Source organism: Amaranthus tricolor, chromosome 16, assembly GCF_026212465.1.
Source record: "Amaranthus tricolor cultivar Red isolate AtriRed21 chromosome 16, ASM2621246v1, whole genome shotgun sequence".
Lineage (NCBI taxonomy): Eukaryota > Viridiplantae > Streptophyta > Magnoliopsida > Caryophyllales > Amaranthaceae > Amaranthus > Amaranthus tricolor.
This window is the reverse complement of record NC_080062.1, coordinates 7,989,058-8,061,146: the sequence shown is the minus strand read 5'-3', so window position 1 is coordinate 8,061,146 and position 72,089 is coordinate 7,989,058. Positions and strand designations below refer to the sequence as shown.

At 30.1% G+C, this 72,089-nt stretch overlaps 2 protein-coding genes, 1 long non-coding RNA gene and 1 other non-coding gene across 4 annotated transcripts; 1 reads left to right on the top strand and 3 right to left on the bottom strand.

The window, feature by feature from the left end:
• Positions 1–1,375: 1,375 nt before the first annotated feature.
• LOC130802498 (protein FAR1-RELATED SEQUENCE 2-like) lies at positions 1,376–2,498 on the top strand. Its single transcript, XM_057666515.1, has 3 exons — positions 1,376–1,887; positions 1,970–2,146; positions 2,488–2,498. Exons 1-3 carry the CDS (start codon positions 1,386–1,388, stop codon positions 2,496–2,498), a joined length of 690 nt encoding a protein of 229 aa, XP_057522498.1. The 5' UTR covers positions 1,376–1,385.
• A 231-nt stretch (positions 2,499–2,729) lies between these two features.
• On the bottom strand, positions 2,730–6,080 carry LOC130802497 (protein MAIN-LIKE 2-like). The gene is made up of 6 exons (XM_057666514.1): positions 5,957–6,080; positions 5,814–5,875; positions 4,424–4,521; positions 3,445–3,838; positions 3,022–3,366; positions 2,730–2,843 (listed from the first exon to the last, which is right to left on the bottom strand). The coding sequence occupies exons 1-6, from the start codon at positions 6,078–6,080 to the stop codon at positions 2,730–2,732; spliced, it is 1,137 nt and encodes a 378-aa protein (XP_057522497.1).
• A 27,385-nt stretch (positions 6,081–33,465) lies between these two features.
• Positions 33,466–33,537, bottom strand: TRNAD-GUC (transfer RNA aspartic acid (anticodon GUC)). The gene has a single exon. It is a non-coding gene; the product is annotated as a tRNA-Asp (tRNA).
• A 10,553-nt stretch (positions 33,538–44,090) lies between these two features.
• On the bottom strand, positions 44,091–56,096 carry LOC130802819 (uncharacterized). The gene is made up of 4 exons (XR_009039809.1): positions 55,297–56,096; positions 53,390–53,498; positions 50,477–50,612; positions 44,091–48,121 (listed from the first exon to the last, which is right to left on the bottom strand). It is a non-coding gene; the product is annotated as an uncharacterized LOC130802819 (long non-coding RNA).
• Between the last annotated feature and the right edge of the window lie 15,993 nt (positions 56,097–72,089).

Below are 72,089 nucleotides of genomic sequence, written 5' to 3'. Positions count from 1 at the left end.
AAATACGAATTGAAACACGGTACTATCTCACTAAAAACTGGTACTATCTCTCTAAAAAGTGTTAATGAAGTTGTAAGGCGTAGTTGGTTGAATATGGCTAACGAAAGCGACTATGAGTCGGATGCGGTACGTAAAATTGCCGTTCGAAGGAAAAAAAAAAAAAAAAAAAAACAAGTCGCACAAATCTGGGCGACTGAACCATGGTCTAGTCGCACAAATCTGGGCGACTGAACCATGGTCCAGTCGCACAAAACTGGGCGACTGAACCATGGTTCAGTCGCCCAGTTTTGTGCGACTGGACCATGGTGCAGTCGCCCAGATCTGTGCGACTGCTATTTTTTATTTTTTATTTTTATTTTTTTTTAAATTTACGTATTTTTAAATTATTTTTATAATTATTGTTAGTATTATTATTGTTGTTGTCATTATTTTAATTTTTATTGTAAATATTTTTATTTTTTAAATTTTTTAATATTTTAATTTACGTAATTTATTTATTTATTATTGTTATAATTATTATTATTATTGTTGTATTTGTTGTTATTATTATTATTATTATTGTTATTATTATTATTGTTATAACTATTATTTATTTATTTATTTATTATTGTTATAATTATTTATTTATTTATTATTGTTATAACTATTATTATTATTGTTATTATTTTTCTTGTCATTATTTATTTATTTTAAATGTTTTTAAATTTTTTTTGTTAACGTAATGTTTTTATTATTATTAAAATTATTATTGTTATTGTCATTATTAATTTGATTTATCGTTATCTATTTATTTATTAATATTATTATTATTATAAATATTATTATTATTATTATTATTATTATTATTATTATTATTATTATTATTGTTGTTGTTGTTGTTATTATTAATCCAAATATTATTATTGTAGTCATTAATGTACTTAATTTATATCATTTCAAATGTGCAGGAGTTTGAAAATTTTGGAGACAACGTAGACTACTCCGGTCGCTTTGTTACGGATAGGGAATTTATCTCCATAGATGAGTTACATAGTTGGGCCGATGCGATAGCAATTACAATCGGTTTTCTATTTACACGTGCTTCTTATAAAAAGAAAGAAGGACGTTCCAGAGTTAGTTGTTATTTAAGATGTCACCGCTATGGTAAACTTAGGGGTGATGTAGATAATGCTGCCCGACCTGGTTCTAAAAGTAGGAGTTGTGGGTGTAAATTTATGATTGTAGGAAGTAGTCGTAAACCAGGAGAAAGACCTTGGACGGTAAGGGTGTGTCCTGGTGTAAAGGGAAAACATAACCACCCGTTCTTGGTGTACAGAGATGGTCATGTAAGGGCGAGGATTAATGTAGATATTCGGTAGCACATACGACAGCTTAGTGCAACCGGAATGCAACCGGCCTTTATTATGAATTCTATTAGAGATAATTTTCCTGGTTTTTATGCTAGTATGAATCAGATATATAATATTAGGCAATCAATAAGGAGAGATGAAATGGAGGGCAGGACTCCCCTTCAACACTGTCTTCATATGGCCACAGAACATAATTATGTGGTCTGGACAGAGTTGGATAATGACGGGCACTTGAGCAGACTTTTAATTGCAAATCCTACTTCAATCCAAATGATACGTACGTGGCCGTATGTTGTGCTGATAGATACAACGTACAAAACGAACAAATCAAAGTGGCCACTATGTGAAGTCATCGGAATGACGCCAACAAATCACAACTTCTTGGTTGCGTTTTGTTTGATGCGAGATGAGGCGGCTGTGTCGTACTCGTGGGTGCTGCAGGGATTGAGAGATATTTTCGGCAGTGCTCAGACTCCTAGCGTCATTGTAACCGATCGTGACGAAGGTTTATCTGCAGCTATTCGTGACGTCTTCCCAGGTAAAAACGCTTTGTGAGTTCATTATTGTGGTTATATCTATTGATAATGTCTTAATTACGTTCACTGTTTTGTTTAATGTAGATGTACGTCATTTGTTATGCACCTGGCATATTGGCAACGATGTTGAGAACATGGTGGACAAGTTGTGCGGCGGCAAGAAAAATCAACAAGGGCAGTTATTTAGGAAAAGTAGATGGAACCCCTTGGTTGAAAGTGCTACAATCCGGGAATATGAAAAGAGATGGGAAGGGATCGTCAGTACGTGGTCGGTTTGGAACCGAAGGGTCGTTCGGTATTTGACTGGAACATGGATTCCACTTAGAGAGAAATTTGTGCGTGCGTGGACGAATGATGGTTTACACTTTGGTAACCATACTACCAGCAGAGTGGAAAGCCAACACTCGTCTTTTAAGTATTACCTTGGAAGCGGTAATAGCTCATTCGATACCCTTTTCAAAAGGGCGCACGCACAGATCACAAATCAACAAGCTAAAATCCGACAATCGCTACAGGAATCCATGACTTCTGTACCAAGAATGCTACGACAGTATTTCTTTAGACCTCTATATCACCACGTGTCTCTCTATGCCTTGGAGCAGATCCAGAATGAGTTTAACCGCATGTTAGAACTGGGTGATTTTGCATTGAACAAATGCGGTTGTGTACTTCTAAAAACCCATGGATTGCCGTGTGCATGTTATTTACAAATAAAAATTGGATCACATGGTGCTTTGTACTTGGATGACATTCATGAATTCTGGAGTACTTTGAGGTACACAGAGGTAGGAGACGAACCCAATGAAGAAGTACGAAACGCGAACGCCAATGACAAAGAGTACTTTCAATCTCTGGTCGATGAAGTCCTTAAATCTGATCCCGCTTTTGTTCGCCGAATGGCTGAGGTACTTGAATATGAATTACACCCAGATTGGTGCGGATATACCTGAGCCTTACGCTAGTCCACCGAGAAAGGGAAGACCAAGCACTAGTAAAACCATGAGAAGGAGAAAATGTTCATTTGAATATAGCCGATCATCTTCTCGTGGTCGAGGGTCTAGATCTTCTTCCCGCGGGAGATCAAGTGGCAGATCAAATGGGAGATCGTCTCGGGATATGTACGGGCGCGAGCAAACTCTGAACCATTCAACGTAATTAGGTTCAGTCTCTGAAGGAACAGTAGCCCGTCGAAGTCCCTGCTCAACAAGGCGGCCACTGTAGGGGAACCTACTCCACGCCTCCACAAATGCAGCAGCAGAAGAAGGAAAGGTCACGGAGTAGGTTCCGTGTGCCGGTCGAAGAGCCTTGGCTGGTCTCATAGGAGCTGGAGGAATAGACTGCACGAACCCAATCTGTCGCAATGCCCGCTCCGGCAAATACACCTCCACAACATCAAAGCAGGTGATACCCCCGATGACTGTGGTGCGTGGGTGCTCATGCAGCAACGCAGCAGCTCCACAATTGTAGGGAGTCCATTCAACCTGCTTACAGGCCAAGTTAAAAAACAAATTTCCTACAGATAAAAAACAACATGCATGACAAAATGTAATGTAAAATACCTGAGTCTCTGTCATTGAGTCCAGAACCTTGCGGAATGATATCAACCTGTCCAGCTCACGACCTACTTTCTTCGGCGTCCACATCTCCGCCCTAGTCGTGTTTGGCACATCATCTCGGCGAGGATGAGGGCGGAAAGCGGGGAAGTACTCATAGATCCATGTCTGGAGCAATGTGAGGCATCCAGCAATGGTCTTGCAACCAGCCCTAGATGCCATTCCGAGCTGCCTGTACAAGAACGCCAAAGTCACCGCACCCCAAGCCACGTCCTGTTCATCGTCGTTGACGACAACTATCGGGTGAGGTCGCATGCCAGTCCTGGTCTTATCCGCCAACAAGGTAGAGCCAATGACAGCCATGTAGTACGCTGTGGTCTGGGTATCCAAGGCATGCGACCTAAGACACAGCCGCATCAGTTCAGCAACGCTTATGCATCCGCTGGTGAATGAACCTTTACGTCGAAGCTCAGACAGAGGCTCGCCGACCAGATTGGTGATACCAACCTCCCACTCCGCCTCCGAAGGCTCAGCCGGCAGAGAACCATCAATAGAAATGCCCAATATGCGTTGCACGTCGTGCAACATAATCGTCATCTCTCCCCAGGGCATGTGAAAGGTGTTCGTATCCGGCTGCCACCTCTCGACGAACGCCGATATCAAAGCAGAGTCGATGTGCTGGTGCATAATGACCGGTAGTCGACCGAGGGAAGTGGAAGGTAGAAAATCGACTAGCTCAACGGACAAATCCCTCAATCCGATGATGGACTCCACCGGTCTCTTCCTAATACGGCACTCCAGAATCGGAGGCGTACGCTCGGAGCCGTCATAAATAAGTTTAGCTATGTGCCTGCCATAGCTAGGGATCAGTCGCGTATCTGTCGGCCCCCCGGGCTGGGGTGATGTCACTAACCAGTCTGTGTTAGTGGACTGTGAGGGCCTGCCCCGTGGCGGCTCATTATCGACAAAACTTCCTCCTGCACGCTCAGATGCGGCGGAAGAACTAGGGCCGCCACGGGCAAATCTGCCTTCGGGGCCACAAACTATAGTGCAGTCCAATGGGGCAGGCTCAGGACCTTGGAACTGAACATCATCAGCATCATTATCATCATCACTATAAACCCCCCAACTACTCTGGAGGCTATCAGCCTGGTCATCAAAATGAGTACGCACTTGGTTCAGCGTACTCGACCTTTGGGCCTCACTGTGTCTGGCCGCCTCTTCCTGCCTAGCCCTCCTAGCAGAACCCGTGACCCCTCTCTCATGCGGGTCCCCTCTGAGTAAGGTAGGCCTAGAACTATTACCTCTCAACAATTGCCTAAAAAAACCTTTTCCTTTTCCTTGATTACCAGCCATTTTCTACAATTTTTTACGGTTTCATTCAATATTATAAATAATAATATTTCTAAATACATAATAATCATAAATAAAATATGGAAAAAAATAACAAAAAAATAACAAAAAATTATTAACATTTAATTAAAAAAAATATATGCAAAACATAAACATATATTTAATAATAAATAAAAATAACAATAACAATAATAATAATAAAATTAATAATAACAACATTAACATATATTTAATAATACAAAATTAACAATCACAATAATAATAATAATATTAATAATAATAACATTAACATATATTTAATATTAACAAAAATAACAATACAATAATAATAATAATTAAATTAATAATAATTAAATTAATAATATACATACGGAAAAAATAAAAATAAAAAAAAAAATTAAAGGAGTCGCCCAGATCTGGGCGACTCCTTTAATTTTTTTTTTTTTTTCGTGATTAAATTTAATTTTTTTTTTTAAATTTCAAACTTTAAATATATTTTTCTTAAATATAAGGAAAAAATTAAAAAACAAAAATTTTTATATATACAAAACATAAACATTTATTTAATAATAAATAAAAATAAAAATAAAAATTATAGGAGTCGCCCAGATCTGGGCGGCTCGACCCCGGTTCAGTCGCCCAGATCTGGGCGACTCCTATAATTTTTTTTTTTTTTCATGATTAAATTTAATTACAAATAACTTACCTCGATTGATAAATTCCGGATTGAACTTAATTTTTGCTCCCAAATTTTGCTTTTGTATGTTGGTTTTTAGTTGTAGTGAGAGTATTTTTAGTGTTATTGTGGTTTATATAGAAAATTTTAGCTTCAATGGCATAATTGTAATTTTTTCAAAAACCAAGGGCAATATGGTAATTTACTAGGGGGGTGGCGAAAAAATGAAAAGGGTGGCGAATTATAAGGATTGGGTTTTTAAGTCATAGGAGTATTCTTCTAGGTTGCAATTCAATTTTATTCCTTAGTAGTGTGCTCCCTATGTCTTATATGTAGTCTCCTCAACCATTTCTGGTCCTAGTTCCATCGACTCATTTACATCATTCCAAGTCCCAACACATAGAACTCCTACACTTTCTCCCATATAAAGCTTCACAAGTAGATATTCCTATGCTAGAATGAAAAACTATTATTATAGGAGAACTCTACCGTCTACATACATCAAGTTATCGTCCCATGACCCACCAAAATCCATAACAGATGCTCTTAACAAATCCTCAAGAGTCTGAATCGTTCTTTTTGTTTGACCGTTTGTTGCTCTTAACAAATCCATATGAAAAAGTAAAACATATGTGCGAATGAGATGAAAATATAAATGTGTGATGAGATTTAAAGAAAGAGTGTGTGTGTGTTATGGATAAAAATAAAAGTATTATAATTTTATCCAAAAATCTAAAATGAAAAATCACTACAATAATATATACTCCTTTTGTTCTTTTTATAAAGCTCCCACAAAGAATGTTTATGGGAGTTATGAAAAATAAAATCATTTTTGAATATATTATTTTATTAAATTTAATGGAGGAAAAGTGGGGACCATAACCATTAAAAAATATTAAAAGAAAGTTAGTGGAAAAAATATAGAGACCACAACCAATAAAAAAATATTTTTATAAAGTTAGTGGAAAACATGTGAGGACCATAAAGAATATAAAAATATTAAAATTAAGTATGTGGAAGATATATGAAGACCATAAACATATTATAAAAATATTAAAATGAGAATGAACAAGATTATTTTTGTCCAAAATTTATGATATAAATAGAAAGATTTTTTATGGGACAACAATTAAAACACCCTAAAATGACAATGGAAACTTATTTAAGCAATAGAGGGAGTACTTTTCGCGACATTAATTCTAGTGGCATTTTTCATAAATGTCACTATATATAGGCTAAAGTGACAAGTACATGTCACTAAAAACTAAATTAAATGTGAATAAATCACTTCATAGTGTTATTCAAATAAAAGCTATAACAATAACGAGACCAGATATATAAATAAGTGATATTTCTTTTCAATGTCTCAAAATATATGCCACTAAATGTTGATTTTATGTAGTGATTATGTTATTTTTTTGTAGGTGATTATGTTATAAGAGATATTGAAACCCAGAAGAATTATATTATAACTAACACGTTTTAGAGCAACTGAGAAAACCTATGTTTCTTGGACTGGGGTGTGCTGGTATCGAAAACTGATGCATTTTCAAATGTTGAATACGTCTAAATAATTCATTTTATGCCTAGAATGAAGTGTTTAAGTGTCATACTGATGTCCGAATATTAAGGATCGAATACGGATACGTGAAACAAAATGAAAAGTCCGAGTAACATTTGAGAAAACCAAAAAGACAAAAGTGAGATTATGTTCCTTGAAGAATGTTGAAGGATAGTGCTTAGAGGAATCCTAGAATTAGGCCCTTGAATTAGCAAAGGGTAAAGTTATTATTAGTGGCTCCACTGTTAAAACCAACCAAAACTGTTGACCATGTTTCAGAGTCATTTTCACTCATCACCGATTTGCCACATCTTTGTAGAGAAACGTCAAAGCCCTAAACAAACTATAGGACGATTTGATAGTTATTCAACTTTTTGATTGAATTTAATTTCGATCCAATTTGAAAATAAATTTTATGTAAAAAAATCAATATGTATACAAGATTGGACTTTACTTGAACCGAAACAGCTGATCCGAAAAAGACTTAATATACCACCAATAACACCTCTACTCATGGATAATATGTACGCAGACCTATCAAAATAGTTGCTCCAGCGGATCGATTTCAAATTATTTATAGTTAATAGTTGCTCTAGCGGATCGATTTCGAATTATTCATAGTTAATAGTTGCTCCAGCGGATCGATTTCGAATTATTCATAGTTAATAGTTGCTCCAGCGGATCGATTTCGAATTATTCATAGTTAATAGTTGCTCCGACGGATCGATTTCGAATTATTCATTGTTGATTTATTTTTACATGGGGTCAATTTAGATTTGGATCCTTATCAAATTGAGTTGTGCTTGGAAAATCTTACTAAACAAGAACTTGTAAATTATCATATTGTAAAGGAAAATTTACAAAGAAACACCCTATAAAATCAGTTTTTTGTAAAAGAACACCTTTTAAATTTTTTATGTAAAAAAACACCTTTTAAGAGACTTTTTATTAAAAAAAACACCTTAAATCAGTTTCCGGTTACTTTTGTCAACTTTCAGGCGTTGACTATGCCATTTGAGCCCAAAAGTCAACGCCTGAAAGTTGACAAATGGCATAGTCAACGCCTGAAAGTTGACAAAAGTCGCCAGAAACTGATTTAAGGTGTTTTTTAATAAAAAGTCTCTTAAAAGTTTTTTTTTAAAAAAAATTTTAAAAGGTGTTTTTTTTAAAAAAAAAACTAATTTTATAAGGTGTTTCTTTGCAAATTACTCTATTGTAAACTGTTTAGTATCTCCATGAAATATATTTCTAAAGAAAAGATTATCGTTAGTTGTTGCAGATTATTTTGATTGGTATCACAAAATTTGCACCCTTAAATAATGTTAATAAGTGGCGTCGGTTTGAAAAAGGATTGTTACAAACCTCATTTTGGTTTGAATAATTAAACTCGAAACATGACAAAACTGTTGCTATTTTTATCTTTAAAATATCAACTATTATAAAATTATGATTTGTAAATTTTATTTATTTTTGTAGAATTGCTTTATTAAGCAGTTTGATCAGTTTTACAAAATAAATACTATCTAGACATGACGTTGAATTTACTACAAAGGATCAATCGCAAATAACCTTATTATTAGTATTATCATTAACAAGGATAAAGTTGCATAAATTCAATACTCTCAAATTTCACCAAGGATAAAGTTTCTTTTTAATTATTACGACCTTAAATATTACAGCTAGTCTCTTGAGAGACCATTTTTTTAAGAGACATATCTCAAACCCAGCCCATTAAAAATTAATGTCTACTTATCGTATTTTTTAATGTCTACTTACATTATCTTTAATGCATACTTATTGTATCCTTAATGCCCACTTTTAATATCTTAAATGTCTACTTACCTCATTCTTAATGCTTACTTACAATATTTTACAACATATATATTAGACCGATCCAATTAGAGATGGTCTCTCACAAAAATATGTGTAAATAAAAAATGAATTTAAATTTAGTCTTTGATTTTTATTCAAAATAAAATCTGAAATTTGGACTCAAAATTTTAGATTCCTTTTTATTACATCATATTAGATACGTTTTCATTTCATTTCTCTATTCTCCACCACATGTAATGTCACACTCACATCTATAGATCGTGTTATTCGCTAAATAAGTTTAAAAAATGTTTGACATAGTAAACTAATAACAAGAGTATTCATGTTGATAACCCAATTTTATTGTATTTGTCCTATTTGTGTATTATTGTTATATTATTAGTCGTAATAATTAGTATTAGTAACTTAGTAAATTATTAGTCGTGAGGTATATTATAATATTTGTTATATTAGTATATCATTAATTGTTTTAATTTATTTTTTTTTGTATTAGTATAGTGTTAGCCGCTTAAAGTTTATTAAACGTATTAAAAAAAATTATATTCATTATAAATGAGTAAAAACTAAATATTAAAAAAAATTACTGGAAATTTTAAATCAAAAAGTTTTTTCGACCAAATTTCCGTCAAAAATTTGTAGGAAAATAGTCAAAAGGAAAGTCGGGTAATATCCCTCCTTTTTCCATTTTAATTTTCTCAAAATTTCGACTATCATCATGTTAATCAGAAATTTATTCAAAAAAAATCTAACTATTTAATTTTACAGTAGGAAAAAAAGTTAAAATTTCTACTAACATAATTTTAGTCGAATTTGATCGAAAATTACAACTAACACAACGCAGTTCGAAATTCAATAGGAAATTTCCGAATGTCTAATGATATTCAGAATATTCATCAGAGTACCAATTTTATTTTTTTTTTTAGTTCGACCAATAATACATCTTCTTTACATGGAGTAGAAGACAGATAAGTCAGGTGTACAAAGCATCTACCAAAATTAACGGTTCAAGAAACTTCCTATCAAAAAGGTGTAACATGTGGCAAATCTTAGTCTACACTCCGACAAGAACATGTTTTCAGTACTTGTTTCCACACAAGTCCTAACTCCTAAATATCTGATAAACTCATAATTTAACATATTTGTCCATTTATAATTTTTTAAATGATACGATCTAATAGTGAAACTAATTCTATTAAGCCGACTCATCATGTATATATAATGTATTAAAGTGATTATTTATAATTTTAAAGTGATCAGTTAGAAAAATAGACAAATTATATAGACTCGTCTCATGATTAGACAGTTTCATACAGATGGAGCTAATGTGTATTTAGTTTCAGTCTACCGACATCTTGGCAGAAATAGCAGTAGCCACTGCAGAAGTAAAGGAAGGATCTTTGGTCAGTGAATAAGATGCCATTTCTTCTACAAATACTCTCTGCAATGCTTTCACTTGATCAACCTTATCATGGTTCATATGATCATCATCTTGGCTTATGGTGGGGATGCTTGTAGGAGAGCATATCTTGTTATTATTATTCTTTTTTTTATTATTTTTATTACCTAATATTACATGATTGATATTATCTAAATGATCCTTTGAGTTTGGTTGGGGATGATTATGTTCTCCTTCATATGTTGCTTCCAATATTGATTTATCATTCGCACTTCTTTGCACCTGTTATTTTCATTTACAACCCATAAAATTAATATTTTAATGAAACTTTACTTTAAAGGTTTTCATAAAATTGGAAATAAATATTAAAATTTTAGGGTGCAATGTAGAAAATTAACGCATTTACACACTTGAAATAGAGTAATTAACTACGCAATTTGCGAGAATCAATAGGCAATTGAGCATTTGAGCTGATTTAGCCACTGTGAAAAACCTATGTGGTTGCCGTGAAAATTAAGAAATGTGTACATGATATTGACACGTGTGTAATAATAATAAATACTTTATAGAGTTACTAATTAGACTTTATCATTTATTTTTAGAAAAATTATCTAAAATAATCCAACTTTTTAATGATTAGTCTACAATAATTCTACCTATTGATTAACCATAAATAATTCCAATTTAAGTGGATATTTTCTTAGAGTAAGCTTGGGTAATCCGATGATCTGCTATAGTAGGTAATTCACTAAAAACAGTAAATTGAAAATTAATGTAAAATTTTGTTAATTCACATAAAAAATTCTGAATAATTAAAAAAATCAGAAATTTTTTTAAAATATTCTTTCACATTTTTTTTACATTTTATTTTAATTTATTTTTTTTTTTAAAAAAAACTTATTATAACAAGTCATCGAGTTTTTGGGTTTAATCTAGGTAAAGATCCTCTAAAGTTGGGATTATTTATGATTAATCAATAGGTAAAATTATTATAGAAAAATATTAAAAAATTGAATTATTCTAGGTAATTGAATTATTATCATGGTTTCCTTTATTTTTTATGTTTTGTAGGAAAAAGTTGTTTTCTTAATATATGAAAAACGTGTTGTCTCTTTTCAAAGGTATAATTTTACAAATTATAGTAATTTGGCTAAACTTAAGTGTTAGTTTTTTCAAATTATTTTATAAAGTTGTCTTAGCGTAAAACATGGAGTTGTTTTAGTTCTCCTACAACATGTTTTAAGTATGACTCTTCTGTTTCTTTATGTTATGTTTGAAAATGAGGATTTTATTAAAATTTAGAATTAATTTAAATTTAATATTTGGTAAATTAATAATACTTAAATTTGAATTTGAGTCAATATTTAACATAGGTAAAGTTGAGAATTTAAGAATGACTTTTCTAACTGGATAGAGCATCTGCATGTGGAGCAGAAAGTTTGTGGTTCGATCTCTATTGGGCATAGGTATCAATTGTGGGGTTTCTTGACTGCGCGCATCTCTCTTTACCCCTTCCTTGGGGGAACGGGTATGATTTGTCCGCATCTTTCAAGAAAAAAAAACCCCCACCCGAACCTTGTCTTGTGCGGGATACTGGGAGTATCAATTACTTTTACCTTTACCTCTTCTCTAACCTCATCTATTATTTGAAATGAATTACTTGTTTCAAAACACAACTTTAAGTATTTTGATAGTGTGTTTTTTGATTACATCTGTACATTTAACTTTATTATAATTTCTTTTTTAGCTATAGTATAACTTTTGTCTTTTATTCTTATCTATATAGTCTTTTTCTTTCATTCATATATTTCTTTCTTTCACTTATATTTTTATCATATCTTCAATAAAATATATTCGTGTTATTTACCTTTCTTTTCACCTGACAAAGCAGAGCATCAACACATTTATAATAAGCTCTAGGAGATGGATTATCTCTTGTAACTTTTTGCCCATATTTTCTCCACTGATACCCATCCTTCACCACCTTAATAAAAAATCCACAACCCAATCATTAATTTAATTAAAATTGTAAAACGTTCTTCGTCAAATCATAACAAACAAACTGAAACGGACAGTATTAAATTAATAATAAAAAATGTCACATACCAAACTTGTATCAAATTTATTGGTGCGAATCAAAACTTTATTAGTAATCTTAGGCTTGTCACTCAAGAACTTTACTCTTTTGCAACAATCATCATCATAACTTATACAACTTTGCTCAATGTTCCATTGTATTCCACTATCTATTGTTTCAAAATATTTCCTCTTCTTTGTATTATGATCTTCATCATTTTCTATGATCAAAGATGGATTAATTAAATCAATCAGTTGATTTTGTAATATGTTGTGATTCTTACACATAGATGTTAACAGTTGTATCAGCCTTTTGTTCTCTTTAGTCATTCTGTTCAACTCTTCTTGTAAATTCCCATCTTTCTCCTCCTTAAAATAAAAATAAACCATAAATAAATTAGCTTTTGCTATAGGCAGGGCAAAAATTACAAAAGAATTTAATTTTCTGATTTTTGGGTTTTTGATTTTCAAAATCATATGATATATGTGATATAATAATAGTTTGTAAGAACGTAGTACATAGCCAAGTTTACTCTCGTTTGATTCATCCCAATTTATAATTTCCATATATTATGTTTTAATAATTTTTATTTACATGTAAATAATTAAAGATATTAATGTTTCAAATATTTTATTTTATTAAGTGAAAATTTAATATTGCATTTGATGAAATAGGATAGGAAGAAATATATTAATATAGTTAAAGCCGCTTAATCAGATGGCTTGTGTAGTTGAGCATCTTACATGTATTCAGAATCACATAGTGTTTTTATAGTGGTTGACTTTTAAAATTGACCATCACAATCACAAAATCTTAAAGAGTGAATATTATTCAGATATATATTTGAGCCATTTGTTTTTTTTTTATAAATGAAATATTTCAACATTTTTAAAAAACTATATTCTGACACAAGTAAATAAATATTTTTAATAATGTGACATTTAAAATTATTAAAGTTAAATAAATTTTTATTAAGTTAAATTTATCATAGTAGTTGGCTTTAAAGGTAAATACTATAGAATTACCTCAAAATCACCTTGTGGTTCTTGGCTATGATTATAAACTTTTGAAAATGTTGGAAGAGGAAACTGAAAAATGAAAATAATAATACTTTCTTTGTTTAAAATTTACTGGCAATGTTTGTTTTTTCACGATATCTAATTCATCAATTCAATTCTTAATATCACTAATTATATATAATAAAAAAGTTATAAAATTTTGATATTAATAATTATGGCAATGAGACAAATCAAAAAAGATATCACTTGACTATGTTTTAACCTATAGATTAAAAACAAATCACAAATCACAAATCACAAAAAATATTAATAATACTTTCTAATGTTGCAACTAATTTAAAACGAAGGAAGTATGTTAGACATAATCAGCAAGTTATTCAATGAAATACTAATTGCATGATTATCCTTAATCTTGAGGTCGAATTCGGGATTATTAGAAGGATCAAGGCTAAGATTAAAGCCATTGGAAGAACTGAGAACTTAATTAGATGATGACCCCCATTAAATAATATTCCCTCCTATTCAGCTTATGTGTCCCATTTTCTTTTATAGTCAAGTCACCTTAATTGTCCCATTTTTGTTTTTGGTATGAGTTTTTGACTTTTATGCCCTTAGTAGCTTTATCCTATTTTCAATTATACCCTCCATTACCCATACTATTTTTCCTCCCTTACATTAAAAAACTCATAATACCACTCTCTTTCCTACCCTTAGGGTCCCACTTTTGATTCTCCTTAAAATCCGTGAAAAGTCAAATGGGACTCCTAAGGTGAATAGGAGGGAGTATAAGCAAAATTAAATTTTGCTAATTAGGATTAAAATCTGAAATTGGAAATAATGTGAATCATATAAAGTGCGAAAGTGTGTGAGGAATTTATAATAGACGAGAAAGAAAGGGTGAAAGCATATTGGAAAATAAAATAAAATTGGACTTGTAATTTAAGAAGACAAGTTGGTCTTTAAGTACGCGTAGAATACGAGTCTGCAAAAAATGTTTTGGTTTATCTTCAATGTACATATTTCTATTACTTTCATTTGCATACTTACTCTTGAGTGTGACTAATTACTAAGTTTGCATTGTAATAAAAGGATTATGCAAGAAGTAAATTGTTGATATAGAAGATATCTAATAAAAGTTGATCCGATCAGTTAATTTGATTTGAACTCAACTTAAATAAGTGAATTGAGTTGAGACTTTTGATCAAATTAATTAAATGAATCACATGATCTGATTTGTTTATCAAATAGGTTACAATAAGTCTTGTATAAGACAGTCTCACCGTAAAACGTGCCCATACAAGTAGCTTAAGGTTAAACTTACATAGGACTTAACTAGATAAAAACATATTTTTTCACTAATTTTTAAGAAATTTAAAATTGTGTCCTTTCATATTAAGCTGTCTCACAATGAGACGGTCTTAATAAAGAATTTGTCAATAGGTTAAGTTAAGGTCAAAATTTTAAATTTGAAACAAACATGTATAACTCTTTTCATTAAACAAATTAATTCCGACTAAAATCAATAAGTATAACATTAACTTAATTTATTTAATAATTTCTAATTTTTCATAGTACATACAAAATAAACGACTCATAAACGAAAAGTTCAAAATTCAGGCCAAATAAAAAAAGACCTAGTCATTGTTAAAAACCTTAACGAATTGTTTTGTAACGGGTAATCGGTACACTAAATGAGTGGAATGGTAATAGAATGTTAGCGTAATTTTGATATGAATATCTCCTGACTAATTTAATGGCCATACTTATTCTCCTTCAACAATCTCATTTTCTTCACAAAATTCATTTCAATACATTACCATTTGAATTTGTACTATTAGGTGAATGAAAAATGGTGAACAAAAAAACTTTTTATGATCAAACTTTCATTATCATGAGAATGACATAATACTTATCATGAAAATTTGCACTACAAATAATTCTCAATGCCACCAATTAGTATTGTTAACCAACTGAATCGTAAAATATGGGTCTTACATAATCTTTAGTTACATGTCATCATTATCATCATTATACCCAATGTATCGTGCTCATAGAAACTATGATTAGAATCTTGATAGAGAAGGAAGATGAAAGACCATCCCCTAATATTGAAGGAGATAATATATAAGGTTGCAGCAATGAGACCCGCAATTCAAAAAAGAGCTGTAAATGAGAACAATAAACAAAACTAGAGAAGTAGTAATACAAGGCATAGCAAGACAAGTATTAAGACTAATAGCATAAACCAAAGAAAATAAATAAACAAGTATCATGTTCTTGAAAGGTGCAACTCGCTCAAGTCATTCTTAATTTCCTCTTTTCACGATTTTTTAGGCATAACACAACTTCTCTTACCATCAGCGTACCTTGATGTTCTTTACCCTTCTAGAAGACACGTTGGTGATCTTTCTTTGCACATACCGAAGAATCTCAATCTACTTCCACACATATTTATAAAAATTGGTACATCTCTTAGCCTCTCTCAAAATCATTATTTACATGTGTTCATTAGTTTCGCTAAATTCATCATCATTATTAGTAAACGAGTGAATGATGTTAGTCGATGAATTCATTATCATTATTAGTAAATCAGTGAACGATGTTAGTCGATGAAGTTTATGAGACATATACTACAATAGATGTATTGTGTTTCAAGTTTTAATTATCAACTTAATCTTTTAATATTAATAAATTAGGTCAAATAAAGCTTCACTACAAACCACAAATTGTATTAGAAATGTTAATTAATCTTCATTTTAATTTATAATTAAAGGCGAACTTTTAGTAACTTTTATTTTATATCATTAAAAATATTGATGATTTTATCAATGTATTAACTAGTATGAAAGTTCACCTAACAATGACCTAGTATGAAAATTAAATTGTTGTAGCTTAATTATAAAGGAAGGCATACCACATACACGACTGGAGTTGATAATATGTATATTATTCGTCCGAGCGTAACCCTCTTAATTACCTCATTATGTATCTTGATTGATAAGCAACTTATTCAAGTGTAATTATATATGTAGTTTTTTTTTCGATTTGTTAGAAGGTTAAAGAATTCATACCTATATGGGATGAGAAAAATAATCATTTTTATCGACACATAAAGAAATTTTTTTTTGTTGTAAATTAGAGGTGTTCAACGGGATGGGTCGATTCAACGAGTCAGTCAGATCAATTTTTAACGGGTTATTAGCGGGTCGGGTCAATAAAGGATTGCAAAAAAAAAATTTACCGCTTTTATTTTATATTTTTAAATGATATTATTATATACATAAGTGGATCGTTCAAACGGGCCATAAAATATAATTAAAAAAACTAATTTATGAACTTTTAAAAATAGGGTCAAAGTGGGTCGGATTTAAACGGACTTTGACCCACCCCGACCCGTTTAACATTTGACATGACCCGCCCCGTTTAATTTTTGCCCCGACCCGGCCCGTTGAACACCTATAATGTGAATGAATAAGATATTGAGAAATTGTCTATATGTAAAATCAGAATCATTGATACGAATCTTTTCCATATAAAAAGGAATTTTTTATTACAATAGAAGCAGAAGTGATGTTTATTGATGGTGAGAATTAAACCTCTATCGCAAGAGTATAAGAGAAAACACACAACTATATAAAGTATATAACATAATCTGGGGCCTTTATCATCAACACACTTCTATCTTATATGACTTTTATCTGAGGGGGCTATTAAAGTATATAACATAATTTAAAATTTTAATCATCAAGTTAAATTTTTGATTAAATTGGTTAATTAACAAATTGCTTTAGATTAATCCATGATACTCTGATTATAGGCTAACATATAATGCTCTCAATATATCTTGTTAATCGTCTTTCCTCACTTTAAAAAACATCTCTCCAATATCTTAATTATTCAACTAAAAAATCAAACAACTTGTTTAAAAGATAACATTTAAAGAAACTTCGTGGTAATTTACAACTTTGGCTAATAATCAATTGCCAAATATACTAGTAGGATATAATTAATTGCTTCTCTCTTTTTATAACCAATTATTCATTATCCAATATTTTTAAATCCTACTTATGGGGCCATTTGGTTAAGTCTAGAAAAGAATTAAAATAATAAAGTTAAAGAGTGTCGTGAAAACCAATTCAACTAAAAGTTTAAACTGATGGTGGAGGGCCTAAAATATGTTATATATTCTAATATGACCCCTCACACGGAAACCCTTTGGGATAGAAATATAGATGGAGCACATGCCCTACTCATACCTAATAAGGCATATGACATTTTTATCACATGGCGCTTCTGATACCATGTCAAGAAATCAATTTAACCAAAATTATAAACTGATAGTCGATACCCCGAAATATATTATATATTCTAACAATATATGAGATGTAGAAGATGTCTCATTTTGTATGATCCTACAATAAAGACTATTAAGTATTATTTAGTTTGCAATATTTTTGTCTCAATTTTTTTATTTTTAGATCCTAAAAGTTCTAAAAAGCAAAATAAATAGAATCTTAAAAATTATTATTTCATATCTTTTTTATTTACCTTTGTTCCCTTATTGTTGTGCAAATGCAAATCGAGACTTTCTAAAATTTATGTCATGTACGTATATGCAATTAGTAAGACATGGATATAGAATGAAGATATACAACTAAGATTAGACATATGCCCTTACTAATTCCTTTCTCCATAATTTTCATTAAGGATAAAAATAAAAAAATAAAAAAAGAAAACTTTTTATACTCCTTTTATATATGTCCTACTGAGACTTTTTACACCACGAACAATAATGTGAAATCTTTTGAGATAATATGTAGTAATGAGATATAATATACATATACATATATATATATATATATATATATATATATATATATATATATATATATATATATATATATATATAAATAAGTCTCTTCTTCCTTTAGACATTTTTTTCCCAATTTATTTAACCCCTATCAAATTAGGGACATATTTTTTTTCTTTGTCTATTTCACTATTCTCTATTCTTATCATACTCTATTATCATTCGAATGATCTCTTTCTCATGAACCAAAACGATCCAATAGTGTCTTCAAAAAAGATCTTACCCATATCGAAATTTTGTTGTACTATATGTTTTTTTCATAGTTATAGTCATAAAACAATCTAATATCACAGTCAAAAAACAGTCAGGATAAAAAAAATAATTCATTGAGTAAGCCTACTAAAAGCTACCTACTATTAGTAACCTAACCAATAGTATATATAGTTGTATCAAAGTTACAAGACAGTGGACTAATCCACACTTAGGATAATTAGAGTCGAAATTCAAATGAATAATGATGTACTATTCAAATGATGTCACATAATTAAGTATATAATGTTCTAGTATTACGATTGTTACTCGCTCCATTCTATTATTTATTATTATTTGTTATTCTAATCTGCTTAGTTTTGTATTGTTTTTATTATTAGACAATTGTTCATTACTTTGTTTTGATCACATATTTACATCTATACAATTTGATTCTCTTTATATTTTATCCATACAATTTAATTTTTTTTTTGTTTATAAACAAATATTTATATTTTTTCTTAAAAAACATTTATTTTGTATTTGATATTAATTGAAAGGAATAGAATAATTTATGCTGAAACAGTACTCCTATCTTCATGGTGGGAAATGTTTAATATATCGATGGGATTAGTTAATTGATTATAAATATGTGGGGACTCAAAGGCGTTCTATCGAGGGAAATTTGTAATTTGATAACAATTTCAAGAGTCTAGATAACATGCAAAAGTCATTATAAATGTATATTAAATCATTCATCTTCCTACAAGGTTTGTCCATTCTTGTTTGAAATTAAATATATTATTGACTTGACTCATATACCAACCTTTATTTGTGTTAGAGTATATAACATATTTTAGGGCCTAAACTATAAGCTTAAACTTATGGTTGAATTGGTTTCTTGACGTGGTATCAGAAGCCAATATGACAATAGGTTACAGGTTCGAATCTCAATCACCCCTCATTTAAAGTGGAAAATTCAACACTTATGCGTATCCGCACTTCTAGCCCAATGGGCTCTCGTGTGAGGGGGCGTGTTAGAGTATATAAGATATCTTGGGGCCTCAACCATAAGCTTAAGCTTGTAGTTGAGTTGGTTCCTTGACAACTCGAACTCTTGATTTTGCTTTACATACCTGTGTATGTTTCTTGATCCCCGTACGTTAGTATGACACTTAGACATGTACCAGTATCCAACATTAGTACCCGAATCCAAGTAAGGTACATACCAAAAAGAATTTCCTCTTTCATTTTAATGTAATAGACTATTTTTAAAATTATTGTTATAGAGAAATAGTGCAAAACAAGCTAGGAACCACAAGTAATCCTTATGTAATCTTAGTGCAGTTTAAAATAGTATGTATCAATCTTAACATATTTCGTAGGTTAATGAAGTGGAAAGTATAAGAAATGCGGATTAATAGCATGAAAAATAGAGTGTGGATTAGTAGTGTTGAGAGTAAGAAATTATGGACAATAAAATTAGTGTGCATCACGTCTACATCAGACTTTGCCTAGATTTTACCCTTGGACAGACAATTGGTTCAAATTGATCGGAATTCTTGCTTCGAGTTGACTTGTTGTTTAAAACTCGTCTCATTAAAAAACGGTCTCTTATAATAATAGATCAAATTTTAAAGGAAAAACTGAAGGAGTCCTAGCTAATGGGACATGGCTTGGAAAAACGATGATATGGGGATGGCAATCAGGGGCGAAACTCCATGGGCTCGAGGGAAGTCCAACCCTTTGTCAAAAAAGCAATCCTTTATATTTTTAGTTTTGGTTTCTTACTAATATATAACATAAAATTTATAAAATGTAAAAATATAGCAAAAATTACTATTGCGCAATGATTGGAGAAACACATTTGTAACCTAAGTTTAAGGGATCAAATTCTAATTTAAACTATTATTTTTTTTAATAAACTAATAAATTTATATTATCTTCCATATTTTTATGTTCATCCTTTTTATATTGTGTTTGTTTTTGTTGCTATCTTAATTTTATTAGTGTTTATTTTTTGGAGATTTGCTAAGTGAATATGTGAAGTCAAAAAAACTTGGGGGTATTTAGCAATTGACTGTTGGATGTTGGTTGTTGGTTTTTTAAGTTGGCTTCTTTGACCAGCTGAAAATGTTGGCTATTTTTGTTCGTTTTTAAGTTAGCTGAAAAAGCTAGCTATTTGTAGAGATGTTTGGTAAATTTAAGTATTGGCTATTAACTGTTTATTAGAAAAAAAGTTGACCAACAAGCCAAAAGCCAACAAAAAAAAGCTAGCTGTAGCAGCGTTTTCATTTTGGCTTAAAAGCCAGCTTTTAAGGTGCTTTAAAAGCCATAACAAACACTTTTCTGGCTGTTTAACCAACCAACAAGTCAAAAGCCAACCAAAAAGCTAAGAACCAAACACGCCTTTAGTTTTTTCAAAAGGGATAATTATAAGGAAGTTTCAACTCTATTTGTTAAATATAATTTTTATTATGATTCAAGTTTATTTCAATTTACATAATTTTAAAATTTTATAATACAACTAATTTTTATATAATAAATAATTATTTGTAGTATATCAACTATTTAACCCCTTAATTCAAAATTTTAACTTCATCCCAGATGGCAATATAAGTAACCCATAACCCAAATCAAAATTGAAATTGATATTATGAATTTCAAAGGTGTTTGATGGTGGGAAAAATGAGAAGAGAAAAAGATTGAATATGAAGATGGACATATATATGACATATCACATATCCGAGAATTATTAACCTATAATTGTAAATAACTAATTTCACATCTCAATAATTGGCTTTTATCTTTCAGTTTAAAAGTAAATACCACTTTTTAAAAAACTCTTAGTTTTTATTCTTGCTTAACTCTTCCCTTCAGCCAATCTTATACAAAAAATAATTAGTTTTTTCTTATAATATAGTTCTCGTAATTGATAATTTTTTTTAATAATACTTTTTTTAATATCAATAATTTTCGTTTTTATGTGACCAATAAACTTTGGGCAATGATCAGATGTCATGTAACACGTAAGTGTTACCAATAAACTCTATTGGTATCTTTCTCCTGCCTATATGTTTTGCTCGTAACAGTCATAATTATCATCTAAAAGAAACAAAATGCTAGTAGAGCAAAATCAATACAAAGGTGAGAGGATACTATTTTTTTTTATAATTAACTACCCCATCTGTTCTTTTTTGATCTTCCACATTACTATAATGGGTAGTTTCAAAAGTTCTTCCACTTTAGAATACTTTCTATTTTTAGAAAATTTTTATCTCACTTTTACCCCTTAAAACCCCCTTTTCTTTTAATGTACCCCTTTTTTTTATTTATAATTATTTTCTCTCTCATACTTTTAATACAATCATTACTTCACACTACTATTTAATTAAAATAATACCCACTACAACTTCATACTTCCAACACTACAAAAAACTAACAAATTGGCGACAGACGTTTTCGTCGCCATTTCATAGCTAAATGGTCAAAAAGTAGGGTTGGCGACGAGCGGGCGACGGCTTACACGGTGGTCGCTATTCACTTCGTCGCTAATCCCAAGGTGGACGCCCTTTCCTCGCCGATTTCCATGGCGACAAGAGAGCGACAAATATTTCCATCGCCCAAAATGTAATAAGCTAGCGACGAAAGGGCGAGGAAACAAGATGTCGCCAATGGAGCTCTGACATGGGCGACTAACCGGTCCGTCGCCACTGCTGCCTGCATTGATAAGACTAATCTGTTTGACTTTACAGCTTAGCGACCACGTGTCCGTCGCTAGGCCGTCGCTTGCATTAATTACCATTGCGTGCTGGAATTTATTATTATTATTATTATTATTATTATTATTATTATTATTATTATTATTATTATTATTATTATTATTATTATTATTATCATTATTAGTATTATTATTATTTTTATTAATATTAATATTATTATTATTATTATTATTATTATTATTATTATTATTATTATTATTATTATTATTATTATTATTATTATTATTATTATTACTGTTATTGTTATAAATATTATTATTATTGTTAAAATGAATATTATTATATATATTAGTTATATATATTTTATATTATTTATAATTATAAAATAAAAATATAAACACATAAAACAAAAATATTAAAATGAAAAAACTCAAAATATTATATATAAATCTAAAGTTTATTTACAAAGTCACAAAAATTACAAATATTTTTAATCATTCATTGAGGAGATGGAGGAGGGGGTTGATGTATGTCAACTAACTTATATCGTTTATGAATATTTGTTCCGCGGCTATTTCCAGTAGTAGTTGGGTCATACCAATGACATTTGAACAACGTTACTCTTTTAATTGGTATCCCCGGGTACTCAACCTCTACGATTTCAAGCAATTGCCCGTAAAAATCTTCTTCGTCACGACTGTTGTCACCAGCTTTGACGCACACTCCACTATTGTCTGCTAATTTATTTGATGCATGACGTACGGTATGGAATCTATATCCGTTTGTGTAACAGACATTGTAACTCCGAGCATGTTTTAGTGGTCCTTCAGCAATCTGCTTCAAAATGTCACTGTTCACTCGGTTATCGAATGATCCTTGTCTTGCCTGTCAGATAAATGGAAATAACTTTATGAATTTAATTAACGTAATACTGACATACATACATAATAACTAACGTAATAGATGAACAACATACTGCAGTTCTGAAGGCATTAGCGAAATTCTCTTGCACAAACGCTTCAATCCTCTGACTTGACCAATTCGGTTGATGTCTTTGAATTGAACTTTTAAACTCAGATATAAATACATCCACCTCTGGACAATTCATGAGCACTAGTCTATGTGCAATCTCGTAATCTCTTTCATCCAAAATATATGCTACTCCTTTTCCATGAAATCTTATTGGATGATTGAAGATTGTGAATACACCAGTTACAATATTGTTGTAGCTTCCATCGTCGTTCCTAGGAAGGTCTCTGACCCTGCATCGCACATGTGGCTCAAAATAATGGGAAACAAAATGCGATGCTTCCTCGGTTAAATATGCATTGCATATCGACGCTTCAACATGAGCTTTATTTCTGACATTCAGTTTCAAATGTCTAAGGTACCTGTACGGAAAAATTAGTTCACCGGTAGAATAATGAATAAATTAATTACATATGATTTATATACCTCTCAAATGGATACATCCATCTGTATTGGACCGGTCCAGCAATTCTAGCCTCATATGCCAAATGGATCGGAAGGTGTTCCATGCTATCAAAGAATGTGGGCGGAAAGATAGTCTCTAGTTTGCAGATGATAACCGGAATATCTGCTTCCATTTTCCTCAAATCCTCCACACATAGCTTTGTGGTAGTCAAACTTCTAAAATATAAGCTCAACTCCGTAAGCGCTTCCCAAACCTTCACCGGTAGCAATTCTCTGAATGCAATTGGAATTAAACGTTGCATGAAAACATGACAATCGTGACTTTTCATGCCAAACAATTGATACTTGGCCATGTCAATATTCCTTGCCATATTGGAGACATAACCATCGGGAAATCTAATACTCTTCAACCATTGAAGCAAGGCACGTATTTGTTGTTCATTTAATGTATAGGAAGCTTTAGGAATAGACGTACCTGTATATAATCAAAATAAGATGTTACATGAATTATTATTAATTATTAATTATATAAATGTTTGAGTGTACACGCTATAGGATGCAATTCTGAACGTATACCAAGTTCACGCAGATCGTGTCTACCCTTGATGTGATCCTTTGTTTTACTTGGCACACACAACAAAGTGTTGAAAATGTTATCAAAAACATTTTTTTCTATGTGCATAACATCCAAATTATGGCGAATCGTGTTAGTTTTCCAATATGGCAAATCCCAGAATATGCTCCTCTTCTTCCATCCAGTAGAGTATTTACTAACCTCTTTATTATGCTCCGGTGCATCTTCTTCATTGACTTTCAAAAAACCAAACTGGTCCAATTCATCAAGCAATTCAAATCCTGTCCGAATGAAAGGTGGGTCTCTCTTCTCAACAATGCCTGCTCTAAAATTTGTTCTATTTCTCCTATACGGATGACTTTTATCCAAAAACCTTCTATGACAGTCAAACCAACACACCTTCTTGCTATGCGTAAGGTAGAAAGCTTGGGAATCATCCATGCAGTAAGGGCAAGCATATCGGCCCGCAGTACTCCACCCGGACAACATCGAATAAGCCGAAAAGTCATTGATCGTCCACATTAAAGCTGCTCGTAGTTGAAAATTCTCCTTTCTTGACACATCATATGTACAAATACCCTCCTCCCACAACATATTCAACTCTCGTATTAGAGGTTGAAGATATAAGTCAATGTTGTGCTTTGGATTACTCGGCCCAGGGACAATCACGGTCAAGAACATATACGGCTTCTTCATGCACATCCATGGCGGAAGATTGTATGGTGTTAAAATGACAGGCCACGATGAATACTGTTGACCCGAACTTCCAAATGGGTTAAAACCATCTGTACACAGACCAAGCCGCACGTTTCGAGTCTCCAATGCAAAGTCTGGATGAATGTCGTTAAATGTCAACCACGCTTCAGCATCGGACGGATGTATCATCTCTCCATCCTTAGTGCAGTGTTCTGCATGCCACCTCATATGCTTAGCTGTGCCTCTGAAGCATACAATCTTTGTAATCTGGGCCCTAGGAGAAAATAATGAAATTGTTTCCGCGAAACCTTATCACCCTTACTGTTTCTTCTCCATCTAGAAGTTTCACAAATGTAACAGCAAGTTGCATTCGCATTATTCCCCCAATATATCAAACATCCGTTAGGACAACAATCTATCTTCTCAACAGGTAATCCAAGAGCAGCTATTTGTTTTTTCGTTTCGTAGAAGTTGTTTACCATCGTATTCTCTTCTAGTAACACTTCGTTGACAATACCACAAATATCGTCGTAACACCTCTCAGTGAGACGATGGTCTGTCTTCAGGTTTGTAAGTCGACCAATAATAGACATCTTCGTGTGATTTTTACAACCTTCATACAGAGGACTATTTACAGAATTTAACATTTCAAAAAATTGTTGACACTGTGGGTTTGGATTTTCGTCAACGTGTACTGGTGGTTCATTATCTACTGACTCTACATTATACTGTGAGGGAAAAAAGTGATGGTAATTGCCTGGAAACACACTTGCTGCTGCATCATGCACCATCTGTGCGTATGGATTTGGATTGTTTGACGATTGCTCTCCGACTTCCGCTGCAACATCAGATGTTGTTCCTATCTCTGTGTTCTGATGATATTCCCACTCATAGTAATTTTCAACAAACCCCCTTCTCATTAGATGTTCCCTTATTTCATCTACTTCCTTAAAACAACAATTTTTACACTTTTTACAAGGACATCTAATCTCAGAACTCATGCTTTGTGTACGAGCAAAATCTAAAAACTCTTCCAACCCTCTCATAAATCTTAAACTAAACTTTCCATTTTTTCGTCGGTTGTACATCCAACTTCTTTCTTGCCTAGAACTCATTTTTAACACCTAAATATAATATAATAACATAATCATTCAACTTATCAAAAAAGTAAGTTAATGACAATAAAAATATATATATGATAATAATAATTTAATTATTTTAATAAAAACTAATAAAGCAAACTAATGTCAATTAAAATAAAATATAAAATAATAAAAAATATAAAAACTCAAGAAAATAACAAAGAAAATAAAATATGTACAAATTAAATAATAAAATTAATGACAATAAAAACTAAATATAAATAATAAAAATAAATAAAATTAACTCATATAAAAAAAAAACAAAAAACTCACTAACCTTTTCAAATTAATGACAATAAAAATATATATATATATGATAATAATAATATAATTATTCTAATAAAAACTAATAAAGCAAACTAATGTCAATTAAAATAAAATATAAAATAATAAAAAATATAAAAACTCAAGAAAATAACAAAGAAAATAAAATATGTACAAATTAAATAATAAAATTAATGACAATAAAAACTAAATATAAATAATAAAAATAAATAAAATTAACTCACATAAAAAAAAAACAAAAAACTCGCTAACCTTTTCAAATTAATGACAATAAAAATATATATATATATATATATATATATATATATATATATATATATATATATATATATATGATAATAATAATATAATTATTCTAATAAAAACTAATAAAGCAAACTAATGTCAATTAAAATAAAATATAAAATAATAAAAAATATAAAAACTCAAAAAAATAACAAAGAAAATAAAATATGTACAAATTAAATAATAAAATTAATGACAATAGAAACTAAATATAAATAATAAAAATAAATAAAATTAACTCATATAAAAAAAACAAAAAACTCACTAACCTTTTCAAATTTTTTAGCTTCCAAAGGTTCGAAAATATACTACAAATTTTTTAGTTTCCAAAGCTTCGAAAATATACTACAAATTTTTTAGCTTCCAAAGCTTCGAAAATATACTACGATGGACAACAATCAGTGGGTTATTTATAGAATAACATAGCGACAAAACGGTGATGAAAAAGCGATAAACAAACCAACCATCGCCATTGTTGAATTCAAATTCAAAAATAGGGCGACCAAATGGCTACGTAACATACCCGTCGCCAAGTTATAAACTAAAAAACAAACAAGAAAGAGAAAACAGGCGACGCCCAGGCGACCCGGGAACCCGTCGCCCAGAATCTGGAAAAAAATAAAATCCAAATGTCTTATTTGGCGACCAATGGGCGACGCTCTAAGGGCCGTCGCCATTGCTCTTTTTGCTTTGCGACCCACGTGTTCCTCGCTAAGTCGTCGCCAACTTGCTTTTTGCTTTTGCGACCTCTTTTTCCCTCGCCTTGTCGTCGCCAATGACCAGCTGTTCCTGTCGCCATTTTTCCATCGCTAAATGAAGAGTTTTTTGTAGTGCAATACAATCATTATTTCACACTACTATTTAATTAAAATAATACCCACTACAACCCAAAGATTCTATCTTCCTTAATATGTGTGAAAAACCCAAAGTGGAAGATCAAAAAAGAACAGAGGGAGTACATTTTCGTTAGGTTGGAGATTTTAAAAACAAAAGGTCTAGACCGCCTTATTGTGAGACTAATATACATGAGTTGGTCAATTGGTTCAATTATAATTTTTTTTTCAATAATATATGATCACTAATTGATAAATTTAAGATCGTAATTAATAGTTTTAAGGTCAAAATTTATTTTTTATTAAAGTTATAATTAATTATTTATATTTTGTAATTTGATGGTCAAAACTTAACTCTTTAAGATTATAATTCATCTTTTTAATGTTATTATGAACTCATTTGAAATTATGAGTTTAATTGATAACCAAACATGTGATGACTTATAATTTAGCGCTATAAGCTTCAAATTGATTACTTTAAGGTTATAATTGATCATTTTTTCACTTGTTAGTTATCAAGTTAAAGTTGTCCGCTCTAATGTTATAATAATGATTTTATATAAAACTGATTACTTTAAGGTCTGAATTGATCGATCACTTTAACATCGAAATTGGTCACTTCAAAAAGATCATAATTAATCATTATTGATCCATTTAAGGTTATAAACTTGTAAGTAAAAATTGATCGCTTTAATGTTAAAATTAGTCATTTTTAGGTCAAAATTAAGTTTTTTTTTTTTTAATTTGATTTTGAGCCAATCATTAGTACCCCTCTCATAATGAAACCACTGCTTACAAATTTTTGCGTTTTAAAAAAATTGTAGCTCAACAAAATATAGAAATTTCATACATAAATAAAGGAGGTATCATCGGCCCACAATTAAATTTATCTTCATAGTGCACATGGCCGATACTTTTAACTTAGACGGCCTATTAAGCATATGGGCAACAGCTTATGGAAAGACGGCCCATTGAGAATAGGTCATCATATATAGGTAGGGATGCAGGCGGGGCGGGTCTAATAGGAGACCCGCCCCATCCCCGCCCCATCGGGGCGGGGTCCCGGTTTGATGGGTCATGGGGCGGGTACGGGTATAAAATTCATACCCACCGCGGGGATAGGGATGGGGATGGGTTTTAGGTGATACCCGCCCCATCCCCTCCCCGCCCCGCCTCACGAAATGTACAAATTTTGAGAATTGGAATACCCTAAATTATTTTTCAAATTTCTGAAAACCTTGGATTATTTAGATCTTTTCAGTTTTTATGTTTGATGTGATCTAATGTTTGATGGATTATTGAGATGGATTATCAAGCCAACTTCTGAATGTTTGATGTGATCTTAAGTGTGAAGGTAGATGGATTAAAAGGATTATATTGTGTGATCTTCAGTTTGGATACTTGTATAGTGATCTTCAGTATTGTGGTCTTCAACTAGATGTGATCTTCAGTTTTTAATTTGTGTAATATTTGTATACTGATGGTTACTGATGCCTATAATTAAGTTTGGATATAAATTTATGTATTGTGGGTGATTATATTGTTATTAATTTCATATTTTCATGATGCTTCATTTGCTCACAAGGTTTTTGGTAAAATGTTTGTTTTGTAATTTGATCGGATCTCTGGTTTCGTCAATAATATTTCATTATTCTAATATTATTAGCGGTTCATTTAGTTGAATTAATGAGTGTTAATAAAAACATAATGTGATTCAGCCATGAATACTACTTCATAAGGTCTAAGATTATGTTTTTTAGAGTAAGGTTTATAATCATGTTTTTTCTATTTTTTATCCTTTTTTCTCAATAAAATTTGTTTATATTCATTACGAGTTGTGTAGAGGTAGGCGATATTAAGTGATGATTAGACGGGGATTTGAAAATAAATATGTGACACAGATGGGTATTAAGCGGGGATTTGACGGGTGGTGGGGCGGGTAAAATGGGTATTAGACGGGGATGGATACCTAGATGGGGATGGGGATGGGGATGGTATTAGGTACAAACCCATCGGGGCGGGGACGGGGAAAAAAATTATACCTGCCGCGGGGATGGGGATTGATTTACCAGATGGGGATGGGGATGGTAACGCCAATACCCGCCCCGCCCCGTTTGCATCCCTATATATAGGAAAAGTATTACGAATCTTTGAAATACTTTAAGCAAAAAAAAAATTAATTAAATAAACTAAGTTTTAAACTTATTCCAAAAGTAAGCGTGAAAATCTCAAACCTGTGGTTTGGGTCTGTTCGCAGTTACTAACTGCGAACAGGTCAAAAAAGACAAAAATAGCTATTCCCACTTAGTAACTGGGAACAGCTATTTTGTCCTGTTGTTGTTTGCAGTTACTAACTGCGAACAGTTCAAAGCAGGTCAAATAGTTGTTCGCAGTTAGTAATTGCGAACAGCTATTTTGTCTTTTTTGACCTGTTCGCAGTTACTAACTACGAACAGTCCCAAACCTCAGGTTTGGGAATTTTACGCTTACTTTTGGAATAAGTTTGATTCTTAGTTTATTTTGTTAATTTTTTTTATTTATTCTCTTATGTTTTTCAAATTTTCAAGTATTACACCAAGTCTTCTGAGAAACGGTCCTTTCACAAGTGGCCCAATAAGAAGTAAAAAATTAGAATTCATTTGTTCCACGTGTTGATATTATGGTGATTCAGGTGTTTATGGTATGTGAAGTAAGTGTTTATAGTATGTGAAGTATGTATTTATGGTATGTGTAGTAGGTGTTTAAGATTTTGTGAAGTAGGTGTTATACGTATGTTATATAGGTGTTTATTTTTTTTCGTAAACACCTACTTCTTTAGTCTCATGAAAATAGTTTCATTGACAATTAATGAAAAAAAAAAAGAAAAATGGATAACATTGTATTTTATGAGAAAGTGTGATAAATGTGTAGATGAAATAAAAAGGTAATTAAAATATAGATGTGAATTAAAGAATGAGTGTTGGTTTTGAACAAAAATAAAAATGAGATAAATTTAATGGGATATACAAAATTGAAAAGTAGGACAAATTTTGTGAGATAGAGAGAGTATTTTACATATCATAAAAACATACTTTACATACTATAATTAAACATCTACGTTACATACTATAAAATATGTGTTTATAATAGTTTCAGTAGGTGTTTATGATCTCGTGTTTATTGTTTGTAATGTAAGTGTTTATGACATATAAAGTAGATGTTTATGATATGTGAGGGCTAGTGCGATATCAGATGGAAGAGGGCATTGAAGTACTGGAATACACGGACACTTCCCTAAACTGGCGTGTCTCGTGTCGGACACGGACACGCGAAAATCCGTGTCCGACACGCCAAATGAAGTGTCCAATATTTTAATATTTTTCGGACACGCGGACACGACAGGGACACGGCAAGGACACGAAAGGGACACGGCAAGCAGTCAAAGACACTTTTTTTAATAAAAACTATTTTCCTTTCTTTACTTCCCATGTTTCTGATAGATATGGTCTGGATATTGATGAATTATTACCACATTTATTATCATTATTTTCAATTTTATCATCATTTTTTCCTAATTTTTGCAACCCAAAAATGATTGAAACCAACCTTGAATCTCTATCTTCTTCAGAAAAAACAAAATCCAAATCCATAAACCCTTTAAGTTCTTCAAATTCAAGGTCAGATAAACTCTTATTTAATCTCTTCTTTTTTCTTCTTAATTTGTTGGTAATTTCTGGGTTTATTCCCTTTAATGGAGAAGAAATGAATTTTATTTTTATTTTTTCTGGGTTTTTTTCCTTTTCTGATTTTGAATAATCTTCAAAATCTTTTGATTTTTTCCCAGAAAAAATAATTTGCAGTTTTGATGTTAGAAGAACAAAATTTGGAGAAGAATAAGAATCACTTAATTTTGTGGGGAATTTGAGGTAATTTTTTCTATAAAGGGAATTTTAGTATGAATTGTTGGCAAAGCTGGGATTTCTAAATTTAATGTGGGTATTTCTGGGAATTTTTTGGATTTGAATGGTTTTGTCTGGAATAAATTAATAAAGATTGTAAAATTATCTTTAATTTGATATATTTATTATATTACCATTTTCGTGTCCCCGTGTCCGCCATTTTTAAGTTGGCGTTTTTCCGTACCCATGTCGTGTCCGTGTCCGTGTCCGTTTTAGTGCAACCTAGTTGAAGTAGCCCACGGTAGTAAGGGTTGCACAAGGAAAAATCAACAAAATTATGTCCTATAATGGACTCAAGATTGGTAAAGGATTCACTTCGAAAAAATGAGAACTGCTAGAGGGGTATCACTCAAGATACAAGGAAGGGTAAAGGGATATTAAAATAATGCGAACTGCTAGAGGGGTATCACTTCAAAATGACAAATAATACTTATATCATTTCAGTTACTTGGTGGGTTTTTTGTCGGGTTTCATCGGGTTTGGTCGTTTAGATAGTTTTGGGTTTGAGTTTTTCAGGTAATATACCACTTTGAATCGGGTCGGTTCGGTTACGACTCTAATCAAACTCGGGTCTATGCCTGGTTAATACACACTGGGTCTGTTCGGTTTCTAATCATGTCAATTTCGGTTCGGATTTATATCGAGTTTGGTTAATATAGTGCGGATCCAAATCGGTTATAATGCAGGTTGAATCAAGTTCAGGTAGACTATGGGTCAAGTCATTTTTTCATTTTATGTTAACGTCGAGTCCGGTTATTTTGAGTCCTGATTGACTTTGGATCGGTTGTATCATTTATAGAGTAGTGCATTCGGTTATTTTATGGATTCAAGTCGGTTAAAATCCAGTTCAGTTTGAGTTTTATGTCGATTGAACTTTATGTTTATTTTACACATATTATGTCAGATCGTTTGTGATTGGAGCATGACGAATTATAGTCGGTTAATTAAGTTGTCGATAACCAGTCAAATTTGGTTCTATCAAAGATTGAGTCGAAAAGATTTGATTGCGGGCCTACATATACTGCTTAATTTTAGCTAAACTAAACTTCATTCAATTGAATAAAACTTATTATTAGCTTAATTAAATTTGATGCAGCTAAATCAAACTATATATTTAATGAATTAACTTTGATTTAGTTATTTTAGCTAACTAATTTGATTTAGCTGAATCAAACATTTATTTTTGCTAAACTAAACTTGATTAAGCTAAATCAAACTTATTAATTTGAACAAAACTTAATTCAATTGAATTAAATTTACTTTTAGCACTATACTTAATATCGGGTTCGGTTAATTATATTGTTGGGTTAATTCGGGTGTGGATTATGTTTCGGGAGGGATTATGTCGAGTACCTATCAGTTTAAAGACGGATTTGAGTTGTAACGGGTCGGGTGAAAGTTGAGTTCTGTTAAACCCGTTAGCACCAACCAATGAAACCAAACCAAGTAATTCTTCCCGCCATTAATTCTTGTGCCCTAATTTTGATTTGGTGTTGAGCTGTTGAACACAATTTCCCCATTTTTAGAGGGTTTGGTATGTTCGTTAAATTACTTTCTATACATGTTTTCGTTACAATTTCGCTAATTTTATTCGAAATTTTGATTTTTTTTGTCTGTATGAGTAGTTTTTTTTCGTGCTTTGCTTAATCTATTATACGTTCCCATTTTGAGTTTTTCCCATTTATTATTGAATATATTTGGGTTTATCATGATGGTGCTATTCAGGTACGATTTTGAGCAATATTGTGATTTGTTTGTAAACATATTTTATATTTAAAGTAATATAATGTTACAATACATTTCGTTTTGAATTATTTTTCTTGAAATGAAAAATTTTTTATTTTTTAATATAATGAAACAAATTCCCCATTTAAAAAAATCGCAAAAATAAATAAGGCCTTTAAAATCTTTGCTCTGCCACTATTTCGAATCAATTATGATATTAGCCAGGAGGTTCTAAGTTCTAATTACGATCAAAATATAATAATTACATTGCTCTTTCATACGTGGTGGTTTTTATTTATTGGTGTTATTTTTAATTCATGAATTATTTAAATTTTAAAGAGTGGGAATTTAAAAGGAGAACTCAGTAGTTGGTGAATTCAAACGGCAATTTTTAAAAATTTGGTAAAACAAAAAATTTTCGCCGTTGCCGGGGATCGAACCCGGGTCACCCGCGTGACAGGCGGGAATACTTACCACTATACTACAACGACTTTGCTCTTAACTGATGGTGTGTTAAAGATAAGAATCATAACTTTCATGCTAAATAAAATCTCCGATTTCTTCACGGGCCGATTAAAGCGTATATAGGGCTGTGATGTTAGCATGCCTCATTTTGTAAAATGAAGGGCCCATTAGAGTCCACTCCTTTAAAGTCTGATCCATTTGATTTCACCTAACAATAATAGCTATTCTTGTAAGAGATTGACTATAAAATGATCCTAAAATTAGAAGTTTATATTCTTCTGATTTATACTAATTAGGCTATTTATCTCGGAAAATTTGAAATAGATAAGCTTTTTAATACAAAAAAATTAATTAACAAGCTTTAACAAAACTTATTTTCAAAAATAAGCATCTCTTATCCCAAAGTTGAGGTTTGACTTTGTTTGGAGTTATTAACAGTGGACAAAGCTCTGTGCTTAAAAAAAAGTCAAGCATTTTGTTTGTTGTTACTAACAGCGAACAAAAGAAGTTCTGGTCAAACATGGTCAAACTTTTATTCGCAATGTGCGAACAAAGGTTTGACTTTGCGGAGAATGAATTAAAATGATTCTGAAACAATTTATAAAATGCATCAGTTCACAGTTAGTAAGTGGGAACAAATTAAGTGACTTTTTTTTTACCAAATTTGTTCGCTGTTAATAAATACGTACATACTCCTAACCTAAAGTCTAGGTTGTAGGCGCTTATTTTTGAAATTAAGTTTCACCAAAACTTATATTGATATTTTTTGCTTAAAAAAGCTTATCTTCAAGTTTTCTTTATCTCATATATGGAGCGGATATAAAATGTGATTTGGGCTCTCAATTGGCCCTCTAACTCATCTACTAATCAAGTTTAGAATCTTTTAAAATTCTAACCTAACCATTGAAAGAGAAGAAACTGGAGATGATGAAGAGACATCAAGATACCTTGCCTTATGACATTCACGAAGGATATGGATGGAAACATGGTGCTTTCTATGATACATTGATCAAAGATTCAACAAGGGGAATTTCTGATTTTTCTTGCAACTCTTAGGTCATTCAGAATTCCTAATAACTAATTGAAGGAAATTCACAATGATATACAATCACATCAACATGAGTAATCCAATGATTATGTGTTTAGAAAGATAATAAAATTAGAAATAATATAAAAGTTTATAAAGTTCTTCATATAAACAAGCCAGAAATTTAAAGTCTATTTAAATAATCATATATATATATATATATATATATATATATATATATATATATATATATATATATATATATATATATATATATATATATATATATATATATATATATATATATATATATATATATATATATCATACATATAATTGATTAAAACATCAGTTAAAATAATGAAGAAACACAATCTTTAAAAACAGAGCATTTGATTCATGAAAAAACACATATATAAAAATGTTTGAACGAGCACATATAGTGCTTTGTTCATTTTTGAACTGATTAATGACTTGCATTGTACGTTAAATAGTTGAAGTGATTAAACCAAAATGTATCATTACCTGAGTTTAAATGCCAACATTAATTTAATTCGATTTTGTGGTGCACACCATTTTTAAGAGGCCTACTTTGCTTAGTTGACTTTGACCTAAACACTACGCTTGCAATAGCTAGAAGTATACAATTAAACACTCTTTCAATTAATACTCAAGAACCAAGTAATACTTTGTGTAGTTGAGTATAGTATCAATATCCACTTCTTCCTCCACTTACCTTCTTATACGTAAGGGTCATTCTGTCTATTTGATCGCCGATATTTAATAGTGGGAATTGTTGGTTAGTATAAGATTGTTTCGAGTGTGGATTTGTTGGTTGAGAGGACTGTCTTTGTTATCTAGCTTTTTAAACAATAAGACCACTTCAACGACTAATTTAGCATAAGTAATAGATGTTAGAGCGGCTCAGAGAGATTCTTTGGGGATTGACTCTAACGCTCAAGTTATTGAAAATGTGAGATGAATATATAGGAAATCCAATTCCAAGTGCATGATGGGTTTAATTTTGATGAAATTAACTAGAGTTTGTTAATGGAGTGATGCCTCAATAAATGTTCTTGCAATAGTAAATGCAAGAGAATTAAAATCACCAAATGATTGAGAACAAAAAGTTCAATTCTTTATTTTCACCTATCTTAGAAGTAGCGAATGTTTAAGTATTTATATCTCATCAATGATTTTAAGATACCTTTGTCAATTGTACTAGTGAATGTCTCTTTGGACCCTCGCACGTTACCATTTTACATTCTCACGCTGACCTTTTATCTTTCTCTATCTTTTCATATGGAGTCAACTACATCTACACACATTGCCGCCGCCCGTTGGTTTCAGTGAAGCCTTGAATACAAAGTTTGTATTTTGCCCAATTTGTGAAAACTTCCACATCTTCCAGAAAAATTATAGCCTTGCTGCATCATACGAGAAGACCAAACACTGTTGACATATTGTTCCTTTCTCAGCTATCCATTAAATGATACTTCCTCCGTTTTGAAATACTCGCTATATTTCTATTATTAATACTATTCATTGTCCAAGCTTATTTTAAATATTGCGGCTAATGTGTAAGAAAAAATATAATCAAGTGGGATCTTATTTGAATCGTCTAATCATATACTTTCGTAATATTAATTTTTTAATAGTTTTTAGACGTGTATAACTCAATATATAAATGATCTAAATAACGCATCGAATTGCGTAAAAAGTCAAATATAACAAGTACGGTGGAATAGAGGAAGTACGACTTTTCAGGAATTTTACTGATCTCCTAACTAAGTGTTCTAGATTAAGAGATTGCTTACAGGTCCTAATCCAAACACACATAAGAATGACAATAAAAAGTTATCATAATTTTGATTGGTAAATCTCTTGACAAGTTAAACGGTCATACTTATTATACTTAGTTACATGGTTATTAAAATCACGATTTTGATTTACGATTCTACAATTTTACGATTGAAAAATAAGCGAGTGATTCGAATCGTAGGTAGAATCGTAAGTTGTTAGAATTTTACGATTCTAATTAAAATAAAATTTGTAGATGTAGAATCATAACATGATTCTATGATCCTACGATTCGATTATACAAATTTATTCTTATTTTTTTAATAATTTTTCTTATGTACCAATTTTTCTTACAAGTTAACAATTCGTCATCATATTTTATAAAATAAAATTCGCTATCGGTATGAAGATTTAAACTAATTATTACATTATTTTTTATATATTTCATTCTTAAAAATGAAGTGAATGAAACTTAATTAATAAACTTTAAACTTTTGAGGTGAATAATTATGACTAGATACCAAATTTAAGTTTAATTTAGTATCTTACGATTCTACGATTCGATTTTACCGATTCGATTCTACAAGTCTAAATGATGCCAAGTAGAATCACGATTTTAACAACTTTGCTTAGTTATTTCATTTTTTTAAAAAATTCATTCAATGCATCACTATTTTGAGTGATGATATTAGATAGTAATAAAAAACTGTGAAAGAAAACTTATTTTTATGATTAAAATTTCATCACAATAGAATGATATGATATATTTCATGTAAATTACACTATATACATTTTTTCATTATCAACATTTATAATCAATAATCAAACAGAACGTTATCTCCAAAAAAAAAAAAGAAAAAAAAATTACTAATTTGATCTTTTTTCCTTGTATGTAAGAAATCAAAACTAGATTTTGCTACTAGTACTTGTCTAAGTATGTACGGTACGGTAGTGACTAATGAGTGAGTAGCCGAGTTGGTACAAAAAATAATGAACCCTGTCATTTACATTTTTAGTAATAACTTTGTATACTAACTAATAGCAATGCTCATCACTTATCAAAAATAGGGTGCCATTATTGCACTGCCAAAATGTTCGTACATATTCCACCTAAAAATACAACACGACAAAAAACCACAGTAAATCTGAATTGATTTACTCCTTATATGTATGGTAATGTACATCAGTTTACAACAGAATTCTTCTTAATAATCAATCAATCAATTAGTTTTAAGTTACAATAGTCACGAACTTTATATTCCGCACAAGTTACAGCTTTAAAAAGTTGGTATTTTAGTGGGGTATTATAGATTATATAATATTTAAAATAGAAAACGATAGAGAAACTTGAACAAGCCAAATATATTTTACACATTTACAAAATACATGAAAAGGATATTTATAAATAAACTCGTAAATAAATAAAATTAGACCACTAACTCATTACTAATTGACTCCTTGTGAAAAGTGAGTTCAATCAAAAGGATATTTCACACACTTAATATATATCAAAAGGATTTTTACATATCTCATAATGTTTAACTCCTTGTGAGTTTTGAGTCCAATCAATTAATTTATCTCCTTAAATTTGCAAAATATGTGACTAAATTATTTGTTAAAAGGTGGTGTGTAAAAAGATCGAGTGATTGAAATTGATAGTTGTAACTTGTAAGTTGATTATTTACAATTGTAGGAATATATAAGGAGATTATTTGTAACTTTTCCTATAATTATGAAGTAACTTAAACAAGTTAAAAATTCTTATAAGTTTTCTTAAGAACCAAGGTACAAAAAACCATTGATAATGAGGTCAACTAAGGATGACAATGCAATTTGAGGAGTTCTAAACTGAGCCAAGAGGAATGTGAAGTTTGGTCTAAATCGTAAATCAAATCAGACCAAATTGAAATTTTAGTATTTGATCTGGTTTACGATCTAAATGTTCTGGTCTGTTTTTTTTTCAAAATAAATTACGATTTATGGTTCGGTCTCGGTTTTTTATTTTTATTAAAAATAGGTTGCTACCTAGATATTTCAAGATGTAGTTATTTTTATAAAGTAATATATACTTGAATGATGTTAATGTTATCAACTAATTACAAATTATTATATTTAGTGATTGTAGGTGCAAATTATATGCATAAACATATGTATTAATATTAATAAAAATATAAGAATAAAAAATCGTAAACCAAACTAGATCAAATCGTTTTAAATGGTTTGGTCTGATTTTAGTGTCAGATCAAACCAAATAGGCCCGTTTTCACTCCTACACTCCTAGAGAAGAGTAAAAACAAAACAAATAAACCAAGTAGTGTGCCTCGCTCAACTAGGTCGGCAACATCAAGCTAGTACTTGCTCGATGGGGCATCACTATTCTTCTCATCCATTTCTCTCGTAGTGAAGATGTGCTCAATGAGCCATTGCTAAGCCCACCCGTTTAGGTTGGATTGTTGACAAATCAATCTTGTTGCTTCTCCCTTTCTGTTGTGTTTCCCTCCTTCCCAAAGTTCTTTCCCCATTTGAATAGTCTTGTGCTTGTTAGAGTATATAGCATATACTGAAGTCTAAATTATCAGTTTAACTTTTTGATTGAGTTTATTCGTTAACTTGATGTCAGAGCTAGTGTGATAAGAGATCACAAATTTGAATCTCATTCATCCCTGGACTTGGTTGAGACGAAAATTATTGATCATTTCACCTCGCGACGCATATTGCACCTCATAACCAAGTCAATGATCAAAATTAGCAAATCAACATGGATTTCATTAGGTCGTGACAATTCATCACATAATCTCACTGTGGCACACTCGTGTGGACACAGGACACCCGTGGGCTTGAGCCCACAAACCCACGAGTCAAGTGCGTTGACTTGCACATACACTTTGTGAGATTTATTGTTTTACAAAATCATATAGTAGAAGGATTAGCTCACCCAATACATACGTAAGTCCACAATCCACTATTTTACCAATATGAAAATTTGTCTCACATTGGGAAGTATTTGCAACAGATTTTGCTAGTGACAAAGTGAGTTGCACCTCAGATACCTTTACCTTTTTTCTCCATATTTTCTTCTTTGGCGTTATGCTTTTAATATTACATCACGTCTATGCAGAGATTACTGAAAACTTTTGAAATCTTTAATTAAAACCAACATTTATAACTACAATAAATATTTAAATTTAGGCAAGTTTCAAATTTAAATATATTTTGTATACTAGAGTAAAAGGAGGATGCTTATAGGTGCTAAGAATCGATGAAGGGGTTTCATGTAACACCCGGCCTCTCGGACCGTAGTTGACTTTTCATAAAGATTGTAGATTGGCCTCACAGACCAACACAAGTGTTTTCAGCGCACTTTGATCTCACTCGTGAGCACCTAGGAAAACTTCTCAGGAGGTCACCCATCCCCACCAAGCACACTCAATTGTGGAGTTCTTAGCGAATTGACTCCCATGAAAAGAAGATACATCGTATTAATATTAGTAGTTAATCAATCCTTTTCAAATCTCAATTCGGAGTATCACATTTCATCCATTAGGTCAACCTATAATACACTAACATATTGATTTCTTTTATTTAAGGAGATATACTTTAAGTTTTGTTTGGGAATAAGTATTTTATTTCAAATAGTAAATTTCAATTATGAAATCATTTATGAAGAATTTGAGAATGACTTCTAAAGTTTGAGAAGTCATTTTCAAATTTTCAACTTAAACTACATTAAATAAAATGGTTAAATTAACTCAAAACAAAATTTATTTATTTATTATTTATCAAACACTTAAAGTTCTAAATGAAATCAGTATTTCCGAATATAGTATTATTAAATATTTTTATTTTGATTCTGATACCAAAGATGCATGCTATTTCTTCCTAGCTAAAAGGTAAATTCCTTAGGTTTAACCTTGATGAACCCTCATATACCTCGAGGCTCGAGCTAGGCAGCAAAGGGCTCCCCCCAAGGACTACTTTAAAGACCACAAAGTCTCGAAGCCTAAAGTATTTGGACACCCAAAAAGAAAAGGGAAAAGAGGTCTTTCTTTTAGGACCACAAAAAAAGAATACAAGATACGATAACCAAGTCCATCTATTCTAAGTCCTTGATAACAATAAATATAAAGATAAGTACACAGTGTTTCGTGCATTTGAGTGATTTGGACCATTATTATGATCAATATATAGAGTGGTAACACAATTGAATATTAAAAAATGTTTGGGGTATTTAGAAAAAAGCTGTTAGTTGATATTAGTCGATTGGAGTGATTAATTGGATCAGTTTGAAGATAATTTATTCATAACTATTAGTTATTTTAATCAACTAATGTATCAATCATTATCATTAAATAGTTTACGTTGATCATTTTGATGGAGTTAAAAATTTATAATTCTATAGTGAGATTTTGTTTTATTTGTTTCCATGTAAATTTTATCAAAATAAATATTTTATAATTTTTAATCAAACACAATTTGAGATATTTATGAATATTTGCATTTGTAAACATGAAAAAATAACCAAATTGAACAATAATATTGAATATGAGGGAGTATAATGGATTAAGGTTAAATAACTCATTAAATCATATGCACTCCTTATTTATGTACGGGTGCACATGGCATTTCCGACCAAGGATCAATTTAAAACAAAGTTTTTGTTAATTTTTATCATTAACAACAGTAAGTTTACATACATCTAGCCCTTTTAACCCCACTCTAGTTGGGAGTCATTAGTGACATGCATCGGGTAATGAAATGTTATTGTTATCGTAATCTTAGTTAATTTGACCATTCAACTATCTATTTTTGTCAAAATAAACTTAAATTGTTTAATAAACTATTCTACGAACATCACATGATGCATACTCTCTGTTTTCATTTGTTCTTCTCTTTCGCTTTTTTTTTTTGCAAATCTCAAATGCAAATTTAAAAGTCAAATAATTTTAATTGTGAGTTTTTAAAAATTCTAAAAAAATGATAATTCAAAAGTATATATTAAGACGAATATATCAAGATCCCACATAGATATAAATCATTGAGGAATCATAGTCAATATATTTTAGAATAATATACAAAAAGCAAAGGAATAGTATTTTTTGGGTGCTTGAGGCTTTTGTGATGGGTGATTGGCCCCTCAATACAAGAGAAGGGCAGTCAATTTATAAAGTGCCGTAGTACCTCAGACATGTCCCAAACATGCAGACACCCCCACTATTCTCTCTCCCCACCATCTCATTTAATCAACTAATCCACTATTGCTAATCCTAATCAATGCACCCACTCAACATATTTTATTTATTATATTTCTATTAATAATGACCATCAACCAATAATCTTAACTTACTTAGTATAGGAGGAATGCATCTAGATTTTAGAGTGATTTAAAATTCAAACTTGTTAAATTTTTTAAAAGATTCAAAAATTATCTGAAATTCAATCGAAAATTAATAATTATAACCCGGATATAATATAAGTATATATGATAAATATGAATAAAAAATTTGTCAAATTTATAAAAAATTTTATAATTCTAAAAAGTGACAACTAAAAAATAAACACTACTTTTTTGAATTTTCTTTTTTGATAAACTAGAAATAATGTTGCAATTGTAAACGTCACTCATATTTTGTACTTTCAAATATTTTTGACTTGACTACCTTTACAAATATGTACATAGTCTACCATCTTGATTAAAAGTAAAACTTGAATAGTATACATTATTCATCAATTAATCTTGTTTTATAATTTTTTCACGAATGCGTAAAGAAAAATATTGAAATGGAATCGTGTTTGATTCGTTTCAATATAAATTTTCAATATTAAAATTTTACAATTTTTACTGAAAGTATAGCTATAAATGAAAAAGAAATGAAAAATGTTATAATACAAAGACTGCTAAGGTATCATAAATGTAAGCAAAATTCAATAGCCATATAAATTATGATTCTTATCTTTATAACTTACCAATTTTATATTTTCGAAGTAATATTTATAACTTTTAATAATCAAAAGACTACTTTTAACTTTTTGGACCCCAAGCTATTGATATTTTTCATCTAATAACAAAATATTTTATAATTATTTTCTTTGGAACATATAATTATTTTCTAATACATCTTTCATCTAATAATTTTTTTTTTTAGAATCAGTTATTTGGTTATATTTGCAAATGATCATAAAAACCATACAAATGATACAATGCAATAAAGAAAATTGCATAATGTCGAATTTAGTTATAACTATGCTAAAATAAAAAAAGAAATAGCAATTACAATATGTCACATAAGATGTTCAACTGCCGATTAATGTAGTCCTTATCATAAGCAAATCGTTCAGAGGTTATCATTTGAAATTATTGCATTATATCTTTAGTATATTGTACGATATCTAAAGTTATAACTATCGTTATAAGCTTTTTATTGAGTTTATTTATTAACATGATATCAAAAGCCATGAGGACGACATATGCTAGCTACATTCAAAATTTTTGGCCAAAGAGCTCTTGTTTGAAGAGCGTAATACAGTATATAATAGTTGTGTTTAGTAAATAACCTTTTTGCTTGGATTTCAACTTTTTGTTTGGATAAACAACCAAAATAATATTCCGTAAAAAGCTTTTAAACCAGATAACAATGTTGTTTTTGAACAAAAACCAAAAAACTACTTTGAGTAACTTTTCTTTATTGTTTTTGACTTTTGATTTACTTTTTCACTAATAAACTAACAACAACCAATAACTCAACACAAATTATTGTGAGAAACGGTCTTTTAAAGAGAAGGTCTCAATTGGGCCGACCCATTAGATTTTTTAAAATGCAAAAAATGAAAAATATAGTGTAATTGTACGCTTACTTGGTAGGGTTTTAGGATACCTCAAGCAGACATTTAAGATATGTCAAGTAGGAACACATAGTATGTCACGCAAGTGTTTTAAACATGCTAAAGTTGTCAACTAGGTGTTATGTGCTAGATGTTTAGGTTATTTGTTGTATATAAGAGTTTAGATTATGTGCTTTACGTGTTTAGGTTATCTGCTGTAGGGGTTTTTGTTATATGTTGTAGGTAATTTTGTTATATGTTGTACATAATTAGCTTATTTGTTGTATGTATTCATGTTATGTGTTGTATGAGTTTATGTTATGTGTTATAAGTGTTTATATATCTATTTTTGTAAACAAAATAACAACTAAAAATTATAGTAGGTGTTTTGTGAAATGTGTGTGTAGTAGGTGTTTTAATGAATTGAACAGGGCTTTGAGAGCCGTCTCTCAATGAGCCCTACTGATAACTCAAAGGTTTAAATTGCTAGTTTAACAAATACTAGCTCAGCCATTTTGAGTTTGCACCAAAATACAATTTCAGTTTTATAATGTCAAACCAACCAGCAACCATTTATCAGATAGAACCAACATTTCTAAATTTGTAGATGAGTTTGCTCTTCACATTTGAGTTCCTTACAAGACTTGGACACTTGTAATGTAATAATCAAAATAAGAATTTGTAAAACATTTTCCATCTACAAATCATAAATAAACACGTTAAAAGGATAAAACTTGATTGACCCATTCAACAAATATTCTCATGAAATAAAGGCCACAAAACCCAAAGCCTCAAGTTCTTCCGCATACTTCCTCATGAAAACAACAAAATTGGAAAGATTTGGGTTTCTTTCAACCCATTATTTACCCCATTAATATAATGCCCACAAAAGTTTTATAAAAGATTAGATTGTGAATTGTCCAAGAATCCTCACTCATTTGATGCCCTAATTCTTATGAAGTTCTTAAATTTATAGCTGGTTGTCCAGTCTCACAACCCACAGGTATGTTTCCAGATTAAGGCATTTAGCCAAGGTTTCTTTGCCAAAAACATACTCTTGTAAGAAACCATCTTTTAACAGTGACGGATCTAATATCATCTCACTTTAGTAGGGTTTTTAATTAAATAGCATATAGGCCAACTCAGGCCTAAATTTTACCTCACTGATAGAGTAAAAATTAATTGTCCCAAAAAAAGCAAAAAGGAATTTAAGAAATTCAAGGGAGATAGCTGATAACTCAGAAAAAAGAGTGTATTTAGTGGCAAGCTAGAACAAGTATTTTCAGGATAGAAAATATTGTTTTTGATATAAAAAAAAGGTTGATTATTTTATAAAATATTATTACCACAAGTTTAATGAAAATTGCCCCATCAACAATTGGCCATAAATTTAAGAGAAAATTAAAAGAAGTGGATTAAAAAAATAGATAAAATAGTATTTTATAGAAAAGAAGGATAAATATATATATAAATAAATAAGATAAAAATATAAGTTAAATCTACGGATTAATATTAAACGAACAAATATTAATAATGATTTTCTTTATTATTATCCCTCCCAAAGCCCTTTACTATTCCTCTTTGTCCCCAAATAGTTTTGGCATATGCCACTATTCATTTTTATTTATATATATATATATATATATATATATATATATATATATATATATATAGATACTAAAAAATATAATTGCTCAAATATCAACTAGACTCCAACATTAATTTGGTGATATAATTTCTCTATAATAATTTAAATTTAGAATAATTGATATAATTAATACGCAACTAAATAATTTACTCCTCCATCCAGATCTACTGAATTTAACCCTTTAGAACAAGAGACAAACCATTATTAAAGAACTACCTACAAATAATTAGGCGTTAGGATATTCCGGACTTATTACCTCTTATTTTAGAAAAAAAAAAATGAATTAAATTCTTATTAAAAATTACCTAAAATAATCCGATTTTTTTATTATTTTCCTACGATAATCCCACCTATTGATTAACCATGAATAATCCAACCTTTACCGAGTGTTTTTCTAAAGTAAACCCGGTAACCAGATGATTTGCTATAGCAAGTTTTTATTTTATTTAAATAAAAGATAAATTAAAATACAATGTCGAAAAAATAATTTTTTTAATTTTACATTAATTTTCAATTTAATTTTTTTTGAATTACCTACTATAGCAGGTCATTACATTACCTAAGTTTACTCTAAACAAATACACCCTAAAGTTGAAATTACTCATAGTTAATCAATAAGTGAAATTATTATAAAAAAATGATAAAAAGATTAGATTATTCTAGGTAAGTTTGCCCTCCATTTAAATAAACTTGTTTTATTTTCTTTGAATTTTTTGGAACCTTTTTTAAAATTAAAATAATATCCAAGCAATTTCACAATTATATTGACAGAAAATATGATACATAAAAATATAGTTTTAAATAAACATTAAATTTAATTTTGAAAATATAACAATTGTATATCTGTAATTTATACCATCTATTTATAACCAAATATCTCATGAGTGTGTTTAGCAAAATGTTTCTTTTGTTTTTTTGAATTTTTGCTTTTTTGGTTTATCAAATCAACCTACCAAAATCAAGAGTTTGAAAAATGAGTTTTAAACTAATCGAAATGCTGACTTTCAAATCAAAACCAAAAGCTAATTATAGCAGCTCGTTTAAATAACTAGCTGAAACACATGGCTTATCAACCAATACTTTCAGCTAGTCAAATCAATAAAAATGTTTCAACCAACAACTTCGGCTAAATCATTGCCAAATATATCTAGCTCCTTGTATACAACCCTAAAGATTGTGTAGTGTGTATATGTCATTTTCACCACACTCAATGTACTCCCCCTGAAGATAACAAATCATATCGACAAAGAAAGATGCAACCAAACTATCCCTTAACTCAAGAAAGAAAAGCAAAACCAAATAAGACATAAGTGACAAGGTAATGCAACAAAAATATATTGCTCATAACACAGCCAAAAATGTATAAAGCAATCTAAAGGCCACAGTATAGAAGGCATAAGTGACATAACTATAGACATAGATGCTATCCAAGAGCTAAGATTGAGCTAGTTTTATGGTGTAACTGTGTTTATGTCAACCTCTATTACTTGGACTTTTCATTTTGCTTCACGTACTCGTATCCGATCCTTGATACTCGAACATTGCTTTGGCACTTAGACACTTCATTTTAAATGTAAAATTAAAAATAAGCGTAATCGATACTTGGACACATACCATATCCACATCAGTATCTATGTCCAAGTAATATAGATGATGCCAACTATTCAATTTCACTATCATACACTTATCCATTGAATTCATGTATCATTCACATAAAGGTGAATCAAGTTGATTATTGTTTTATATCACGCATTGGATTTGGAGCAATAGTTGCTCACTATAATTGGACTAAGTAGTATATGCCTTACAAACTTAACTACACTATTCAAAACCAAACTAAATACTAAAAAATCAAAAAAAATATAGTAAACCCTGCAATTTTTTCTTCTTATGAGATGTTTATAGTCCAATGGCCTACTCTAAAACAGACATAGTCTACGCTATTTTTATTGTGCATCCTTAATATTTCATTCACATGTCCAGACTTTTCACTCTCTACTTTATTTAATTATACTCTCCAACTTATACTCCTTGAATTTAAGATTAGAGCACACTATTTTAACACGTTTTAAGTCCATACGAGATTAGTTAGTTTGATTTGTTGCCACAAATTGTCACCTCCTCCTCTTCATCACATGAGCATCATTACTTTTTTATCAGAACAAATTAAATTTATTTATAAATTTAAACATAATCAAATAATATTGATTTATTTCGTTTCAATCTAAATTTTATTACTATCAACTTTTATATTTTTTAATTTAATAAATTAGTAAAATTAGTTCAAAACTAAATAGAACACATATACTAGAAAAGAGAGTATTATTGTCATACTCCACATGTACATATACACTACATAGACATAGAAATCACTTGAAAACCAACTTCAACCTTTAACCTAATTATGTTTTTCTCTTTAATAAACATAACTAGTTATATTTCATGCATAATTAGAATATCAATGGAAGTATTCAACTAGACTTGTGCCTTTTTATATGGGTACCTTATCAATGCTAATGGGGTTCGTAGTTCTAAGAATAATATTTGCTTAATAAAATATATAAATGTGGTTTCCTAATTTTGATTAATCAAATATGATTAAAATAAACCTTATCATAATGTTTATCCAATCACAATATTTAGGACGGACTCTTTTGCAATTATTTTTATTATTGTACGTCAAAAATAAAAAAACATATACTATCAAAAACTTTGGAAGAGTGCAAACCTTTATTATAGTTTATTATTCATTTATTTTTGAAAATTTTCACGTGGTAACCAAAACTTTTAAAAAATTTACGTGGTAACCCTAAGGTTTACAAAATTGTTCCACAATGACCTTTTTGCACATTAAACGTTAGCAAACATTAATTTTAAAGCTTTATGGTTGTTGTACACCTATTTGTGCGACTCATCTTTTCAATGCTATCAGTCTCAACCTTTTTCCCTAAACATAAACCCTAACTTTATCATTTTTGGATTTCGTAGAAAAAAATATAATTTGGATGAAAGATAGTAGGGTTAGGGGTTATATTTTGAGAAAAAAAGTTGAAACTGATGACATTTAAAATGGTGAGTCGCATAAATAGGCATACAACAACGTTAAAGCTTCAAAATTAACGTTTGTTAACGTTTTATGTGCAAAAAGGTCACGGTAGAACAATTTGGTAAACCTCAAGGTTACTAAGTCGCTTTTTTAAAAGTTTTGGTTACCACGTAAAAAAACCCAAAACCTCAGAGCTACCACGTAAAATTTTCCTTTATTTTTTTAATTGAAAATGCCCCTCGTCCAATCTTAAAAGCAATAGCAAGCAACCTGCAAAGACACCAACAATATAAGTCAAGTCCTTAACGAACCACTTTCCACACTAAGTTTTGATTAAGTTGAAAGGATATAATAACTTTTTATAATAGAAGTGTAACAAAAGACAGAAATTCTTTGTATAACTTGTTATGTGTGGACAACTTTAGCTTATTTTGCTATAACTTATTGGTATGAAAAAGTTATTTTTCTACAAGCTGATTATAGCAACATGTTCAAAATCAAATATTCAAATCAGCCACAATAATCAACCATCAATCGTTTGTCAAACATCTTCTATTATCCTTTGTTTCTTTTTAGGGAAATTCCACGTGATAGCATTCAGTTTTCATAAAACGTCAGTGGTAACACTTTTGTAAGATTTTTGCACATGGTAACTTCCGGTTTATGCACTATCTAACTGCCGTAGCATTTTCCGTTAAATTCCTGTTAATTTCCATTTAAATTCCAATTTTCGCTCTCAAATGTTTAATTCACCATTTTAACTTTTAATTCACCGATTAATTTATCAACACCATTAAATATTGTAACAATTAAGTAGATATGTACTAGTGCTTGGAATGCACATTTTAAACTTATAAAATGCACGTTTTGAGCTTATAGAATGCGCCTTTTGAATTATTTATTAGTGTTTGTAATGCACTTTTTAAACTTTATAGTGTCAATAATTTTAATGAAAATGAAATTGTTACAACATTTAAGAGCGTTGATAAATTAATCGGTGAATTAAAAGTTAAAATTGTGAATTAAACATTTGAGAGCAAAAACTGGATGCTACAATGTGGAAAAATCTTACAAAATGATAAATTAAACAGAAATTAACAAGAATTTACCGAAAAATGCTACGACAGTTAGATAGTATATAAACTGGATGCTACAATGTAGAAAATTCTTACATAAGTGGTATCACTGGCGTTCATGAAAACTGAATGCTACTATGTGGAATTTCTTTTTTTAATTGCTACAACTCTATCTTAATTATATGATAATTATTTATAGAAGTGTGACTAATAAAAAGAAACAAAGGATATAATAACCTAATTTAGATGCATTATGATTTGGCAAAATCATTCCAAGTCCACATACTTTTGTAAGCCATGCAAGTAAAGCACAAACAAAAGGTCAATTTAAGAGACTACTTTAGTTTCCCACCTTAGTTGCCTCTTGATTAAACTATGTTGCACAAATTCACCTAAAAAATAAAGGATTGGGAATAGAAAAGAATCATGAACTAGACTAGTAATTGAAGAATTTCAATTCATTCTTATAAAAAAGGTTCAATTCTCACCGACCACCTACAGAAAAAAAAAATAATTTCTTCATCCTTAAACTATAGGCGATATTGTCTAGCCTACCCTTGAATAATAATAATAAAAAATACAAGAACAAATACAACCATTATTGAACACAAGTACATTCATTACTAAGCATAATTATAGTATAAGTGGCATAATGGTGGAAATTGAATATAGATAAATTTGCAATCAAAGCATCCAACAACAAAAAAAATGTTATAATTTAGTGCACAGGTCTACTTTGCCATTAAAGAGATACATAATGGAGGAAGAGAAAGGAGCAAATACTCCAAAAAGACACTTAGATGGAGCAATCAAAACATAAAGGAACCAAAACAAATAATTATACAAACCTAAACTTTCCGATCAAACCATGGACTAGTAAAGGAACAACCGATGTATACGATTTATACCTCCGACATCATCAAAGAGAAAAGAAAGAAAATACTCTCAACAACCGAGATAGTACTACACTTTCACGAAGTGAGCCTAGGTTTCAAATTTCCATAAAGGTGTTTAAAACAGACTCGTTGACCCGATATTTACCCGACTTTGAAACCGAACCCGACTTCAAAATAAATTTAAAATATTATAATTAATGTGGACACAAAACCCGATTTTAAATCAACTTGAAACACTTGATCCGAAATTAACCCGATGACGTGAATGAACACCTCTAGGTTTCTAAGGTGTTATTAAGGAACACAATCCCTCTTTGGTTTCCTTTTTCATTCCAACGTAAGGATATATAAGGGGATCGGAAATCGATTTTCCTGTACGTGAAGAGAATTGAACTCTTGTAACAAGGGTGACACGGAAGAGGACTTCAATGACTAGGTAGATCCGTAATTCTTACAATCCCTATCTTATTTCATTTACCAAATAATAAGCCATAAAACCTTTACAAAAAGATCCAACCATGTAACTTTCTTACCTGGAAGCCCTAATAAAACTTGCTCAGAAATGTATATATAATTAAGTACAACCAATTACCCAAGAAAGACAACCACATAGAGCTATAATGAACATAAGAATAGAACTTTAGTTTGCTTACCTTGCCGAAGGATGCTTTCACGGCTCACCGAGATCGCAATAACGCTACTTTTTAACGAGTTGACGAGATCAGTGGAGCTACTAATGAACATATTCTGTTCAAACAAGGCTTCCAGATATGCTTTTCTTGCAAAAAGCTACAGATTACAGCAATGTATAAATAAATTATCATTCAAGATGAGAGGCGAAAACACCTCTATTGATTTAAATCCCTTCTTAGGGCAAAAAATGCGATGCATCTCAAAAATGCCTCTCCGATGTTATTAAACCTTATCCTTAAGGGCAAACGATTATCCTCCTCCTTCAAAGCACAAATACAAATCTAACATCATGATGATCCACAAATCGACTATCATGATTATATAATGTTTCTAAGTTCAATGACATCCATCTTACATCTAACGCTAACGAAAAGCTCATGAGAATTAGTGAAGTTATACTCGGGAAAGTAGGAAAGTCGATGTTGAGGTGATTGAATAACTTCCGAGATGGTAATATGAAGTACATATTTTGCTCTAACCTAATGATCCACAAATCAACTATTATGATCGCTTCAAATAGAATTAACTTGGCGTAATAGTTTCAGTAAGTATATATCAAAAAAATCCAAAAACAGGTATTTGCAAAGCAGGATTGAAAATCATTCAGCAAAAAGACTTGCAAAGTACTAAAAACTAGGGCTGGCAAAAGTTGATCCGACCTAAACCTAATCCAAAATAAGTGGATTTGGGTTGAGACTTTTGACCCAATTGATTAAATGGGTCGACCCGACCTGATCTATTTATTAAATGTGTTAGGTTCAGGTCAAAATTCTAAACCTGAAGAAAACCTGTATAACCCATTTAATTAAATGTGTTAATTTCGAGTTAAATCAATAAGTATAAGCTATACTTAGTTCATTTATTTCTTATTTTTCATAGTATATACAAATAAACAACAAAAAAAATAAAGTTAAGTTAAAATTAAAGCCTAAAAAATTAGATTTAATCAATGTCAAAAACCTTAAAACGAAAACAAAAAAATTATAAATGGATGAAGTGGGTCGAAATCAGATCAACTTGATTTGTTGCAGGTGGGGTCAAGGTTGTAATTTTCGACCTATTTAACTAAATGGGTTGGGTTTGAGTCAAGGGTTTCGGACCTGTTTATATATGACCCGAACCCGACCCAAACTGATCTGTTTGACAGGCCTACTAGAAACGTAGATAATTTTTTAAGACCATAACTACCACAATATACAGAGAATAAAGAAGGATAAAGGGTTCTAATATCAAAAGACAACACAATCAAAATCCACTTTTAGTGATCTTCCTACTTTTAAATTAGCACAAAAGAAATTCCCTCGATGTCTTCAATCCCAAAATCGACTAATTGCCTACGGCAATGCTCAAAATACAATTAAGGAAAAGCCACAACGCACAAACAATACATTATGTAATAGAATTCAGAATATATGTCAGTTAAGCAAGAATAATTCCCTGCCATCCAACAAAAAAACAAGAAAACAATTCACACAAATAATTAACGCAAACACACAAAACCCAACAACAAACAACCAAGCTTTTGGTGTTTCCATATCCTACTCTTTGACTTGGCATTGAGAGTTATAGAAAAAGGTTTACTCATTTACTTTGCCTCATAATCCTCTAACTTATTTGTACTTAAGCTAGATATATAGCTATAAATGTTCACACAATTATGAAATAAAACATAATCTTAATATTTTTTTCAGGCAAAACTCCATTTAATTTACATTTACCAACCTGAACAAGGTATTTAGACAAACAATTTGTAGGATTGATTATTGGGAAATAAGTTATATCATAAGATGCCCTCTAAAACGTACTAGGTCGTCGTGCATTCAATCATTTAAACATTTAGGGGTGTTTGATATGAAATTTTTAATACTAAGTAAAGGATTCAATTACCATTACTACACATATTTGTTTGGTATGATATTAGGTTAACCCAATCCCTTTCTTGAGAGTAATGGATACCCTTACTTTGTTACCACCCATTTATGTCAAGTAACAAATTCCCTTTCTATGATCAATTAAGTGTTTCCCTTATATTTTCATACCAAACAACATATAACTACAACCCATACCCTTACCCTTACCCTTACTCCTCTTTATCATTTTCCTTTCCATTACATTTTATATTCTTATACCAAACACCCCTTAAAAGAGTATAGACAACTACTTTTAATACTAGTTTCATGTGCACTTTCTTCAGGTTAAGCGAATTGAAGAGAAAGGAAGGGAAGAGAATTGGAGTAATATAGCTTTACTTGTTTTGATACCAATTTCGAAGGGCAATAATTTAGAAGGAAGAGATTGAGGGGATTAAGTCCTCTCTTAGTATTGTTGATAACCAATTCTCTCCAAATATTGAGAGAATTGAAACCTTTCTTCTTTTAATTCCCTACTAAACATACAACGGATCTAGACTTTCGCTAATATCCCCTCTCTTCTCCTTACCCTCCTAAATTGTAAATTGTTATTCAAACAAAATTTTAATGTTTATGCTCAAGAGAAAATTTAATCCTCCCTCCTCATTAGAAAGTTAAAACAAATTCCGATCAACGGAAGGCAAGTATAACAAGAGATCTTGGTACGTCGAATTACATCCGAAAAACTCATCCACCCAAATAATAAAATCCACCTTGTGCATAAAGCTCAAAAAATCATATCACTATAAAAAAATTGAACCAACCTATGCTTAAAAAATTGGATTTAGGCACGCTTATATGTGCAGTTGATGCATTTAGCCACACATATATTTGGATTACAAAAATGAATATAAATCACACAATGAAGTCAACAAACATGAAGCTCAAAAGTATTGTATAAGTATCATCATATGAAGCATTAAAAGGCACATAACAAATTGTTATAATATTTGTCCACCATACCTCTTAAAGCCACTAATAAGGGCCACATACTTGAAGTAATCTTCCAGTGTCAACTATCCCAACTCCAGATATTTTAGCATCAGAAAAATCAACAAAATATCATCCTTATCTGTATGAAAACACAACAATTCAAGTACATTAGTAAACTAAACTGAAGTCAAATCAATAGTGATTGCTTCTTAGGAATTATGTCACAATCTATTAATTCTAGTACACAAATACATTTTCTACACAGATTAAATGATGTCTGTTCGATCATCGATTGATACAATCGAAAACGATAGTCTACGATTGTACACCCATTAGTCCAATTGAAATAGAGCAAGTTCAAATTTTGATCACATCTAAAAGAAAATTAAGCATAAAAAACATATGAGTTGTCTAATTTATATTTGTTAGTCTATGAGTACTTGCAACATGGGTCAAATTGAAGCACTATAGAGTTGATCATGTGTATCATTATATGTCATGTGATAATGACACTTTAGTATGAAATGTAGTATAAAATTCATGTTCACAACTTCATCAAGTAATTTTATATACATATCAAATCAAACAAAACATAAATCAACAACAATGGATACATGTTGTCTATTAGGTAAAGAATAGCTATCAAATCCCTCCATGATCAAATTACCCTACTCAAACTTTTTAAACTTGCACTATTCATGATTAAATTTAGAGCATAGATCGTGTTCTAAATCAATGATCAACTACACATAAGATATAATCAACATAACATATACATAAAATTCATAAATCTAGTATTAAAAAAAATCATTCAAGATGGTTTCGGAGGTATTAATGAATCGTTAAAGGAAGATAAAAAGTTAGAACTTGAAAATCCAAAAATCGAGGAAGACCAAAAAACCTAAAGAGTAGAAGTGAAAAAGGATATGAAAGATTTAAACTCGATCAAACGAATAAAATCAAAATAAATAAAGAATTATTAGTGGATGACTATGTAGCTGACACTAATCTTTTGAGAAGGAACTTTCACATTGTTATAGTATCACAAGACTTCTCATATATATATATATATGAAATTAGAAAACATCATTTACAAACAAGAAAGAAGTCGAGAGAGAAAATTGGTATCCCACAATAAAAGCCATGGGTTCCGGCGAAAGGTTATCGGATGGGCTGGGACCATTCATAGAAGAAGATGATCCAAGTAATTGCATGTGTAATTATGATAATTATCAATAAACAAATTACAAAGAAACAGGAAATTAAACCTTAATTCTTTGGGTAATGAAGCTAACCTAATCATAATTATCTAGGCTAAATACCTATATGTGAAGCTGATTAGCATGGTCCTGTACTCTATTAATATATATTTTTTTCATTAGTAATAACTAATTAAATCTACCCACCTCAAAAGTTGCAAATTAATTTTATTGGATTTACAAAATATATTAATTTATTTTTAGATGGTAATAGATATAAAATGGTATTAACAAGATTCTTACCACTTATGTATATCCAAATTGTTACCCTCGAATATGAAAATTAACAGCTCCTCTCAATCTAAGAGAGACCTATATAATTAGTTCGATTCTTACCGCCTATACATATTTTATTCTTACCCCAAATAAAAAATTAACAGCTCACCTTATGCTAAGACAGACCTATATAATTAGTTCGATTCATAACACTTACACATATTCTATTGCTACCCCCAATAAAAAAATTAACATCTCGTCTCATCCTAGACCTATATAATTAATTTGTTTTTTTAATTGATTACTATAAAATTAGTAGTAATCACTTTAATAGAATAATTTTATATTGTGAGAATTAGTGAAAAATTAAATGGTGATTAACACTATTTCATCCAATAAAAAAAAAAAGAAATGATCAAAATAACATTTTATTATAATTAAAAAAGAAAAGAAAAAACATACCATTAGAAGTTGAAGAGAATCAAAGGGGTTGGAGAAATAATTAAGAGGTGGGGTTGGAGTTGGAAGGGAAGCTGACAGAGAGAGCAGTGAGCACAAAAAAGGAATAGTATAGATGATATTTCTACACATCTCATTTTTTTTCTTTTATTTTTTTTTTAATTTTATTTTCATAGTTTGTATTCTATACCATTTCTGCCTTTCTGTGCTCACTCTCTTCTGTCAAATTCTCACTCCTCCCACCTAAAACAGAAATCTCACCCAAAATATAATTTCAACTTACCAAATTGGGAAAGAAAACAGAAAAAAGATCAGAAACCAGAAATTTTAAACCTTACAGATGCAAAAGAAAGTTTCAGATCTGCAAGTGTACTAATTTCCAGTTTTGTGATTAGGGTTTTTTCATATGGTACTATTTTTTTTTGGGTTTTTAAGAATCAAATCAAAAAGTTCAAAAAAAAAAAACCATTAAAATCTAACACTATAAACACACATGCAAACTAAAGATATGATCTTTAATTGAGTTTCAGAAGGATACATCAAACAGTAATTTGATATGATAAGAGAAGAGAGAGAAAGGGTTTTAGAGAGAGAAAGAGAGAGTTTAGTGAAGAGAGGTAAGTGGATTGTTTGGATGTTAGTTTAAATCATTTACAACAAATTAGGGGAGGTTGGGGAAGGTGTGTGGTGGGGGGTGGTAAGGGGTTAGATTAGAGTGGTAGCGCAAGCAAGCTAATTTCTAATTTTTGCTCTCAATGTTTTAGATTTAAAGCAAGGAGAAATAGTAAGATTTTTCAAAATTTAATAATATGTAAAGAGATTTATAAAATTATGTGGATGATATTAAAAGAAATTAAAATAAAATTAAAAAATATAAAATAAGTAAAATAAATTAAAATAACAATTAATGTAAATTTAATGGGACAAATATTATGTTTGTGGGTTGTAATTTTAGTGATTGGATGTCATGTGGCTACGTGTGGGTCTCTTATGAGTTAGAGTATGAGTTATGACCATTGACATTTCCTTTTTTTGGTTTTCTATGTATATGATAATAAAGCTTACAATAATCATTTTCCCAAGAAAATAAATACCATGGTTAAATGTAGAGGTAAAAGTGGAATTTTATGGAATCTATCAAGAGAGTCATTTTTTGGCTTTGGTGAAATTAGTTTAGGTTAGGGTATTACTTTCTTTTGACCAAGTGAAACTATTTTTGGCTAAATTGAGTGAATTATAGTTGGTTTAAATTGAATTGAAATGAATTAAAATAGGAGTTGTTTTGATCTTGATTGATTATAATTTATAACTTATTGATAAACCTTTTTTGTTAATGAAACCTAACAAAAGAAATGTTGTGATTTTAAAGTTATTAAATGTAGGGTTTGAGGAGTCTAGTAAGATATATGTCTTACGTAGAATTTCTTATCATTCTTCTGGGTTTTATACGGGCTTATAGCAAAGGACTAGATGATATACTATGTGGATAGGTTCTAAAGTTGTAGCGGGTTGTCTCAATAGATCAAAATGCAATCCAGGATCGTTATCTCTATTTGTCATTAATGTGCAGGGACACATATACATGGAAAAAAGAACTTTTCAGCTATTAAAGGTGAAACGTGCTCAAGTAGCACCAAGGTCGACCCTGAGATTTAAGAGGCCCGGAGCAAAACATTAATTATAGACCCCTAATAAATATTAGAGCGTCGTTTTTCTAATGTTTTGATGGTTCCGAGGCACAGATCCCTCTTGTCCCTTGTAAGGCCAACTCCGTGGCACGTGTTCATGGAATAGCTAAGAAAATTTTAGAAGGCCTATAGATTATCAACGTGATGGTGGAATGAAAGACTGCTCTTGGTGAAGAAACTGAAGATTATGAATGTTGTGCAGATAGCGAAAGCAATTACCCAAAATAATAAAGAAAACAATAATGATTTAATGCAAACAAAAAGGAAACAACACCAAGAATTACGTGATTCACTATTGATGTGATGGCTACATGAATGAGCACCGATAATCCAAAGTTTCACAAATAAAATGCAAGATTACGAAGATGAATCAAGAAAAACTTTAACGGTGGCTCACCATAACTCTCTTGAAAAGGAATAAGGTTACAAAGCCCACGAAATAACTGTTCAGAAATAGAAACTGACGAGACACTAAAAGCCGAGTTGGCTTTTTTCTAAGGACATAAAACGCCAGCTCAGTGTTACACACTGGAAAAAACACGCCAAGATCAAAACATAAAGCCGAGTCAAGTTTTTCACGAATACGAGGGAAGTCAAATTGACGTTGGTCTCTGGAAAATGCCTCTAATCCAATTAATGCCGACTCATCTTGAGTCTTCCCCCCCCCCCCCCAAAAAAAACACGGACTTGTCTTTTGCCTTATGAAATCACCCATTCATTTATCTTCATTTGTTTAAGACTCTTTTTCGAGTCACCAAACATCAACTATGATAATTTTCTCGCCTTAAAAGACTATTTTATTACATATTGTGTCCCCTACACCCCTTAAACTTATCTTATTTTGATGGTATGGTGAGTGACATCACTTTGACTATGGATAATTTATCTCTGCTTTTATTTAATGCATTTTATATTTGATAAAAAAAAATTATATTATACTTATTTTGCCTTTCTGAGTTTGCTATTAAAAGTGACATTTATACTAACAATATATTGTTTTTAATAGTAAACTCCAAACCAATAAAAATAAAGTTATTGAAACAAAACTTAGTAGTTTTTAATTTTATTTAAGGAATTACTTCCTCCGGATTTTAAAAGTTGTTACGATTCTTATAGCAACTACTGTTTATCAACTGATCTTATTTAGTATATATTTTTTCATGTATTATGTAAAACATAGTCAAATGGTATCTTGTTTAATTTGTCTTAATGCATATTTTCATAATATTAATTTTTTAGAATTTTTTATCATATAAAATTTAAGATATTAAAAATTAAAATCATACATTAAATAAAATGAAAAATAGAAGTATAACAACTATTAAAGTAAATACAATTGAATATCATATTATACATGTCCATCTAATTTTTAAAATATTTTCAGTCCCTACAATTTGCTTGTTTTGCCTCTTTCAATTTTCTTTGTCTTCCGTCAGTTTCTGATTTGCTTTTTTTGACAGTTGAGCTCACCCTTTCTTTTTAGCTCCTTTAATTAGTGTCCTTCCAGTTATTGTTACCTTGTTATCATCAATTTATCTTTTTATACTAGAATGATAAAAGCTACTAGTAAATGACAAAAGAAGTAAGTACAAACAGAATTTACAAAATAAATTATAATAAGATTTTATGAATTATGTTATCAAAATATAGGGGTATTTTTATGTTCCCTTTTACATTAGTTTTTTCGGCTTTTTACTTGTTAATTAGTTGAACAGTTAAAAAGTGTTTGGTAAATAAATTTTAAGTCAAATGAAAAGCTGGCTTTAAAACCAAAATAAAAACTACTTCAATTAGCTTTTTAGTGGGATTTTGGCTTGTTGACCCACTTTTTATTTAATAAACAGTTAAAAACTAATACCTTAATTTACCAAATATTTTCATAAACTAGTTTTCTCAACTAGCATTACAACCAACAAAAATAACCAATAATTTCAACTGGTGAACCAATCTAAGTAAAAAAAACCAATAGGTAATTGTTATTTTCCCTTATTAATGATTTTTCTGTGATCCATTTGAGGGCATTTATAATGGTGGCATTTTCTCTTAGAAGTCCAAGACTGAAAAAAAAAATTGGAACGTCTCACTAAATATCTTTATTCTCCAAAGACTCCAGTAGTGTACTCTTATTAACAATATATTTATTTATGATATACAAAAAGTAATTTGAAAAAAAAAAATTGTGAAAATATACATGTAAAAGAAAAATTATTGATAATACAAAGATAACAACTTTCACTTAACAATAAAATTTTAAGTACGAGATCTATTGAATTTGCTGCTAGAAAATCTTGTCTGAGCATTTACTTACAATAGCAATATTTATAAATACTCGTTTGAATTGATATAGGATTTAGCAAAACTTTATGATGATTCGAAAATTTAATGAATTAAATCGATATTCGATTTGATTATTAGGATATATGATTTGAAGTTATAGTTCAACATTATTACACGAATATTTGGAATATATTTTTTATAGTCGAATATCAAACACTCGACATTATTTCAAATAGTCAAATATCCGCACATTTTAAGTGAATTCAAATATTTGATATTTATAAGCATAAAATTATTTTTAAAAATTGAGTATGGAACATTTCGGATATCCAATAAAATTTCAAGTTTCAACTATACCTTGGCGACATTCTAATGGGGATGGGATTGGGTTAGTACGAGCACATTTAGAACTTTTATTTGAACTGAAACCTCTATAAACTACAACTTAGGTACTATTGATTTATAGATTAAAATACTTATATGAAAAAGTTCATATATCACTAAAATAATAAGTTGTAAATTTGTATATAATATTTAGTGTGTAATCCTCTTAATACCATGTGATTTTGGGAAAAAATAAAACACATCATGTGTTGTATACAAGTCAATGCTTATAGCACGTGGTTTTGTGGACTCAAGTCCACAGGTGCCCCATGAATGTGACCACATAAGTGGGCCCATAAGACGATCATGTGACGAATAGTCATGGTTCCTCTTAAGTCAATAATATTCGGTTAAAACAAGATTGAATCAATAAAAATATTTTTAAAATTATTAAGACAAGTTTAAATTAAAAAATAAATAAAAAATTGATACTAATAATCCAACTTTTTACTCATTCGCTATGAATAATCCCACCTTTAAATTATTTTATAATAATCCAATATTTGCCCTTACATCGTTGTGAATAATTCAACTTTTATTTTAGTTTGTTGGCAGCATACCCTATTATTACCTATTATTTGTAATAAAGTATGTTGTGTAGGTAGGGAAATGTATAATAAAGGTTAAATTATTAGAATATAAATCCAACAGTAGGATTATTCATAGTGGATATATTAAAGGTTGGATTATTAATATCAATTTTTTCAAAAATAATTTTTTTTATAAAAATACATAATATAAAATAAATCAACAAATATCAAAGGGAGAAAATATGAATTTAAAGTTTACATCAATGCAAGGAGATAATAATAAACTAAAATCAAAAATAGTCGCTCCATCAAAAATGGTAAATATATATATGTTTTAACAAGTAAAGTTAGTTTCAAATCAATAAAATTAATTTTTGTAACAATTCGTCTTGAATTAAACCGTCTTATTATTAGACAAGCTCATATAATTAGCTTATTCCTCTAATTAATCACTTTAACATTGTAAGTGATTATTTTAACACACTAAATGTACATGATCAGCCCAATAGATATAATCATACCATAAAACCGTCTTTTTTAAGAATTTTATATATATATATATATATATATATATATATATATATATATATATATATATATATATATATATATATATATATATATATATATATATATATATATATATATCATAAATATTAAATAAAATTTAATCATTTATAAGATTGTAAAGAGTAGTAATTACATTAAATTATTTAATGTATTTACATGGGGAGTCAACGTAATAGTAGGGAGGTGATAGTAATAGTCATAAGTAAATTGCATCCCTATCTCTATAAATATCTATCACATAGAGTGATATTATCTTCCAATAAAGATAACATTTTTGTATTTACAAATCACAAAAGTCACCTTGATTGAGATCATATTGTATAAAAACTTGGTATCAAATACAACTTGATCTATAATTTTTGATGTTGAATATGGACGTGAATTTAGTTCCATTGTATATGTGAATAATTCTTTATTGGGTGCTACTTGAATTTCAAAGATTTGGGAGAAAAAAATAGAAGTATTAGATTTGATTGTTTGATTGTAAAAATCCATAGAGAAACAATGTATTGATAAAAAAAAAGCTAAATCTCTTGAATTTCACCATTCTTTGGCTTGGCTTATGACACCAAAATCTCTAAAACTAACCAAATTTTAAAGGAAAATTACATGTAATAAGTTGAACTTTAGACAAAATATTTTATCAGCTCGAATTTCAAATATTATATTTGTCGTAAGAACTTTGAAATTTGTTTTTATCCAATAGTCTTTTACCTCTTAATGACTTGAATATTAAGTCACTTGTTGATATGGTTGCTACATGTGTTGTCTAGTGTTCTGCCACATTTACAACCACATTAGAAAATGGTGCCATGTGTAAGTACAACCACAAAGAGGTCATGTCTTCAACCACGTCATGACCTAATGTTCAGGTCATAGACAGGTAAGGTTCTGTTAGATGAAATCTAAGTGCAAAATTTATCCTAACAAACACATTAACTGAAATTTTACACGATAAATTATTTTTAACTAAAGTTCGGCAAGTGACATATAATTTTTCTAATTTTAAAACCAAACAGTACTTTGTTCAATTTGGAAGTAATATAATTATGATAGGCCATCAACTGATTTAGGTTAATAATAAAATAATTTTCAATCAAAATAATTGGATAAATAAATATTATAATAAGCCAATAAATGTTTAGTTCCAACATCATCTAGTTGCAATATAATACTTGTATTTGTTGCCTTGCTTGAGCACAAGACCTCTTGCTGCTTCCAATCAACAAACCTCATGGCCGTTGAAGTTATTTGTCTAGGAATTTGGACTTACATTTAATTATTTTCATAGTAAATTGGTGCCAATTTGGGGTTCTAAATTTTGCATTGATCACGGTACGCATTTCACTATCTTAAAGTAGTTTCTAGAGAAACCATAAAGAAGACAACATTATTTAATACTTTTTCTGGTTTCATATATTTTTCTTAAATAAAATTTATTACAAATTTTAGTGTCAAACTTTAACTACGGTTTCTTATCGATGTATAAGAAAAAATATATTCATGCGGGATCTTGTTAGATTCGTCTTAATATATACTTTCTAAAGATGAACTTTTTAAAATTTTTAAAAACTCACAAATAAAATTATTTAATTTTAAAATTTGCATTGTGATTTGCCAAAAAATGAATAGGAAGAACATTTGAAAATAGAGGGAGTAATTCTACTTGGCTCCCATAGGCCTATAGCCATACCGATAACCAAATTATTGCGAATGTTTTTAATGACCTACTCGGGTGAGAAATCGTTTCTCGATAAGATGATTTTAAAAAAGGTATATATGCTAATAATTATATTAGTTGGATTAATTAACCCATAATAAAGAGCGTCTTACGAAAAAATCGTCTCACTCAAGATTTTATACTATTTAATAGCACCATTTAACTTAAAAAGTGAGAGTTTTCTAAGTTATATAGTGGTATTCCACATAAATAGAGGGAGTAACATAGAGCAAATGGTGTTAATTAGGGTCTATAACATATCATGAGGCGTAAATCATCAGTTTAAATTTTTGGTTGAGTTGGTTTCTTGATGTGGTATTAAAAGACATTAGAAGCCAATGCGACAAAAAAAAAATCACGGATACGTTCGAATCACATTCAAATGGAATATTTCACACTAGGTATTTAAAAGGTCTATGCTACATCTACCCTTCTAGTCTACAAGACTCTCATATAAAAAGCTATTAGAATATATAACGTATTTTAGGACTTCAATATCAAACGACAAATTCTTGCGTAACATGATTTGTTTGCATACAGTAAGTTATTGCATCAAAATCCAAACATGACGCAGCATGCCAAGATATATGGAGAAAGAAGATGTGGTTGGAGTTGTTGACTAGAACTATAGTCAATTCAAAAGTATGTCGATCGAAAGGCAAAATTTAAAAATAAAAGTTAAAAGATTGAAAATATATGAAGCAAATAATTACTAACAAATCAAAACAAAGAAGATTGAACATCAAATCTCGCATTACATTAAAGGTTGCCTCACTTTTGAACTATCAAATTTTTATTACTCTAATAGTTATACACTTATACTACTATAATATGCACTGGGGATTGACCCCTGCCAGCACCCTTTATGGCTTTGCTAGAGCTACCAACAAAATACTTGCTTTTTATAAAAACGTGTTCGTTAAAAAATTATTATTTTAATAAATAAAATGAGTTTGTCATTTTAAAAGTAAAATTTTCCTATAAATTTTAGATATCGATTTTATTATTTTTAGAAACAAAATAAATTATACGATGAAAAATATAGGTGTATAATACACCTCATACTTGATAAATATGAGCAGGAAATCTAAACTCTCCTAAACTGCCACTTATACTAATGACTCAACAAAAACTCTATGACTCACCTAATGAGTTCCTACATAAAATCCACTCTCACTCAACATTTTCTTCCTTATTATCCCAAAACAAAATTCTGAATCTCATCCCTTTTAATGCTCTGAAAATTTAGTTTATCTTTCCATCTTTAGCTCATGATTTAGGTAGTATGTGTTTAAACTAGAAACCTCCAATTTTAATTTTGGGTTCTTAAAAATTCAATTAAGATCTCTACAAAATTAGTATGAAGTATGGAAGCTAATTGAAGTGTTTTGATGAATGTAGCTATTGTAGAAGAATAACACATCTAGTACTATCATCATCTCCATCTCTTTTGGGTAGAAGCTTTTTAAGGGCTTAATTAAGTAGCATCAAAAGGAGACTATTTTTGAAGTTTATCAAGCCATTGAAGGATTTACTAGCTAAAGTGGAACTTGATTTTTGATTTTCTTAAATTTCGTGTGGAATTAATCTTGCTCAATGCTAATTCAAAAACTAATCTATTTAAGCATAAATTGAATGTTTTAAAATAGTTTTAAGTTCTTAAATAGTTGTTGATTCATGTTCAAAATTGAGAGTAAAGTTCATTTGAGCAACTTTCAGTCCAAATCTGTTTGGCTGTTTTTGAGACAGTTAGAGTCGTTTATGGATTCTGATTCCTTTGAGATTTGTAGAGCTCTAAGTTACTGTCGTATGGGCACTTGAATCGCCCCAAAATGAGTTCGTATGAGAGTTATGTCCAAAATACTAACAGGCTGTCATGAAAATCGAAAATAAGCTTTATGTTTTTCCATTTTTGGGGTAGTTTTGATTGTTTTTGGGTTTTGGTGTCTTCATAAGAATTGTATACCTCTGAGTCACGATCGCGTAGCTACTTGAATCGCTTCTACACGAGTTTGTATGAGGAAGTTATGATCAAAATACTAACAAGGTATCCTAATATGGTACTGATACGGGATTTTTAAAGTGGGATTAGAACTTAGAAGCTATGAAACGAATTGGGTATTCTTTTAATTAAATGTTTAAGGTTATTTATTGGGTATTTGAGATCAATTTAGGGTTATTATTCTTTCATTGATGATTGGTATTGTTGAGTTATGATTCTTATTTGATTAACATGTTTGGTTCAAGTATAAATTTGGGAACATAAGTATTAATTGGGTATTGATTAGTTGATATTATTTGGATATGATATAAGTTGGATATTGGGATTTAAGATTTGTGTAAAATTAGTTAAACTTTATTGATAGTAACTCAAGTTCTTACATGTTGATGGTTGATGATGAATTGATTGGTATTTTAAGTATTGATTGTTGATTTCAAACAAAATCAAGTTAATTATTGTTTTGTTTTATTATAAAATATTCGCCATTGAAAAATGTCCGTTTTTGGGAATTGGTCACGGATATTTATATCCGGATTATTGTGAAATCCTATAGCTTGATAATAGGTTATGGTTATTCGGATCGATCTCGAGCCCCCGATCCCGTTTCGTTCTTGCAAGAACCGTATTTTCGGTGATGACGATTACCCGTGTTCTCAGGATTTAAATCAAGCCTACTTCCAGAAGGTCCATATATATTCCCACGTTTTTAAGTGATGTTATATTATTGTTTAAGTATGTGTTTTGAATAAATACGTTGGGTATATAAAGTTTTGTCTGTTTTGCAATGAAATCGCATGTTATTTGCCGTATTATTTTCTATTAACTTGCAAAGTTATAGCCGTGTTTTGATTCACTATGAACTAAATGTTCTTAGTCTAGTTTATGTCAATACCAAATGGTCTTTTAAAAGAGTTTGAGTTTTGATAAATTAATGTTTTATAAGAAGTTACCAAATGAGCAAAAGAATTTAATTAGAAATGTTTGTTAATGATTTGTATATAAATATAATAATTTGTTGGAGTACTCAACAATTCAGCTGTTGATAGTCTTTGATGGGGCTTATCCCTTACGAGAGATAGATCCACTTTCAGGTCAACTTTAGTGCAGATGGATGTGCTGCTCCAGTGCTCCTCTTATGTGTCATGTGCCGCGATAGCAAGGACATCATTTTTGGAAAGTTAATTTATAATGATATTTTGACAAATCATATGTTGTAAAATTAAAAGAATTTAAATATTTTGTAATGTATAAACTTAGCTTATAAATGGTTTGTAACTAATTGTATTAAAGTTATGTAAAGTTTTTAAATGCTCTGATATTGGTTTGCTATGGCTATCGAACCACATGTCAGATTCAACCCAGACTTCTATAAGTCTTTCGCTGTGCTTTGTAGATATTATTATTATACTATTTACGCTGGTTTGGACTGTTTCGTTGTTTCTCAGTGATTTTGCACCATATAACTTTTGTCACTTTATTATGTACTGAGTAACATACCGAGATCACCCTTCTTATATAAAGCAGTTTGTTCTTGTACGTGCACACTTTCAGAACTTCTCAGAATATCACTCCTCATATGATTACTCAATATTAAGAATGCTTAACTTTGTAGTTCTTAACAAACAAATTTCATTATAAAGAAATGCATCTTAGCAAACAAACATCATTGTAAAGAAATGCGATCGTTTGGGCAACAAAGCAACATTCATCTTTAATAGAAGAGCGCGCGACCATTGATTGCCATGATATATAACTTTTACCAAGATACACAATATATGCACATATTGAAACGTAATGATTAAAATCCCCAACCTATTTTGCATATAAGAAGGCATGAAGATAAAAAGGAGAGTTACTATGAATTTGAAGACCAATGCCTTTGAGGTAGCGCAAGAAGGAGATGATGCATCGCAAGAAAATCATTTTGCTGACCGTCTCTCTCACTGGGCTCGGCCTGATGTTTTAGAATTCTTGATACAATGTCTTCTATAGACGGAGCTATTATCTTTCACTTTAGACACTTACTGGTTTGTAATGTTATTAACTATGGCTTTATGTTTGCTCTACTAGTCTTTCCTCCTTTGCCTGTTATCAATGTTCCATGACGACTCTTTCTTCTCTTATGATGTATCCTAATTCGTGTTTTTATTTATAATATGCTAATTTTTCCTCGATCTGAATTAGTTATTATGTTAAGGTTATTGCAGCGAATGGGTAAGAAAAATAAAATCAAATAAAACCTAATTACATCTTTTAAAATATAATTAAAATTTTTAATTATGTATATTTTAATATATAAAATAATTAAATTATTATCTTAAATTGCATAAAAAGTCCAACTGTAATGTAGGGGAAAGTATAAACTAATGATAATGTTCCATCTTATGCGACAAAGTCTCATTCATGGCATGAATTGAGAAATAGTCTAAGTTTTTTCTTTGAAGTGATGGAAATTTGCATGTGCACAAGTAGTAAATAATCATATTCTTGATTCATTGGTAATTTTATAACCTTATTTTTACAAGCGAGTAAATGAGATGAGGAAAGCAATGATCTAAAGTTTGATGGTTGGATGATGAATTCATTTTTCATTTTAATAAATTTATTTTATTTCTGTTATTAAATTCACAAATTGACATATGAGACGATTTCATCGAGAGACATTTTTTATATAGATTAAACAGTCTATTTAATATATATTGAAGAAATATGAGCTTTTTGTTTGTGGTCGTCTCACCGAGAGACAGTCTATCAGAAAAGTAGTTCTTATTAAATATAATTCTACCAATTTTACTCTCTATATTCTTTTTTTATTATTTTTTAATATTTCATTACTTTAACACTCTATATTCAGTCAGTCCATCTTGTATGAGACTGTCTAATGATGAGACGACTTCAAAACAAGAAGCTCATAAGCTAAAAGTTTCTATTATTAAGCTATTTAACTCAATAAGATATGTCTCACGGTAACTCAATAAGATATGTCTCACGGTGAGACCGTCTCATATTATTCTCACCGTCTCATATTATGATATCCAATTTATTAATGTTTGTGGCATTTTCCAATGTGGCTAAATGATTGAATGGAGGGGTACATATCTTACGTCGGTGCTGAATGCATGTTAGGTCTGCACATCGTCTAATAAGAACGGACAAGATCATCTTAGCTTTTAAGCTGTCAAGTATGAGTACATTGTATTGGGTTGTGTTCATGTTCTAATCACATACAAATGTGTTATTGAACTCTCCCCTAAAGCAAAAAATTTGATGTTGGTTTAAAATTCTCCAACAAAGATTTGTGTTTTTAATATTTGAGTGTAGATTAGAAAATCATTATAAATATGAAATAAAGAAAATGAATTTTTACATAAATGGTGAGAATCAGGTAAGGGCCGAACAAATTAACATTGGTAGATTTTGAATACCATGCATTAGTGAACTTTGCTTATTGCATGCAATCCCATCCTCTAAAAAAACAAACAAATTTAAATAATATAGGTTTTGATCCCAAAACCTCGACGTTCCTAGAATACATATCTCTTAACATTGAGCTACACAGAAACTAATTCATGTTTTTAATACTTAACTTAAATATCATGTTACTAGTTCAATAAAAGTAGTATTTGATTTTTCAATTAAAGAAACACATTTCTAATATAGATTTTGTTTATCTATAGGTAAGTTATAGGGATTTTTTTAGTTAATGGCTTTTCCTTTTATCTCTAAATATTTAAAATTGTTGTAATTGTAATGTAATAGTTTATTTCATAAAAGATCAAATTTCGTAAAATCAAATTGTTGTGAATTATTGTTCAATTTTAATTGATGGAAATAATTAAGAAATTTTGGAAAAATTAAATTAGACTTATTTTCTAATATAGTTTATGGTTTTTTTTTTTTTTGTGAAGGATTAGTTTTTATTCATGTTATATTTTAAATGGGGCCAAAGATCTAAAATTCATTGGTTTTGAATTACAATGGTCTATAGTAAAGTAAAATGACTTATTATTTCATACGTATTTTCTTATTTGTGAAGTTGCACATGGTGTTTCCTACTAGTGGTCAATCGGAAACAATCTGTTTTATCACTATTAAGATTAATATTACGTATATCTGCACTCCAAACCCCACCCTAGGTGAGAGCCACCTAATGATATTAAAGCAATAGAATGTTGTACTCATGACAATTTATAAACCAAAGAGTCATTGAAATTCTCATTTCATTTCATATGAAAATGATATTCTTTCTCCTGAATATAATCCAGGAATAAGAATTTCACTCCAAGTCCTACAATGTTTTATCTTACGCAATCTAATGTACGTGTATTAAGAATTTACTTTAAACATGCTAAAAATATATTTAATTAAGTTGTGCAATCCCATTCCTCAAATCCTAAGTCTGCCACTGACCAACTGAGCTATACTTAACTGATGAACTATTAGGACTTTGTTTATATATAAGGCTCCTATTTTATAGAGAAAATTTGAGGAAAATGTGCTTTTTTTTCTAAAATGTTCCCAAAATGGGCTTGGAAAAATTCTATTTCCCAAAATAAGTATCTGTCAGTCCAAGTTTGTGGTATAGCAGTGTTCGTTGTTAGTAACAGATTAATAGCGGACAATTAATTTTTTTAATGTTAATAGTTCTTACTTCTCCTCATTCAAATTTCTTATTCAATAAAATAACATTAATTCTCTATTGAGGCTTAGCCAGACTATTTTAAAAAAAACCGTGTCCTGTACAAGTGGAAATTCAGTTTTCACTTTTGCAAAAAATTGGGTGACACCGTCTCACTTATGAGCCGCGTCTTATTGGGCGGCCCAATTGTATATATATATCCCAATTTTACAAAATTAAAATGTCAACTTCAAGAGTTGAAAGACCAATTTAAAGACTTAAAAGATCAATTTCAAGGATTTGAAATTGACATTCAAATCATAAAATTTGACAGTTTTAAAACTTAAAATGTCAATTTCAATACTTAAAATTAGGATTTCAATACTTAAAAAACCAATTGCAGGATATTAAGTTCTCATTTCAACTTTAAATTAGGATGACAAATATTGAAGTTGATATTAAAAACTTTAAAATTGACCTTTTAAGTCTTAAAGTTGAATTTTTAAGTCCTAAAAGTAATAAGCCAGAATATTTTAAAAAATTATTGAGTTTGGGCCAGTTGTACGGCTAAGGCCGTCTCACAAGAAAGTAATTGTTTTTTTTATGTTTTTTACTAATGAAATTTTTGTATGAATTCTTTTCATGATAAAACAATTTCATTTCATCTACTAAAATATTCTATTTTATTTTAAAAAAAATGAGTGAACATTTCTTATGGAACAGGTGAAAAAGGATAATTTAACCTTTTAAAACAGTAGAGAGTAGAGAGTAGTACACAGTTGAGAGAGAGAGAGTTACAGTAGGAGTGATAGTAGTGTTAGTGTAGTCCAAAATCGCCGTAAATTTTGACCAAAGAGAGAAAGTAAAAACTAAAAGCAGAAGTAAAGATTATTGTAAATTTGCAGTTTGCATATAGAAGACATAATAAATGTAAGACGACAAAATGAAGAAACAGGACAAATTCAAACATCCCATCAAAGTCACTCCATATCTAAACACACTACCGTCTATCAATTTCCCATTTTAACCAAACCTAATTAATCTCTTTATCGTCAATTATAACTTTTTATCCATAACTCGAAAATCATTCTATTTTAAATGACCGGAAAAATTACGTGAAGCTTAATCAAAATCTAAACTCGTTCATTTTGATTTGTTTGTAGTTCCGCATTATTATTTGAGTCATAATTCTCTAGATTTCTTGTTAATTTTATTTTAAGTCAATATTTTTTATTGTAGCCTTAAATAAGTATATTTATAAATATTTTTAGTAACAATAAAAAATTTATTATACACATATTTTATGAACAAAATTAATGATAAAATATATTTTTTTAAATCATTGACCCGTTAAGTCAACCCAAATTTGAACAATACCTGACAAGATCAAATTCGTAACTGATCCGACTCAAAATAATTAACTTGCCTAAAAGTCACCTAACCCGCAAGTATGCAACCCATTCAATCGACTATTTTTACAGTTCTGCGACACACATGTATTACAAAATTGATAGAACCAACTATAAATTATGGAAAAGAATAAGTGAGAGAAAAAAAATGAAAATGTATAAATAAAAATTAAAGAAAATAATGAGTATATCACTCAAAATAAATATGTTAACAAACTAAAATTAAAAGTATGGCACTCTTAGAGCCGGAAGGAGTACCAATGTAGCATGACCTAAGTTCTACTCCTCTTTCGAAATTGCCACAATATAGAATAACCTAACAATCAAATTGTAACAATGTGGAAAAAAGCATGCAAAAGTGTATGTTGTCTTCCTGGGCATACTCAACAAATTAAGGAAGTTACTACCGTTTTTATATGTTGTTCTCAAATAGAATTTATAAATTTTAGTGTCAAATTTAAACTACGATTTCTCATCTATCTATAAAATACACAGATTCATATGCGATCTCGTTAAATTCGTCTCAATATATACTTTCTAAATATCCACTTTTTAAAATTTTTAAAAATTCAATTAAAATTATTTAATTTTAAAATTTATATTGAAATCTACAAAAAAAGTTAGACCTATAAGAAGAAAAGGACAAGTCAATTGTGGAAGAAAAAATCATCAATATCAGCAACTTGGAAAAGCAATAACTGAAGGTATCTTCCTGAATCCTCTCCCTAGCCATAGGATCAGAGCACCCAGCCATCCATAATAATCTCATAATAATATCATCAAAATAGAATTGTAGAAGTATTTTTTTATATGAAGCTTATCGTTTCATTTCATGTTATTCATCATAATCATCTTCCTACTCAAAATTTTTCCTATTATATTTTTATAAATATAATACAGCCTTACCGTAAAATACACTTAGTTGTTTCTTTGAGAGGCGGTCCCACACAATTGTTACACTTTAACTTGAGAGGTATTGCTTTAGTTTTTCTAAAATGATAATCAATTTGGACAATTTAATTTTCGAGTAATAATTAAATAATTATGAAAAAACAATTTGAACTATATTTACTTACTTGTAACTTAAATTAATTAATTTTATTAAAACACTTAATACAAGCACTTGTTTGAAAGAAAAATAAATCATGCTTTCAAACTAATTATTTTTCATTTTCTATGTATCTACGTATATTAACTTACTTTGTAATATCGGTTAATGATACTCATTATTATTGTCATGTAATTTTTTTAATTGTCTGATTTAACATTAAAAAAACAAATTTAAAATGAAAAAATTCAACATTAATATCTAATAATCCAACCTTTTATCCATTCAATTTGAAAACCTTATCTTTGGATAATTTTTTAATAATTCAACTTTGGCTATGTTTGCTCACAATATACCATAATTTTAATGGTTAATTTTTAAAAAAATAAAATTGAAAATCAAATACTTTGAATAAAAAAAATTTTAAAAATAAAAATAATTTTTTTTTTAAAAAAAAAACACCACTTCACCAACTATACCACTCAACCCTAATCTCTAACCCCGTCACAACCCCTCAACCACAATTCCTCCTCGAAAACTGCTCCGTCTG

Coding starts and splice junctions, on each gene's coding strand:
- LOC130802498 (XM_057666515.1), top strand. CDS start 1,386: ATGCAACCGGCCTTTATTATGAATTCTATTAGAGATAATTTTCCTGGT. Junction 1,888..1,969: donor TATTCGTGACGTCTTCCCAG/GTAAAAACGCTT, acceptor TGTTTAATGTAG/ATGTACGTCATTTGTTATGC.
- LOC130802497 (XM_057666514.1), bottom strand. CDS start 6,080: ATGGATTTGTTAAGAGCAACAAACGGTCAAACAAAAAGAACGATTCAG. Junction 5,876..5,956: donor TAACTTGATGTATGTAGACG/GTAGAGTTCTCC, acceptor GAGAAAGTGTAG/GAGTTCTATGTGTTGGGACT. Junction 4,522..5,813: donor TGGAACTAGGACCAGAAATG/GTTGAGGAGACT, acceptor GATGATGTTCAG/TTCCAAGGTCCTGAGCCTGC.